The following is a 72,089-nucleotide window of genomic DNA, read 5'->3' as shown; positions in this document are numbered from 1 at the left end:
TTTTTTTTTCCCCCAGATAGTTGTTTACTTATGTAACATTCCTTAAGGAGCCATGTCCCATAAATTCACATAGTATAAGTTTGTTTATCGCAGACAATTCTAAAATAGGAAAATCAGTGCTCAAAGCATTCAACAGATGAGGAATTTTCTCCTAACCAACTTTGTTAGACTGCTTGTCTAGAGGTTCAGCTATCATTTTTGCAAGACTAGAAGACTAGAACTTGCCTTCTTTGCCCAGAGCATCCAATCCATAGTAACTGGGGGAGAAATGAATTATAGCCCAGTTGTTTTAATTCCTTCCTTTTCAGTTCACTCTCTCAGATTTGTCAGTAACTTGTTGCCCATATTTTCTTTCAACATTTGACTTAGGTCTTTTTCTGCAATAATTCACACTGAAGAATTAGCCACTGAATACCCCAACAACCACGGTCTTCGAAACATCCATTGGAGGAAGAGATATTCCCTCTACAAAGCATTTGGCCATGACTGTATCTTTTCCCTTATCTAAATTCTTTTAGTGGCTCAGCTGGGTGTGTTGGCTCATGCCTGTAATCCCAGCACTTTGGGCGGCTGAGGCTGGTGGTTAGCTTGAGGCCAGGAGTTCAAGACCAGCCTGGCCAACATGGCGAAACCGCAACTCTACTAAATATACAAAAATTATCAGAGTGTGGTGGCACACACCTGTAATCCCAGCTACTGAGGTAGCTGAGACATGAGAATCACTTGAAGCTGGGAGACAGAGGTTGCAGTGAGCTGGGATTGTGCCACTGTACTTCAGCCTGGGCCACAGAGTGAGACTCTGTCTCAAAAAAAATTATACACATATATATATTTTTGCTGGCTCAATTGCTCCTTTTTCTTTACCATCCGCAATTATTTGAACGATTTTATTAGTCTTGATAAAGACATTTCATTAGATACATAATTTTTTTCTAAGGCTAAATTCAATTTTTTCCCTGGCCAATTAGTTTTGGAGACTTCAACTCAGTATCTCCAAATTGTTCTCATACTGGAAAATTATTGCTTACAGTAAAGGAGCTGACATATGCTTTGTTGTACATACAGCTCTTTTAAAAATATTAAAATAATGTGTGTATAACATACATCAATTTAAATTACACTAAAATCCTGAAAGGAATTACATTTCCTCATGTTCTACATAGACCTCGATGATTAGGATGGTAATTATAGGCTGCTGTCCAGTAAACCGGGTTCCATCTGCTTTGTGAATGTAATAAAGAATTTGACCCTGTTTTTGATGTTTGACAGCTTTGTAGCCCCATCTTTCCCCTTCTCTATTTTTTTCCTGAACCTGAGAAAACTGACGGGAAAACATCAGCGCTCCTTCTGCAACACTCTGTCATCAAAACACACCAAACTCTAGGCTATAGTGTAAGCGTTAATTCAAAGACCTTAACACAACATGGTGCTCCAAGTGGAAGAATGCGTGGGTCCAAGAACAAAGAGAAGAAACAGGAGTTGCCCCTTGCACCATCATTCCTAGAGGCCCACTGGAGTATTTCTCTTACTGTTTCTCACTAATGTATTCTTCAGGATGAGACTTCCTAGTACTCAAAGGGGTGTATTCTCATCCATGAAAACAGGAAATTGTGATTGAACTACAAGTTACTGCCTGACACTTTGGGCTCCTTTTTCTAGGAATCAGTAAGCAAAAAAAATACAGTTCAATCTTCTCATGGGCAACTGACCCTGATTGGGGGAAGAAACTAGGGCTGCTATTATTATATAATAATATAATAATATTATTATATAATAATATAATAATATTATTATATAATAATATAATAATATTATTATATAATAATATACTAATATTATTATATAATAATATAATAATATTATTATATAATAATATACTAATATTATTATATAATAATATACTAATATTATTATATAATAATATACTAATATTATTATATAATAATATACTAATATTATTATATAATAATATAATAATATTATTATATAATAATATAATATTATTATATAATAATATAATAATATTATTATATAATAATATAATATTATTATATAATAATATTATTATATTATTATATAATAATATTAGTATATTATTATATACTAATATTAGTATATAATAATATACTAATATTATTATATAATAATATAATAATATTATTATATAATAATATAATGATATTATTATATAATAATATAATAATATTATTATATAATAATATAATAATATTATTATATAATAATATTAGTATATTATTATATAATAATATTATTATATAATAATATAATTATATAATAATATTATTATATAATAATATAATTATATAATAATATTATTATATTATTATATAATAATATTATTATATAATAATATAATAATATTATTATATAATAATATAATAATATTATTATATTATTATATAATAATATTATTATATAATAATATAATAATATTATTATATAATAATATAATAATATTATTATATAATATTATATATATGGGCAGTAGGACTACATATGGAAGTAAGGTGATCTTCTTGAGTGTTTCTTGGTGACTGTGAATTATAAGTGCAACAACACTAGCCTGAAAAGATCTTAGTTATTGGATGACCTGTCAGCTCAGGAGTGAGATTTTAAGTCACTCATTCCCCCACTCACCATGGAGTAAGCCACCCAGAGCAACGGAGGTTGTAGCTGAGGAGAAGTGGGTTTGTATTGAATAGTGCATAAGGAAAAAGATGAATCCCACCGCAGCCTTGAGACTAACCGCAGTAAGGTGGGCTATATTTCATCTCACCTTTCTCTTCAAAGTTCCTTTGCAGGAAGAGAAGCCCTCTAGAACCCTGGCAAAGTTGCTCCCACATGTGTAAGGAAAAGTGGCTACGTTCAGTAAAAGGAGTAAATTGTGGTAGATATGACAATAGGTCACTGAGATCTTCCTTTAAGTAACTATTTACTTTCTCTCTGAGAGTCTCCTGCTTTTGTTCCTTCATCACCCCTGTCAGATTTTGAGCCAAGGTCGTGTTTTTCTCAAGGCAATTCCTGTCACACACTGACACAGCATGACAATTGCCACTCAACATGGGACTATGACAAGGTGTGTCGCTTCAGAGAACCATTGGAATGGCAGGAACATTGTCAGATCTCCACTGTGATCTGATGGTTCCCCAGCCAGCCCTGCTTTCCTCCTCTTCTACTTTCATTATTTGGTATTATTCCCCAATAAACCTTTTGAACATCCAATTGTATCTCAGGATCTGACTCACAGAGACTCCAACCTGCTATACCCACTAAGCAGGGAACTGTGTTTTATTTTTTTTGGTGTGGATCCACATAGCCCACTTTAATTCTTCCTTTAATCCCCACAGAGATTTTCATAACTGATTACTTTATACAGGGATGATCTTTATTGTCTATACATCTAGAGCTTAATTTTTTATTTTTATTTTTTATCTTATTTTCTTTCAGATGGAGTCTCACCCTGTCACCCAGGCTGGAGTGCAGAAGTACATTCATAACTCAAGGCAGCCTTAAACTCCTGGACTCAAGAGATCTTCTCACCTAAGCCTCCAAAGTAGCTGAGACTACAGTTGTATGCCACCATACTTGGCTAATTTATTATTATTATTTTATAGAAACAGGGTCTTGCTATGTTGACGAGGCTGTCCTTGAACTCCTAGGCTCAAGAAATCATCCCACTTTGGCCTCCCAAAGAGGTGGGATAACGGACTTGAGCAACTGTGCCTGGAAAGTTTATTTTCTTGACCATAGAGCAAAGACCCTGGCGATAGCCCCAAAATCTGTAAATTTCCAAATGTCACCTCATGAAGTCTGGAACTCATGTCTTCTTCTGCCTAGTTTATAGTTTTTAACTGCCTATAGGTAAATTTGTCCTTACCTTCTTCCATTAAGGTTTTACTGTCTGCAAGGTGAATTGGAGTTGATTTCCAAGTAGCAACATGGCCTACATTCCTATCAGTAATCCAGTCAACCTGCTTAACCTTGCCTGAGAGGGAATTCTAGTGCTTACATAACACCAATGGAAGCCATGTTGTTATCTCATGGGATAACCTTTTCAAATTTATGAGTAATCTACTGTGTTTCTGTTGTCCCCCCCTTTTTTTTTTTTTTTTTTTTTGAGATGGAGTCTCGTTCTTGTCACCCAGGCTGGAGTGCAGTGGCATGATCTCGGCTCACTGCAACCTCTGCCCCCCAGGTTCAAGCAATTCTCTGTCTCAGCCTCCTGAGTAGCTGGAATTACAGGCACCTTCCACCACGCCCAGCTAATTTTTGTATTTTTAGTGGAGACGAGGTTTCACCATCTTGGCCAGACTGGTCTTGAACTCCTGACCTCGTGATCCACCTGCCTCAGCCTCCCAAAGTGATGGGATTACAGGTGTGAGCCACCACGTCTGGCCATCCTCTTCTTTTTGAATGTCTTTTTTTGGGCATACACAGAAGACGTGATCAAGATTAGTGGCTTCAGAATCTTCTGTTATCTTATGGTAGTTGGGAGTTGGGACAATTTTGAAAAAAAACTGCCAGTAACAAGGTAGCAAGTTGCCTTTTTTTTTTTTTTTTTTTTTGAGATGGAGTCTTGCTCTGTCACCCAGGCTGGAGTGCAGTGGCGAGATCTCGGCCCACTGCAACCTCTGCCTCCTGGGTTCAAGCAATTCTCCTGCCTCAGTCTCCCAAGTAGCTGGGACTACAGGTGTGTGCCACCACACCTGGTTAAATTTTTGTATTTTTTTAGTAGAGATGGGATTTCACTGTGTTAGCCAGAGCAAGTTGTCTTTCAAATAGATTTTAATGGACAGCTGCCTCAAGAGTTTTTAGGTTCAAAACCCAAGAGGCCCTCCTGAGTCATGAAATTTGCTTTCTGCCAAAAAATCAGGTTCGTATCTCTTTTGCAGATATTTCTATTATCATCTGATCAGCTGAGTCGTGATGTCCCAGGGCTGGCCTACACATCTATCAATCTTAATTCTGTTTAGGGCCCCACTCAAATTCAGATTTCATTCTAACTTCTACAATTCAACACTTAAGGTTAATAGAATAACATAGTGCCTTTTACATATTAAAACATTAAAAATTAAGGTAAATTCTTCTTTGACCAACGCCCACAATTTCATTCTCTTCCTCAAGTAATCATCATGGTGGCATACAACTGTAGTCTCAGCTACTTTGGAGGCTTAGGTGAGAAGATCTCCTGAGTTCAGGAGTTTAAGGCTGCCTTGAGTTATCATTGTACTTCTGCACTCCAGCCTGGGTGACAGAGTGAGACTCCATATGAAAGAAAATAAGATAAAAAATAAAAATAAAAAATATAAGCTCTAGATGTATAGACAATAAAGATCATATATATATATGATCAAGTATATATATATACTCTGATAAGAAGTGCCAAAGGCTTTGATACAAATTAGTAGGGAGAATTCTAACTAATGGAATTTGGAAAAATAGCATGTGGATTGAAAAACTAATTTTACCTTAAAGCATAAACCATTCTGTCAATAATTCACATTTAAAGATTCTGTATTTAGTAAAATTTTAAAATCTAAGCATTCCTGGCACACTTGGCAGCCTGGAAGACTATTCCCTTAGCCTCATAGTTTGGCTAATTCCATTTAATGGTCCACAAATTCAATTTTACCTGCCTACCTAGTACTATACTAAATAATTCACAGAAGTTGTGTATGAAGGAAAATATTAATTCCTAAGGTGCCTGGTGGAAGTTGACGCCAGTATGCAAATTCTCTTAAATAGCTGCATCAGGCATACCAAATAAAATGTATTTTATAAGGCTGCAGGGTCCTCTTAAATAAATAGATCTGTTAAGCTAATAAAACATTGGCACAATAAAATAATCTATTTAACAGGTTTCTGGTGTGTTTTGCTAAATTGCCTTGAGAAATTTGCAATCACAGGGCTTGGAGTTTTCTAAAACTTAATGATTTAAATCATCATCAGGGATATTTAAATTTTAATGTTCTTGTTAAATACAGACTCTCCAAATGTGACTTTTTGTGAGAATGTGTTTTGCTTCAAGGTAAAGTTCGATTACAGAGTTCGACTGTTCAAATCACATTTGGAGACTGAGTATTGGTCATTTATGTCATACTCATTAACTTGGCAGTTTGGATACTTGGGCAAGAATTTTACTTTTTCTTAAACAGAAAATTTTGATCAATTAGTTCAACTGATTAGTTTCCTTTGCTATGATCCAGTTGTAACATTAGAAATATTTATTTTCTACATTTATATTACAAGTTTTAAAAACATAATGTTAATTGTTAAGTAATGTGTTTTGGCTATCAAAGGCTTTTGTATGTCTTCTGCCCAGCATCCAAAATGAAAGAGAAAAGCAATTTTGTTCATTCTGCTTTAGTGATCTCTTTCCAAAACCACTGTTCCTTGAAATATGATTTTTAGCAAATGGAAACTTTAGGATTTTCTTAAAACTGTAACACGCAACTGGATATTTTAGGAAAATATTCAAGGATAATACTTAATTTGTGGCAATGTCCTTAATTAAGTCTTAATCAATTATGGGTATTATTTTTCATTTATTTGTGAACAGAAAACTTGCCATTGTCCTATATCTTTTTAAGATATCTGTAAAAGAAAAATAACATTAAGTACCAGAAATTCTGTGGTCCATTTGATTCACTTCATTGTGAGAGTTGGCACAGAGATATTGGATGGATTTACACACAATTTTTATTGGATTGTTGGCTTTCCACTTATGATTTGTTTAGTAGAGTTGAGCAGGTGTTAAATCATAAATATCCTTGGATTCCTTATTTTTCCTCTAAACTTGAGAGGTTATATCAGAATAGTCTTCCTTTTTTTTTTTTTTTTTTTTTGAGATGGAGTCTCACTCTGTTGTCCAAGCTAGAGTGCAATAGCGCGAACAAATGTCGTACCAAATAAAGCTTATGTGTCCCTTGAATTTGACTATCAATTTGAACATAAGACCTAGGCTTATGCCAATTGGCTGCGAGTTGAGTCACATGAGTTATGTAACTAGTAACCAGCACAGGAGGGATTATGCAACACACAGACTGGCAGAAAAGGTGGGGCTCCAACGGAAACAGGAGGAACAATTTAATTTGCTGCAAGAGAATGCACAGGCTCAAGACTGGGATAATACAATACACAGAAGTTGGATATGAGAGCATTGAATTGTGGAGCTTAAAGGAGAAAGATAGTAAAAGTCTATTCAAAGCAGTTAGACCTCCTCCATCCCATGCAGCAAAACCACTGTTCCTTCTTGTATGCTCTCCTCTACCTTCAGACCAAAGGCCACTGTTCAGAGGAAACTGAAGCAGTAATTCCAGTGATGAGCTCAGATACCATAAAAACAGAAGATGTGACTGAGAACTGAAAAACTAAAACATTCAACTAAAAGCCTTTCCACTGGAGAGAAAGCCCTTAGCCTCCTAGCCTACCTCCACTTGCTCCTATAGGTCATCTCACCAGGGCATGTGTCTCCTATACCCACTTACATCACTTTTTTTTTTTTTTTTTGGCGGAGTCTTGCTCTGTCACCAGGCTGGAGTGCAGTGGCATGATCTCGGCTCACTGCCACCTCCGCCTCCCAGGTTCAAGCAATTCTCCTGCCTCAGCATCCTGAGTAGCTGGGACTACAGGCACCCACCACCATGCCCGGCTAGTTTTTTGTATTTTTAGTAGAGACGGGATTTCACCATGTTGGCCAAGATGGCCTCGATCTCTTCACCTTGTAATCCGCCCGCCTTGGCCGACCAAAGTGCTGGGATTACAGGCATACGCCACCGTTCCCGGCCCCACTTACATCACTTCTAGAAGGAACTTAGAGGATTTTTTAATACAAAAACTGGTCTTAGTAACAATATATGCACGATACCAGCATTTGGGAGTTCACGAGTGAAACACATTTGATTCTGATTCCCATTCATCTAAATACACTATTGACATTTTCTATCAATGTCCAGAAAGTTTCCAATCAGTTCATTCTCCATGAATATACAGCCTGGGTTCTCCAGATATGAAATAACCAATTAACACATAAAATAGAAACAAAAACAGCACACAAATACAGTGACAAAACTGGAGACAGTAGAGATAATGCACTGAACAGAAAAAGATTCAAATCAATAAAAGAAATTAATATTCTCCACTAAAAGCAGATTGCTATTGCACACATGAAAAACAAAACAGCATAATCTAAAAAATATATAATAGAATATAATACTTTTAACACTAAAATATAATAAATTAATTGATATTATTGCTGAAATTGTTGCAGCTTTTTTTACTCCAGTAGTTTGGCGAGCAGGAGGGAGTAGCACCCAGCGGCCTTTTCACTCCTTTAGCCTGGCCAGCAGGAAGGAGTGTTATTACAGCTCTTTTACTCCAGCCGCCTGCAGCTTGGCGAGCAGGAGCATTACAGTTCTTTTGCTTCCTCAATTTAGCACGTTCCAGGTTCTTGTTCTGCAACCAAGAGGAATAAGGTACGTGTACACAGGAGAGTAAGACAGAGTAGAATTGTATTGAGTGGCAGAAAGGTCTCAGCAGCAAGAGAGGTCCTGAAAGCAGGTTGCCGTCTGGGAGGCTAAGTCCAGGATTTTTAAGGGCTTAGAATAAGGGAATACATGCAAATCGGTCCATGGGTGGGCTTGGGAAAGGCACCATTCGATTGGTTAAATGGCATCATTCAGAAGGAACCAATTGTAAGAGAGAGGGTAGGATGGCAATGGAAGTTCTCACTCTGGTCCTGGACTCTATCTGGAACTGGCAGCTCGGTTTTCAGACTTCAGACTCTCCTTGGCCTGAAGGTGAAGTTTCACCAGGACCTGTCCCTGTCTGCTAGGAACTCATCTGTCTCCTGTCACTATAAAAATCTACCAGAAATAAGAACAAATATACTATAACATACACATATAAATATTATAATATGTAAATATTTATATTTAACATAATATATAAAATATGTATAAATATATATCCGTATCATAATAGTTAATAATTTTATTTTAGTTAACAATAAAATATTTGTAATCCCAGCACTTTGGGAGGCCGAGGCGGGCGGATCACAAGGTCAGGAGATCGAGAACTTCCTGGCTAACATGGTGAAACCCCATCTCTACTAAAAATACAAAAATTAGCCAGGCGTGGTGGCGGGCGCCTGTAGTCCCAGCTACTCGGGAGGCTGAGGCAGGAGAATGGCGTGAACCCGGGAGGCGGAGCTTGCAGTCAGCCGAGATAGTGCCACTGCACTGCAGCCTGGGCAACAGAGCAAGACTCCATCTCAAAAAATAAATTAATTAATTAAATTAAATTAAATTAAAATGTTTGTAAAATATATTTATAAAATGTGAAAAGGCAGGTTTAAAAAAGAAAAGGCTGGCCAGGTGCGCTAGCTCACGCCTGTAATTTCAGCACTTTGGGAAGCCAAGGCCGGAGGATTACTTGAAGTCAGGAGTTTGAGACCAGCCTGGACAACATGGCAAAACCCTATATCTACTAAAAATACAAAAATTAGTCGAACGTGGTGGTGTGTGCCTAAAATCTCAGCTACTCGGGAGGCTGAGGCAGGAGAATAACTTGAACTCAGGAGGCGGAGTTTGCAGTGAGTCGAGATCGCGCCACTGCACACACCAGCCTAGGCGACAGAGGGATACTCTGTCAAAAAAAAAAAAAAAAGAAAAAAAAAAGAAAAAGAAAACAAAAGGAAGAAAAGGCTAAAACAATGTAACTAATTCACAAAATTACTATTAGAAAATTGAGAGTTCCAGAAGGAAATAAACCTGAAGTAGAGAAAATCATCAAGTCGAGCAAGAACATTGCCTTGAACAAAAAGGACACGGTCTCCAGATTGCAATGGTCGAGCAGGTAGCCAGGAAAAGCAGTTTACCTCCATCACCACTTTTTGCCAAACATTGATAAATACACAGACAACAACGTGTGCCTCTGTGAAATTATGAAACACCAGCGATAGGGAGGAAACCCCAAATTCTTACATAGAGGAAAAAAATTAAACACAATAACAATAATGACTAAAAGATCAAACAAAATAATCAAGAAAAAAATTTCTATGACTTCTAAAGATGAATGTTTACCGCTGAAATTCAATAATGTGTTCTGAATGCTGAGGGAAATTATGTCCAGCCTAGAAGTCTATATGAAGCCACATATTAATCAAAGATCACGGAGATTAAAAGTATTTTCAGGTAGGGAAGTAGTAGAAAGCTAACCTCTCCTGCACGCTTGCTTAGGAAGCTACTAGAGAATCTGCTTCGTCAAAATGAGAGAGCAAAGAAGAAAGATAAAAGTCAAGCCCTAAAAGGAAACAGGAATCCAGGATGGGAGAAGAGAACAGGAAAGCTTGACAGTGAGCGGGAGAGCCATTATTCCAGCTTGAAGGAAGAGGGCGCTGGTATATCTTTCCAGGAATAAGGGGTGGAAGTGATGTTATCTGATGCAATTGAATATGTACAAAACAGTATTGCAAAGTGTTTCAGAACTCCAGATGTGATCATTATAGAAACTTAAGCTTCTGGGGCAAAAAAGAAGCACTTATTAACTTTGGAAAAAAGTTATAAAAAATAAAAATGTATTCATAAGCAGTTTACTCATACGTACCTGTAAATGATTTCTAAGATCCATTTTTCAGAAAGGTCTAAAATTATAGTTTCTAGAATCTCCTTACCAGGCCTCATTACCAGGACACAATTGAAGATTACTAGCTTTCCAGTGAAATATGAGAGAATCCTCTGTCCTGGTACTGTAGACTGAGGCTGTCTGATGGGAGTTTTCCAGAGGTGTTTGAGAATTCCAGTGGTTTTAGGGAGAACCCTTCAAAAACCACTCACTTCTATGTTGCAGGGTAAGATATTTGGGGCCACTTCCTGAATTATTCCCTAAGCTAACAATTATGTAAGCCTCTAATTCCCTGTATTAATCTATTTATATGGAACATGTGGGCTGTAGACTGGATTTTGTTGTCCTGATCATGTGACAAATACAAGATATATGAAATACAAAATGCAAACATAAATATAGATGAAACTGATAGGAGGAGAAAGAGAAAATAAAGGATTGCTGTATTTTGTTTAATAACTATCGAATAATTACTTTGCTTCTTATGCTATGTGCACGTGTTATTTATTTATTTATTTTTTTACCGGTATTGACCTTAAAAACTGGCTGAGCTCTGACTTTGGTAAGATTTTGGGGTTTGGGGGATGAAGTGGTTACAGTTGAGAAGATGGTAATGTCAGGAAGGCAAGCCTATGTTTTTAGGATTATATAATACTCTCATAGAGAAGTGAAATGTATACAATGTTTATGGAAAGGCTTATATGTCCTTCGAGTCCAATAGATAATTATCATTACGCAAAAGTATGCCTGTGTGAGCAAAGTTCAAATATTTATCTGAAAAAATATTGTTTATGCAGCTTTCATTACTTTTCATTGCATAATGTTCATATTATATGGTTTGTTTATAAAGAAGTACTTATTTTTTAAAAGCACACTAATAATAGTGCTCCTCAAGAGAGCAAGCATTTGTACATTTTTGGCTTTCACTGAAATTGATGGGCAGTGTCTAGGAATTTTTTTTTTTAAAAGCCTTAATAACACATGACTGAAGCCTCAGCTCTACAAATACGGGATGACAAGCCCTTAGAGCTAGTGGGGTTATTTGTATGCAGCTTATGTTGTAATTTTTAGTAATACATTTGACTCTTTGCACTCTCTGATGGTAGTACATTTTATTCCTGTTGACAGCAAAAGTAATTGCTTTGAACATTGTAACAGGGATTATTGAAAAAGTTTAACAAGGTTTTCTTACTCTGCTTCTGCAGACTTTGCATTTCTTTTTTACATAAATAAATGGGAAAAGGCAGAAACAACCCTGGTAGTTGAAAAATGGGAAATTGGTTAAGTGCAATACTGCTCTTTTATGGGGGAGTAAATTCCTTCATTATGTTCAATTATTTTGCATTATGGAAATGTTTAGCAGTTTTATATAAAGTATGTAGATCACCCTTCTTTCACTAATCCCTACCATTTTGAAAATCTGCTCTGGAGTATTAAAATTATGTAAAAAATATTTTAAAAAGCAAAAAATCCACCAATGATGGTAGAAGTGACAACTTCAGTCTCTGCCTAGTCTCCAGTATCTGCATCCTTCCTGTTCTTACAACTCTGCCATTTGCATTTCACATGTACCATCAGTCGTATTTTATTGTCTACATTCAGTCATGATTTGATTTGAGGTGAATTGTGTTAATCCAGAGACATTACTCTGAGACTGAGTATTCAGCCACCTCATATCCATCTGTGACTGCAATTTCTGTTTTTGTGTTTGTTTGTTTGTTTAGTGACTTCCTTCACTAGTTCTTTGTACATACCATCTATGTTTCAATATTCAGATCTTGTCAGATCCTCTAGGAAATAGTCTTCAATTGTCTTTCAGACTGAGTTAGGTTTCCTTCTAAAATCTTTTATCTGCTATCCTCCTGAACATCCTTGTGGTATGGAATTTAAATAATAATTATTTAGTTACCTGAATACCAGTCTGTGAAATATTTAAAGGCAAAGGCCATTTAACTCTTCCTTGTTGAATCCATACCTTGGTAAGTATTAGCACATCAGAGAAACTTACAAATATTTGCTGAAATAATAAATACATAGTTGATGAAATTCCCTGCAGATTTAGTAAAGGAATATAGGGAATAGACAATGCCCTCCTGAATTTTAAGGTCCCTCCGTGCTTGTGTTTCTCTGGCCACATGACTCCAGAAGAAGGGCATGGAAAGATCTGAGGGAGGTTAATCAGGGATCACCATGCTATATTTCTTCTGCTTCAAAGTTTTTTTATTTGACTTATCTTTTTAAATGCCTTCCTTCCATCGATAGACTTCATGGTCCATCAGCTGCAGAAAGTCTCCATTTTCAATCCATTCCTGTAGAGGTTAAATGTGTCATACATGTGAAGTGCCTAGAACATGTTTAGTTGATAGTAGCAATCGATTCTAAAGCGCATAACTATACAAGAAAGGATCAATTACTCATTCTGCATAAAAGATTTGGGGAGGCGTCACAAAGAAGGGAGAGGTTCACAGATAAATATGAGAAGAGAAAGCCTCTGGAAAGACACCAAGAGCATGTCTACAGCAGGTTTTCAATCCAGGATCCACAGCACACACTTTGAATTCCAATCAAAGGGACTTTATATTCAGTCCAATTAAACAATCAATTATTTATTGCTTACCACATTTGAGATACAGTGTTAGGAATGTAAATAAATCGATAAAGTTTATTATGTTATATTGCAATCATTTGAGATCATAAGGGTTCTTTTGACACCAAGATGTGATCTCTTCAAGGGCAGATTGATTTTTTTTTGTATCCACAGTAACTCACAAAGTTACTAGCATTTAACAATGCTGAATGCGTATTTGTTAAAATAATGTTACAATAATATATCACAAATGTTCAAATGAAGCTCCTATATTAGAGAAAAACAATATAGCATCTTTTAAATTGTGAAGTTTTGCTTTGCTAAGTGGTACTGGGGAAATTTCACCCAGGATGTAAAAGTCTTTGAGTATATTTTCCTGACTTAATGGTGATTGATGGAAGTAGACTGAATCGGAGAAATTTGTCAGGTTTTTATACTTCATGTAATTCACAAATTGTCTTCATTAATAGATTTGCTTTGTTCCCCCACCGCACAGCATTAAAATCATACCCCACTAACTGTTGGGAAACTGAGAGCAAATCTTAAAAGTATGTTTACTGATATTATGAATCAATTTTCCAATGTCAAATAACATGGTTCTATTAAAATAACTTTGTACATAAAGGAAAGAAAAATATTACAGCTATAAACAGAATAATTTTTTAAAATAATATTATACTAGTTCAGTGTTTAAGCCCTTCAGCACTATAGTGATCTTTGGTTATTTAACTTCACCTGCAAACTTATTTCCAAATTGCCACTAACTCCCATCTTAACTCGGGTATTTCACAGGCATTTGAACTGTGCTGAACTCTTCTTCCTCTACCTGTCCAGTATAGTTAACTTTCCCTGGATACATACTGATAAAGACTATTTTTTTTTTTTTTTTTGAGACGGAGTCTCGCTCTGTCGCCCAGGCTGGAGTGCAGTGGCGCGATCTCGGCTCACTGCAAGCGCCGTTCTCCTGCCTCAGCCTCCCGAGTAGCTGGGACTACAGGCGCCCGCTACCACGCCCGGCTAATTTTTTGTATTTTTAGTAGAGACGGGGTTTCACCGTGTTAGCCAGGATGGTCTCGATCTCCTGACCTCGTGATCCGCCCGCCTCGGCCTCCCAAAGTGCTGGGATTACAGGCGTGAGCCGCCGCGCCTGGCCGATAAAGACTATTAACCCCGTCTCCTGAAGACCAAGAAACTGTTTATCCCAAATTAATGACACAATTACTTATACATAGAAAGCACCTATGAAACATTTATTAACAGAATAGATATTACAATTTCTGTAACTTTAGAGCCCAGAAGTGCCTAACATCCAAATGTAACATAAGAAACAGAATGGGTAAAAGGGCTTGGTTTCTTCCTTGCTGATATCATATTTATAGTCAAAGTTTACATGAAATGAATCTGACAAGAGTCACACTGTCGGCTTTCATTGCATGTACTATTGAATACATCCTTAACATATTTTTGTTATTATTATTATCCTTCATATGATCCTGCTAAGATTTATCTTGTGATATTTTGACTTGTATAGTTGTGTGTTTTAGAATCAAAGTTGAGGAATTATTTCTGGCTGTAAAATGGCTCCAGGCTGTTACAAGTCCTTGGATCTTGTCTCTGTCTTTTATTGTATTCACTATCCCTCCACCTTGTGCTTGTCATGATTCGAGTATCAAGCCCTTTGTATCTTCATTGTGATTATTGATGAACATGTTGAACTGGGCAGGTCCAAGGAGAGAATGCTGTGTCCTCACAGGCAAGACCTCCAGCTGGTTGACATCTTTCTCTGTGATAGAATAATAAATTAGACAGTTCAATCAATATGTCTGATTTGCTTTCATGTTGACACTGTTTAGATAAATGAGGAAAACTGGATAATCTTGAGAGCTGGCTCAAGAACTGATGCATTCTAGTGAGTTTCTAGATGGGGTTAATGAAGTGACTACACACGAGACACAGCAGTCTACATACTCACAGTTCTGAGACCAGTCTGATGGCACCAGGTCTCCATGTCTCCTCTCATGTCTCCTGCATGTCTCCTCTCAGAAATGACTTTCTAAAAGTATCTCCTGGCCACCTCCTACTCATAATATTTGATTAGGGCTGGGCGCAGTGGCTCATGCCTCTATTCCTAGCAGTTTGGGAGGCCAAGGAAGGCGGATCATGAGGTCAGGAGTTCGATACCAGCCTGGCAAACATGGTGAAACCCTGTCTCTACTAAAAGTGCAAAAATTAGCTGAGCGTGGTGATGGGCACCTATCACCCCAGCTACTCAGGAGGCTGAGGCAGGAGAATCACTTGAACCCAGGAGGAGTAGGCTGCAGTGAGCCGAGATTGTGCCACTGCACTCCAGCCTGGGCGACAGAGTGAGAGGCCGTCTCAAAAAATAAAATAATAGAATTTGATTAGATGCCTCATATATGCTCACATAAGATACCCTGAAGTCTCAGGCTTATTTCATTATTGTATTTGTTTTGTGTACATTTCCCACTTCAATCTGCGATCCACAAGAAACATCTTGCCCATTGATTGTATCTCCAGCTGCTCAAACTGTGTGTTCAATAAAAGCAAAGTGATATCACAGATTCATTTCTACCTTCAGATCAATAAAATAAAGTGCAGCTTCTTTATTCTTTATGACTAATTTGATCTTTCTTAAGAGTTGTCATTCCAGTGGTTAATAGCCAGATTTAAGCCTGCATTTTAAGAATTCCTCATTCATTTTTAAGTATAATTCCTCAGTGTGCTTAGTGCCCTACCAGGGCTGGCTTTAATACCATCTTCAAATAACTAATTGTCTTTATGCCATGCACATCACATTTTATCATCTCCTCCCCATAACGGTGGCTATGCGTGTAAAGAATTTGAGTCCTGATTGGCATTTAGGAAAAAGTGGTCTTCTAGTCCATAAAGGGACCTCTCATTCTCATTGGTCTCAGGGGGGTGGTTAATCTGATGCTTTTCCTATGTGGGCTGACCCAGGGTTTGTCCTAAATAGCCTTAGGAGCTGATATGCTTGCACCCATGGCAGGAGCCTGTGGTCTCAGCTATTTGTTCTTGGTTGCAAACACCTTGCTGATGATGTTCTCTTTGTCATGACCCCAGTCTTTGAGAATCTACCAGACTTCCTGGAAACCTGCATCCCTTCAGTTAGATATTCAGACTCCGTTAGGTTTTCTGAAAATCCTAAGGAATCCAGGGTACTTCTGAGGTTCATCTATCTATCTGCCTCCAACATCTTCTGCTCTACCATTATATTGTGCCTTATTGGCATGTTAGCGTCTGGCAGCATTTTCTTTTAATCTCCATGAGGAATGACTCCGGCTATTCCATCTCTAATATCTTGTACCCAACCCTTCACACATACCTAACTGAATGTTTCAAATGACCCCCCTCTTTTTTTTTTTTCTTTCTGAGACGGAGTCTTGCTCTTTCGCCCAGGCTGGGGTGCAGTGGTGCGATCTCAGCTCACTGCAAGCTCTGCCTCCTGGGTTCACACCATTCTCCTGCCTCAGCCTCCAGAGTAGCTGGCACTACAGGCGCCCGCCACCACGCCTGGCTAATTTTTTGTATTTTTAGTAGAGAAGGGATTTCACCGTGTTAGCCAGGATGGCCTTAATCTCCTGACTTCCTGCTCCGCCCGCCTCGGCCTCCCAAACTGCTGGGATTACAGGCGTGAGCCACGCGCCGGGCCATGACTCCCCTCTTGAAACTCGACTCCAGGTGTGCTGAGACTGGAGGGGTCTCATGCTGTTTCACCTTCTTTCCATCATTGTTCTTTCTCTTTCTAGTCTGGATATGTAGTGACGTCGTTACTTAGATTCTTGAGCTTGCATTATCACCTTAAGTAACACCCCTTCTTCCACTAGTCTTGATTTTTATTACTGCAATCTTGCTAACATGGTCAGTTGTATTCTTTGAAATTCAAAGCTGAAGAATGACAGATAATTTTTAAGTCTGACTTTTGGCCTCTCACCTGAGGATAAATAAACCTCAACCTTCAGCTTTGAATATGGGGCATCCCCATAAATATAATTAAAGAAGACTTATAAAATTATATATAAAACATAATTATAAAATTATATATATAATATAATTGTAAAATTATATATATAATATAATTGTAAAATTATATATATAATATAATTGTAAAATTATATATATAATATAATTGTGAAATTATATATAATATAATTGTAAAATTATATATATAATTGTAAAATTATATATAATATAATTGTAAAATTATATATAATATAATTGTAAAATTATATACATAATTGTAAAATTATATATATAATTGTAAAATTATATACATAATTGTAAAATTATATATATAATTGTAAAATTATATATATAATTGTAAAATTATATATATAATTGTAAAATTATATATATAATTGTAAAATTATATATATAATTGTAAAATTATATATAAAACATAATTGTAAAATTATATATAAAACATAATTGTAAAATTATATAAAACATAGTTGTAAAATTATATATAAAACATAATTGTAAAATTATATATAAAATATAATTGTAAAATTATATATGAAATATAATTAAAGAGGAAACTGAAGCTATTTATTCAATACAAATGAATGAATAAATAAATAATGAGATTAGGAGCTTGTGGCACCTCCCCTGGGAAAGACTTCATGTCTTCTAAGTAGAAGGAGTACTTTCCTTTAGTACTTCACAGTACTCTTAATTCATTCTTCTATTTTATAGCATATTCCTTAGGTGTATTGGTTTATATATCTATCTTGTCCAATAAAATGCAACTTGCTGGATGACTGGAAAGTCATTTGATTCATCTTTGAATACCTAGTAGATAAGAAGCACAGTGCCTGATATAGAACAATGATTGATAAATATTTTATACTGCATGTATGAATTCAAGTAAGTAAAGGAATCATTTTCCTAATTTGGATGTGATAATGAAACATTTATCTTTCAAAGATACTTGGCCAGTGAAATGAACTGATACAGTAGACATCTGTATATACAGAATTCAGACTGATATAATTAGACTGAAATGATAGCATTAAGTGAAATTTTCTTACTTGGAACACAATCAGGTTATGTATATGAATGAATGAATGAATATGGAAGAGGATAATTTCTTTACCTACCAAAGAATATAGCAATTTCAAAAATGAATAAATCTATCTCATGTTATTCTGCTTACACTTAGGCATAATAGTGAAATATTGCCAAAAGCCAACTCTAAAGATCAAGTGCATTATCCGTACCAAATGCATGTACTCAGGCTGGTCACTTAAAGCTTAAGGGCAGTACTCACTCATAGCAGAAAGGCATACCTTTAAGGGAGCTAAACCTAATCAGATAATTGAAAGTCATTTAAAGATAATTTATTGGCATCCAACTCAAGAAATGCAGTAATGTTACCAAGATCCAATTGCCCAGAATGCTGGTGAATCTACATGTTGCTCAGCTCCAAATGACAGATATACATTCTTGGAAGCTATGCTAAGAGACTTAGAATAACCTGGCTGCATGATGAAGAGAACATGCAGTGCTGTGGCAGGAGATTAATGGGAATATGGATTTAGCTGGTACTGTTTACAGATCAGAACCATATATTTTTGTGCTACATCTACTTTGTGACATTCCATATAGAATGTGTGGTATTGAGTGATTTCCCTATTCTCAAAATAGAGATATGAAAGAAAGAGGGATTACAGTCTCCTTTTTGTTTCATTCTTCCTAATGCTATCTTTGGGGGATTAAGGATGACTGATGTTGATACATTGAAACAACCAGGTTAAAAGAAGTGATTTTTGAAACAGAAAAATGAGTGATTTATCCAGCTGTGCACCTGAGAACTGGGAAAATACTGATGATGCTGTGCTCTGAGTTTAGAAATGTTCATTCTGATAGATCTGACATATACTGGAATCATACAGAAAAGAGAAAAGCTATGTGCAGTCTGTAGTAAATGTCAAATTTGGAATGTCAAATTGGCATTTTTATGAATATACTACTTAGTTGGAAATAAAATAAAAAAGGAAGACATATACACTACAGACTTTTTTTCTGCTAGACTGTGTCTACATATATTGAATATATTCACTACTTTTTGATAAATGAAATATATGTATAAATCTTCTACTTGGCTACTATCCTATACAGTGAGTCTTTCAGCAAAAACTGATTTTGGCAGAAGATGACAGATTCACTGCAGTGGGAGTGTCATCACATAGAGCAACCTAAGACCAACTTTATAACGTTGATAAAAATGAACAGTGCATAAACTCTGTGTCCTGAGGTCCTAGCAAATTGTCTGGTGAAACTACTTACTGCTTATAAATGTTTCCTGAATGAAATTATTAACAAAATGATGAAGTTTCAGTAAACTGAATGTTGCAATTTGTCTTAAAAATAATGAAAGAGCAAGTATTGTTGAGGGGAATTTAGATTTCACTCTTGAAAGTGGCTACTTCATGCGTTACACATCTATTTCTTTTCCAATACTGAATACACTCACTAATATTGTTTTATTAAATGATCACTTGCAATATGAGTTTACTTAAACCATAATGGCAGTTCTTGTGTCCTCAAGTGGGCTAAGCTTTTATTAACTAACCCGATGTGATGTGACCTCAGTTCCATAGATTAATTTCCATGATAGTTCCCCACAAAAAACTGTCATGATGTGTATTCTAGGCAGAGAAAATAGTAAAGTCAGTGGTTCTTAAAGTATGTTCCATGGACCCCAGTGGTCGACAAGATTCTTTCAGGGAGTTTGCAAAGTAAGAATTAATTCACAATAATACTAAATTGTTTTGTGCCCTTTTTAATGTGTTGGCATTTTACATGATCATGCAAAAACAATGGTGAATAAAGCAGCTCATGCTACAGTCAAATAAAGACAGTGGTATCAAGATGTACTCATTGATGATTTAGTCTTCACCACCAAAGTTAAAACAAGACAAGAGCTTAAGATCATCTGAATAAAACAGTAAAAAATAAAATTATCCATACCATTAAGTCTCTACACTTGAGTGTATGTCTTTTCAATATTTTGTGACAAAACAGAAAGTCCTGCTACCTATCAAAATACATTTTTTTTGTTGTTGTTCTTCAAATCAAAGCAATGGTATGTTGGTTTGAGTTTGAGCTGAACTAGACATTTTTTTTTTCAAGAAACAATTTTTGTTTAAAAGAATCATCGGTCCATAAATTTTGGCCCCAGAAAATATCATGCATTTCGTTGAAAATGAATAAGATGAGCTAAAAATATGCATTTAAAAGTTATAAGCAGGCCAGGCATGGTGTCTCTCGCCTGTAATCCCAGCACTTTGGGAGGCTGAGGTGGGCAGATCAGCTGAGGTCAGGAGTTTGAGACCAGCCTGGCCAACATGGTGAAATGCCATCTCTTCGGAAAATACAAAAATTAGCTGGGTGTGGTGGCAGGTGCCTGTAGTCCCAGCTACTCGGGAGGCTGAGGCAGGAGAATGGCGTGAAGCTGGGAGGAGGAGCTTGCAGTGAGCCGAGATCTTACTACTGTATTCCAGCCTGGGCAATAAGAGCAAAACTCCGTCTCAATAAATAAATAAATAAAGTTATAAGCATATAGATGATTTTTAAAACTGTAAGAGTAGTGTCTTTTCAAGAGTGCAAATGGATACAGAAGAAAAGGAGTCAAAAACTAAATTCGGATAATTTTTTTTTTTTTTTTTTTTGAGACAGAGTCTCGCTCTGTCGTCCAGGCTGGAGTGCAGTGGCACGATCAATTTGGAGACTTTTAAAAATTGAATACTTACTGTCACTTCAAAGAAAACTAGCCAAATATGTTGTCAATAATAAAACTCATATTTAAAAAAATAGAATTTTATGAAACTTGTATCTGCTACCAGGAGGTTTACAGCTTCCAAATACTTAAAGATAATTTTGACAAAATTGGTGAGGCCATTAATAAGATGATTTTAAAAGATGTTTATAATGAAATATTCCAACATTTGTCAGATCAGCATAGTTTAATAAACCAATATTTTCCAAATAATTAATTCCTTATGGCACAAAATCATGAATGGTTATAAACCTATTCAAAGTACAACACAAACCACAGGATTTTAATGTGCCAGAGGAAAAAAAATTCACATTGTATATTGTAGAATTTGGTGTAATGTTGAAGAAGAATATTCACAATAACCTGAAAAGACATTTAAAATACGTTTGCCTTTTCTAATACTTCTCTGTGTGATGCTCAATGTTCAGCATACACTTCTACCAAAACAATATATTACAACAGACTGAATGCAAAAGCAGATATTAGTATTTAACTGTCTTCTGCTAAACCAAACTATTAAACCAGATTGGAAAGAAACCTGCAAAAAAAAAAAAAAAAAAAAAAGTCTGGGTGTGGTGTCTCACACCTGTAATCCCAGCACTTTGGGAGCAACCTGGGAGGCGGAGGTTGCAGTGAGCCGAGATCATGCCATTTCATTCCAGCCTGGCAACTGTGTGAGACTCCGTCTGAAAAAAAAAAAAAAAAAAAAAAAAGTAGCTAAAATGTAAAATAATTCTCTTCTGCTCACTATTTTATTTTGTTTTAGAAACTACACATATATGTATTATGTAAAACTTTAATAGATCTATCATGATTATGTTTTAAAGTATTAATTAAAATACTATTTTGTAAAACATTTAACTTTTAGCCTGGTATTAACAGATTCAGCCTACATAAATTTTTGGGGGGGATCCTCCTCAATAATTTAAAGATAATTTTTGGTCATGAGGTCAAAATTATTGAAAATGACAGATGCAAATAAAAGAAGAATAGAAAGTGCAAAAGGCATGTTAGTGAATAACAATGGTTCCACTGGTTTGCAGGATCTACTATGTAAAGAGGAATAGCACAGGATAAGACTACAAATGTCTTTGAGGTAGATCATCATGGGGGCTGAATGCCAGGCTATAAGTGTTGGAAATATTTCAGAAATGTGTTCACACGGGGGACCATAACACACTCTAATGCTTAGACCGTCTTAGTAAAAGTCAGTGGCATGTCATATATTCCTCAGATGCAAATAATGTAGTAAATTTCAGCATATTTAGTGAACCATATTCTTGTGCCTAATGAAAAATTAATTTGTAAAAATAATTTACGTAATGAAATGTATGAGCAAAGTGAAGACTTATCTACATAAAATATGTTTCTGGGAAAACTGCCAACAAATTAGTAAGGGGATGTGAGTTTCTGTGCTTATTATTGGCACTTTTAATTTGGATGACAAAACAGGGGTATTTTCTGAGCTCCCTCCACTCCTATAAAGTTGTGATATATACCAATGTACTTGGCTGCAACATACAAGTACATAGAATAATTTTTTCCATATACCAATGCCAATAATATTTCTCTACCTATGAATTTAGCTTTATTAAAATATTAAAATTTTAAATGGAAAATAATTGAGTCTATTAAATACATCCCAGATTTTAAAAACTTTATACTGCTTCTGCAAGTGTGGTGGCTTCTAATTTTAAAATCCGTACCCAATTTATTGGCTTTGAGTTTTCTCTGTTTTTCTGCATTTTACTTAAAAAAAGTTAGTTTTCCGAGAGCCTCTTGGCATTCAAGATATCTTCAGTACTCTTATGCAATTTTTTCCCCTGAATGAAAATTGAGCTTTTTAAAGTCTATTAAAATAACTTATTACACAATATATCAGCTGAAACTTTTTTTTATTATACTTTAAGTTTTAGGGTACATATGCACAAAGTGCAGGTTTGTTGCATATGTATACATGTGCCATGTTGGTAAGCTGAAACTTAAAGTTTGAAACTAATTCCTAAAATGTAAAAGAAAAAAGCGCTGAATGGGTAAGATTCCAAGCAGAAACAATCAGGAAAACTATATTTAGTTACTCTGGACATAGTTTGTCTAATGGGGCAATGATACATGATATTTAATTTCACACACAGCAGATTAAAATTGTTCTCATTTTTGCTGTTTATCCCAGCGCTGTATTTCTCTCTCTTTAATTCCTTTTCATATCACAACACCTGAGTGGAAAGAGATTTACTTTTCACAAACCATGATGGTGAGTTGGGAGGGGTTCTGAAAACGTTGGTCTTCTCCACAATGACGAGTGGTTAGGTGGTAATAAAATAGAGATGCTACACTCAGTTTGTTGTCGGTGGGTGCTCAAATAATCTTATATCCTAAGTAAAAGTTAATAAAAGGTTTTATTGCATCATGAGAGTAAAATATAATGAGAAAATGTTTTATATGCATGTTGGTAAAGATACGACGGGAGGTGTTACTCTGAAACCTGGTTTGCCAGAGATCAAGTCTCAGAGGTTTTGGCAAAAGGGGTTGTGTGTGTATAGCAGAGCTTGGTAGAGACCCTAACCTTGTTTCTTATGATGGTAAAATATAAGTTAATTAAGTTTCCAGGAGTAGGGACTGTTCTGTGGCCACTTGTCTTTTACACTCCAACTATATACAGCTTACTTGCTGAAGGAGAGATCTTTCAGCTGATTCGATTTATTATATGATGGTTCTTTCCCTCAGCTCAGAAAAAAAAACGGCTCACATTAGGTGAGAGGATTTAAAGGTCTGATTTCCTTTTGTTTCCAATTCCCTGCTTTTACGGGAATAAATAGTAAACAAATCTAACGTGTTTAAGACAGTATTATATGGACAATAAATACAATATGCTCTTGCAAAAGTAAAAAATATTTTTTGCCTGAGTCTCAGTGAAAATTAATACTTTTTTGATAACATTATGAGATTAAAAAGGAAGACAATCTATTTCGTGTGTTTTTAGTATTATAATGTTTTGTAGCTTTTAAAATTATTGTTCTTCGGCTATAGTCCTGGATAAGTAATTTTATATGGTGGGTAGGCATTTTTCAATAACAAAATGCCAAAGAGGTAAACCACGGCAGGGGTGAGAGGGTGGCGATGAAAATAGAATTTAATTTAATTTTTCTCTGATATTAAAGGAAATTAGGTAGCCATTAAAATAAGAAACAAAATTGTTTAAAATGACCGTATATTTGAGGATTAAAAATAAATATGAATTTTTTCGTAGGATTTGCTGAATGTTCCATCTGTGAAATATTTACTCTTTCTGTTTCCATGTTACCAAGTGACCAGTGGAACATACGGTACTGATATCCTTCATATATATTAGTCTCTGATGTCTTTTGAGGTTTATGCAATTTACTGTTTAGTCATGACTACTGGTAGTTGAGAAGTGACTAGACTCTACAAATGGCAGCATTACTTCTACACCTTGCACCCTTGACACAAGAAAATGTTATATAGACAGAACTCAAATTTAACCTCTACTTGGACTCTATTCTGTCTTTATGCCCAGCATTTTCCATAGAAGAAAGGGATGGATAAGCATCCCTCTGCGTTCTTCCCTACATGCACAGAAAGTTTCTTGAGATAATATTTTTGCTATAGCATTAAATATTTAAACATATGAGGAAGAAAAAGTATATCCTTTGGTGGAGTTGCCAAATAAAATAATGAACATATTCAATCATACATTTTATGCATGTGTTGGCTTGCGTTATTGCTTTCTATCTCATATAGACTTACTTTCCTCAAAGTGAGTCCAAGCAGTTTCTGTAATACCTCGATTAGAAAGCATGATTCAATGAATAAATGAATGAATAGATGAAAGAAATAAAAATGGCATAATATAGGAGAGCATATTACATAGCCATTAGATATCATGTATCTGAGAATTATCATGTGACATGAAAAATATTTATGTTTAAGTAATTCATAAAAATATAAGCACAAAATACACCTGCAATAATAAGAACTGAAACAATGAAAATATTAGCTAACATTTATATAGTGTTGTTTCAGTGCCAGGAACTATTATAAGTATATTGCTATACACCAACTCACATAATTCTCTCAATACTGTACTGAGACACAAATAATTCCATTAGCCTGTCTGTTTCACACAAATAGTAAGAGGTGGATTTAAATATAAGACGTTTGATTGCAGGTATGCCTTGCAAACATTTATGAAAATATTTAGATTTTTTTCTGAGAAAGATGGAAAAGTCATTGGCAGGGTGTGAGCGGAAGAGTGATATAGACAGGCATGTTTTAAAAAGAGTCATTCTTAATAAAACCTATTCGCAGGAGTGTAGTTTTGTGGTGGGGCAAAGACAGAATAAACAAGATCCAGTTTAATGGCCTAGAAGTAGGAGATTACTACGGTTTAAAATATAGTGTTAACAATGGAGTCACTGAGAAAATCAGACTCTACATATATTTTGAATGCATAACCAATAGAATGTGGTAGAGTATGTGAAAGAAATTCAGGAGTCAAAGATTATGGTTTGTATTTGGCCTGAGCTACTGGAAGCATAGACTTACCTTTCCTGTATTTACCTAAAAGCTGCTAACCTTCCATAAAAGTGAAATGACATCTTAAAGGAACATACATGCTGCTCACTTGAAGCTAACACCTTCGAAGCAATCATTGTGTCATGATCTTTCCCGAAGAGGAAGAATACACAGCTCTGGAAACCAAGGGGTAGGAGTGGAAGTGTTTGATTCAGCGTCACTCTCAGTGATCTCAATGATCCATTTCACCTGTCTGAGCATCCAGTCCCAGTAATTTTAAGCTCTGTACAGCTCAAGGTCTTGGTTGTCATAAAGCAACCCTTCCATCAGGGGGCATAGTAAGATTTCTGTTAAACTTAAAGCTATAGTAGCCACTTTGAAGCCCTCATTCCAGAAGACCAGAAGACCAGAAACGTTAGCCGAGAGAAGGGGAACCTAGAATGAGACATGGAGGAGGGAGATGATATTTTTAACCTCAAGATCAAACGTGGCAGCAGGGAACTTTCTTTGACCCATGAACTCTACTTTTGCGAGTTTTCCTAGAAACTGTAATTAACTAAAATCCAGAAAAAATAGTGTCTTTATGAAGTAAACTTAATGAAATAAATAAGTTGAAATTAATAAAAGGAAGTTGATCTGAATGTGCAAAAGATACTTTGTTATAGATATTATTGGTGTCCTGGCCAGATCACCTTGACAGGTTTATGCATACACCCTTTAGCTATGCTAATAACACATAGCTGCCATCTTCTTTGGAGCCTACCTACAGCCCAAAGGGAACTGCCTCATTCTGGAAGAGGTTATACCCCTGCCTCCAAGAGTAGGAGGGGACCCCTGGTCAGGAACTTGATAGTGTGATTTGTACTCCAGAGCTCTTCGTGGGATCAAATAGAATCTAATCTTTAGTTAAAACAACATGTGTGCTTAGTATTGTATCCCCTTGATCACACATCCTTTACCTGAAAGTACTCCCTCAGTACATCACTTTTCTCAGGCTGTCTGGTGAACCCAACCTAAACAGGGCAATTAATGTTAATGACAAGATGTAGGGAAAATCCATCTGAGAGAGGCTTCCCTTAAGTATGTTGCAGAGTAGAAGCTCTTGCATTACAAATGCTGAGTTCTTCCGAAGTTCATATGTTGAAACCCTGCCACCTAATGTGATGGTATTAAGGCGTGGGGTCTTTGGGAGATAATCAGTGTTCACTGAGGTCATGAGACAGAAGCGTCATGTATGGGTTAATGTCTTTATAAAAATCCCCACAGAACTTGGTTACTCTCTCTACCATGTGAGGACACAGAGCAGACTGCCATTTTTGAAGCAGGAAGCAGGTCTTCCCCAGACACCAAATCTGCCAGTTCCTTGATCTTGAGCCTCCTATCTTTCAGAACTGTGAAAAATAAATTTCTATTCTTTATAAGTCACTTGGTTTATGATATTTTGTTATGACAACCCAAACAAACTGAGAGAGAATCCAACATCCATTCGCTAAGAAAGCATTTAATGATTACATAAGACAGGTATAAACAAAGTTCTGTGTGAGAGCAGAGGAGCAAATTGGTTTTGGCTGGGCGAGACAGGGAGGAGATGGGGTTTCAGTTGGACATGTACAAATGGAAAACATTGATTTATAATGAAAGAGGCACAGTATTCTGGGTGAAGAAATACTGTGAATAAGACTAGAAGGCCTTTAATGCCAGGATAGGAGATTTGGAATTAACATTAAGCAAGAAGGAATCCCAGAAAGTTTTGAAAAGAAATATTGTACTTATGTGTGATATATTTTGACAGACCAACTGAATCATGTTGAGTAGAAGAAATTAGCTAAAGAATGACTAGAAAAAAGAGATTTATTTCAATCAACTCAAGCTATGATAACGGCTTGACCTTGATGATGCTTGCAGAAATGAAAATAAATGGGAAAATCTAAATAATATTTTAAATGCATTTTTAAGATCAACTGTCTAAAGATATAATTAGGCTTCATTGGAGTGTTTGTGAGCAAAACCTGGACAAATAAAATTTGAGTTATTTGCAAGAAACATGTTAGACAGTAACTCAGAGTAATAATTTTGAAAGAATTTGAATTCATGATTTAAGAGACAACTAGCTACATGGATATGAACGCTTTGAAGGAGAGTGAATAAAAGCAAATAGAAGAGGGTTACAGTCAAAACTTCTAGGGAGGGTTTTTAAGGGAAGGTCAGAGAAAGTTGCCACACATAAGAAGACAAAATTGAGCTAATGTAGGGGTGAGATACTATCAATAGATCTTTTAACAAACTGCAAATTTGAAAATTTAAAATTAGGCCAGGCGCAGTGGCTCACGCCAGTAATCCAGCACTTTGGGAGGCCGAGGCGAGCGGATCACAAGGTCAGGAGTTCTAAACCATCCTGGCCAACATGGTGAAACCCGGTCTCTACTAAAAATAGAAAAATTAGCTGGGCGTGGTGGTGGGTGCCTGTAGTCCCAGCTACTTGGGAGGCTGAGGCAGGAGAATAGCTTGAACCTGGGAGGCAGAGGTTGTAGTGAGCCGAGATCGTGCCACTGCACTTCAGCCTGAGCGACAGAGCGAGATTCTGTCTCAGAAAGAAAAAAAAAAAAAAGAAAAAGAAAAGAAATAAAGAAAATGTAAAGTTAAAGTTCAGGCAGTTAGGTAGCATATAACTCTAGTAGGCTTTAGAACCAACATGGCGACAAAAAATATTTTTGGGAATCCGCTAATTTGTATTTGTGGTATCTTGGCTCTGTGTTGCTTAACATCTTTGATATTTAGCTTTTAAAGCAAAAATAATAACATCTACTTAATAAACACGTTTGATAATTGAATGAAATAACTCATATATAGTGACAAGCACAATATCACCCGCCCCACCACCCCATCAGAACTCACTAAATACGTTCCTACCACCCCAGCTTCCTTTCCATTCCTCTTCTCTCTTGGATCACACAACCTCCAGCACACACTTTGATATTCTTCTTTTCCTTTCTAAAGCAATTAGTTTATAATCGTACTCTCACCATCTGTAAGCACAATATTTGTGATGACTGTGTGTGCGAGCATGAGTATATATGAGTGTCTATGTGTATATTTGTGTGTAGAATGATATTTGCATATAATGTATCATTTTCACAGTTTTAATTAAGAGAGAGTAGACTATCTTCCTTTGCCATAATTGGATGGATGAATAATGAAATCTCCAGAAAAAAAGCTAGTGACAGGTCATTGAGATAGTTACACAAATTCTGATATATAGTTTTCTAGTGCTTTGTGAATGTTAAAATCCCATCACAGATTTTACTTGCCTATTTTTGCATTGGTGACATCTGAGGACACTCTGCTCTCTTACTTTTGATTATTTGTGTCATGGATTTTCATACCTGGGGCAATTTAATTCTGAGGCAACTAAACAAAATAAAGATTGCCTGTACATTTCAGAGATACTCAATCACAATGGGATTAAGGAATTAGCAAACAAATGATTGCTGTCTTGAAATAAGTAAAAGTGAGTGGAGACCTATCAGACTTTTGGCAGCTCTACTGAGAAAGATGAAGACATTGCAGCAACTTACAGTAGTACTTATTGAAGAAAGAAGTAAAACAAATGTCATACTTGACATTTATTTGTACATTAATTTAGCAACTTGTTTTTGGCATTTCTTATCATTTCTCAATATTATCTTTTTTTTTCTTTTGCAATACTTGTTTTATTTTTCCAAGCTTACTGACAGTTGAATAAATGACACCAAATAAGTTGTCAAGATATTCTTGGCTTTTCCTGAACCTCCTCCAGGAAAACCCTTTTAATAGTGGCTCAATTTCTGTATGTAGACTAAAATATACTGGATAGTCTTTTCTTTTCTTTTCTTTTCTTTTCTTTTCTTTTCTTTCTTTCTTTCTTTTTTTTTTTTTTTGAGATGGAGTCTTGCTCTGTTGCCAGGTTGGAGTGCAGTGGTGCGATCTAGGCTCACTGCAACCTCTGCCTCCTGGGTTAAAGTTATTCTCCTGCCTCAGCCTCCGGAGTATCTGGGACTATAGGTGCGTGCCACCACACCCAGCTAATTTTTGTATTTTTAGTAGAGACGGGGATTCACCATGTTGGCCAGAATGGTCTCAATCTCTTGACCTTGTGATCCGCCCACCTCGGCCTCCTAAAGTGCTGGGATTACAGGCATGACTATTAATGTGATTATATTACTTCAGTGTAGTATTATAGAAAAAAATAGACTGAAATCTTGCATCCTGTTTTTGAGACATACCTTTAGTCATAATACATTATGTGACTGGGAACAAGTAATAGCTCCAGTTTTCTGGAAACAACGGAACTTGGGGAATTCTAAATTCCCATAGGACTCTCTAACTCTCTGATCCTGTATGAAGTAATTAGCACTTTACAAATTTTACCTCATAGGTAACATCAGGACCACAAAGAAGTAGAAACAGGATAATTTGATTTGCTCATAGCAAAGGCTGTTAAAAGTAAAGCATAGCATAGTATTGAAAGAAAGCCCAACAGAGTCAGAAGGCAAAAATTTCAGGACTTGGGAAACATATCAGATGATAGCTTTAGACTGGTCGGCAGATCATGTCTAGCTGGGAGACTTTCCAGTAAGAGATACTGGCCAGTGACAGAAGCGAGATGCCAGAAATGGTTAAGCCAAGATTAAATGAGTACAGTTGCTGGTCTATTGGATCCAGAGCCAGCATGAATAACTGTGCACATCAAGGTGAATCTAAAACAATGAACACAATTTACTCAGTTTAAGGCTTGATAAAGTCGTGGAATGAAGTGAGAAATTAGCAGTTTAGCACAGCGTAGAAGGAAGAATTCAAGACAGAGGGCCCTGTAAATAAAAATATCCTGAGTTTCTGTTATTCCTGCTAGGATAATGTTTGTAATGCCTTCATCAGTAAATGTAAAAAAGATCCGTGTAAGTTTTCTGACAAACTTGACCTTACTGGGCATGTCAAGAGATAATTAAAGGGAGAAGAGTGTTGTGATAAGGCATAGGAAGTTTACTTGGAGCAAATAAATGTTTCCCTTATTTTAAGGTCATTTTGGCTTAGAAAAATTCAATTTAATAATAATTAGGGAAATGTTACCTTAATACCTGCCAAGACACTTAAATTTTATGAATACAAGAAATCTTTCATTTCCTGAAAAGTGACTACCTTGCTTTTTATCTAATAATTATAATGAAACTTTAAGTGAGCCAGATTTCAGAGAAATTGAAAAAGAGGGAGAAACCCTGCAAAGTCATTATCACGGCTAAGAATGGAAGCACCAAACATGGCTTTGTTAGTACACCAGTAGGTTGTGGAGAAACACTCTCCTTAGCTAGAGTAACAATAATCACATCTCAGAAAATATACATCGAATATCCAAATGCTCCTTACCTGTGTAAACTCTCAACTGAAACTTAGAGTAAAATTAATAAGTATTTAATTGTACATTAGATATTAAAACTGCAAATCCTGGTGGAAAATATTTTAAATAGCTACCTCCATGGTTAAGAGTTGGCACAGGGATAAGAATTTGTGTTGAATATGCTAACCGAAGGACTATACAGTACTCTTGTTTGCAGGTTTTGGTATCAACTCAATTGGCTCTATGGTCTTCCAGGTGCTCAGATTAATACTTTGGTTCAAGCTCTCTGAATCTCAAGCTGTGCTCTTGCAATTACTGGGAAGTCAGTTTCTGCCTTTAGTAGAATGTAGCTTGTTTCCTGAAATGTCACCACTGTTTTTTTCTCTTTCCTCTTTACTCTCAAGACCCAGAAACCAACCCATCATTCTGTTCACAAAACTAGGTCCATATATTCTCCTTATTGAAGACACATCTTAGCTTCACCATGGTTCACATTCCAAAACACATATTCTAATTCTTGTACTCTTAGGGGGAATAAAACACTCTGCAGTCAAGCAACCCTTTTGTCTATAACCTAAAAGTAAAAGAAATTCACTATCCTTCAGGAGCTTTGCATTGGATTGACTGTATAGTTGACATTCAACTATTTTTACTGAGTAAATAAATGAAAAATCTCAAATATAAAATCCAAACATAAAAGTTAAAAAGTTTTATTTACCCACATCGATTTTCCACTTAAAATTATATCACAGTATGCCTTGTTGAAATGAAGAGTAACAAAACAAGACAAGCCGTATTTTCCCACTCAGCACAATCTCTTGCAGCTTTTAGTTTCTTTCTTTTTCCTCACACTTTGCCTTATTGAGCATGACATCAAGATTCTGACTACTGGCCTGCTTTTTTATTTTGTCCAGATAAAGGTTTATGAAATGCTTATGGACTTCCACAGCATGGGGGAACAATAGCATAAAGAAAGCTCTTAAACACATTTACAGATTTAACAAAGCTGGCTAACATCCTCATTTCCTCTGTATGGATTTGCACTGAACCTCTATTACTGTATTTTTCACATACCAAAACTTGAAATTGTTGCATTTTAAATAATTTAATCATGATAAAGTTAAAATTTTAAATTCAAACTACTAACTCAGTCCATTTTGGGAGCTGGAACCAGTAGATAAATTAGAATAATGAATGTAGGTATTGACAAAACCTAAAGAAAGACTTTTCAAAACAAATTCAGGAACATGTTTATAAAGATGAGATAAGGGGGTGCTACTCAAAAGCTCAATCTCTAAATAAAAAATATTCAATAGGGTGATGTTTTTCATAAATCATAAGCTAGTTTAGTTAAACTTTAGGAACTGCTAACATGTTCCATGGTTACATATTATTTACAGAGATATAAGTTCCAAATATACGCAGTTTAACATTTATAATTACTACTTTCTGATGCTGTCAGTAATGCACATTCATTATTTCTGAATAATCAGAATGTTCTAAAAAGTCAGAACACCTCAATTTGTAAAGAAAGTGATTGCCAAGTCATGCTGGGGCCGTGTTTGGGTTGTCCAAGTCCAGAATTTGAATTTGAACTGCCATATGAAGCTTCCTTCTGTGATCCAAATGTTCGTGTCTCTTCAAAATTCATATGTTAAAATCTAATCAATAACGTGACAACATGTTGAAAGTGGGCTTTTGGTTGTTGGTTAGATCATGAGGGTGGAGCCCTCATGAATGGAATTAGTGACCTTATAAAAAGAGGTCTCAGAGAGCTGCCAGGGAAACAAATGTGGGCTGAATAATTGTTCTTCCGTGTTTCACATTGGACTACTGGAATTACCATGTACAGAGATTGCTTTTGCAGTTTATCCTCTACCAAGCTTTATGGGAAAATGCCCTCCTGGATCTGGGTCCAAAAAAGTAAGCCAGATGGAAGGACCAATACGCAAAGAATGTGAAGGAAAATAGAAAGGAACAGCAGAGTTTGTTTTACCAGCCAACTTGTTGAGAAATTATCACTGCCTTGTTTAGAAACATGTATTTGTAGTTACTTGTTTGTGACACATTATCTCAACTGGTCTAAATGTCAGGAATCTTTTTGTTTCCTTCTCTGTCATGGTTTTGTATGGAAGTTACTCTTGCCAACACTCTCCTGGCTTATATGTGTGGCTGAAACAACTGTTTTCTCAAATCCCCATCTAACGTTGGATCCACTGCCAGTAGCCCTAAATTTAGACCAGAAAGCTGCTTTTAGAATTTAGCAAGAATATTGCACTCCTGACATTAGCCTATAGGCACAACTTTTTCCCCTTTACGTTTTGAAGCTCTGTTAATGTTTAAATGTCAACGCTTTATTTCAGCAGTTGTTTTATATTCAAAACCTTTTGAAACTGAAAGGTTTAGGGGAAAATATCTTCTTCAAAATAATTTTAAAAGTCTTAAAAGATGACTGTTGTTCACATAATAGTGTCAACAGTTGCCTACCAATTTTTCTTCTGTATAATAAGTATGCCTTTTTTCTCTTTCATAAAACAGTTAATTTTGTTTTCAGATTTTGAGGAACACAAAAAGCTTAAGATATAAACATTGGTTTATACATACATAAAGATATATGAATATATAAACACATATATAAACACACACACACATATATATAGCTTTCTTAAGCATTTTGTGAAGATAATTTAAAATCAAAATTTTACAGTAAATTAGATGGTTTTAGCTAAAAAGGCCATTATTTGTTATTTATCATAAGTAATAAATTATTACCCTAACACATAGTGGCTTAAAACACCAATTATTCTTTATCTCAGCATCTATAGGTCAAAAACTCAGGTGTAGCTTAACAGGGTGGCTCGAATTTAAGATCTGTCCTGAGGATGCTATCAGTACATAGGTGGAGATGGTAGCCATTTCCAGTATTGATGGCAACCATTTCCAGTGAGATCCCCTTTGAACTCACTCATGTGGCTGTTGCCTGGTTTCTCCATAGAATCACTCATAAATAATTGCTGGCTTCTTCAAGAGGCAGGGTTCCAAGGGGAGGGAAGAAATCGCTAGGAAGATAGAAGTCACAATTATTTTTGTAACTTAGTCTCAGAAGTGACATCTTATTACTTTTGAATTCATAACTTTATTTGCTAGCAGTGAGTCACCATGAAGTTCAGTCCATACTCAAGGGTGTGAATACCAGAAAAGGGTTTGGGGAGCTATTTTGGATGTTAAGACAGGTCCATTGTTTTGCATGTTTGTTTTTATTGGTTTTCTTTCACTCTCTGCTAGGTATACAATCCACAAATCCACAATTCAACTTTGAGATATATAAAATATGCCTCAAAATTGAACTGTAAACTTCTGATATTTTGAAATGTATTTTGGATTCTGAACTGCCATTGTATTGTCACAATTACCACATTCATTTACTTACTCTGTGTATCCTCTGTCTTTATCAGACAGGAAGCAACACTAGTACTTGCATTGATTCATTCATTTACTTACTCTGTGTATCCTCTGTCTTTATCAGACAGGAAGCAACATTAGTACTTGCATTGATCACACCAAGCATGCACTGGATGATCTATTCACAATGCTTTGTTATGTCTGTAGTATTAGGCCATTTTTGAAAATTAAATCAAAGGTATTTTTTCCCAGTAGTTATAAAATAGATTGTATGCATTTCTACCTATCTTTTAAAATATCAGTTATGTACATTCTTCATGTTAATTCATGAATTGTTCTTTGGCAAAATTGAGACTTAGGTATAGAATTAATTACACCTTGAAGCTTTTCCCACCCTTCCAAAAGATATTAACTCTGAAAATCACTACGTCCATGGAAATTCTTCTGGGAAATGCTATAGTTAATTTGTTTGCTTGTTTGTTTTTCTGAAATTACATTGATGCTTTCCACCCATTATTCATGTATACTGTTTGCTACACAATTATTCGTGGTAAAAATGTCATTTTAGCAACAAAAAAACACAACATATTAATTTAAAAAACTGGAAGTTACTTTGAATTCTTGTATTTATTTTAAAAGTAATAGAAACTTTTACTTATATTTTGTAGTGTTTTATAATTTGTGAGGTGTTTTCTCATGACTTTCTATTTTTAATGATTATAAGAAGCTTATTCAGAGAAATAAGTCTGCTCTATTTATTGATAAAGAGGCTTAATCAGACATGGCAAGTGACTTAATCAAGGTGAGAAAACTGGTGAAGATCATAGGCAAAGTTTGCAACGAGTCTTGACTTTAAGTCCTGATTAGTGCCTACTTCAGTCATTTCCTTAATAATTACACTTGCTAATTTTCTATTGCCTTTATTAAGGACATTTTTTGCAAGTATTTTAGGTTCAATTATATAGATTGAAGTAAGAAAAGTAATAGGTCTTATTTCACTTAACGTTGAGAAGTTTCTTTATCAATGATTTTCTCCTTAACACCTTCCCCCAAATCCCAGCATTAACAGAAATGTCTGCGGATGGGTCACAACACAAAGATACACTAATATTGGCCCTGGATGTCACAAAAAAACCATCAAAAAACACACTTTTACTGTATTCTTCTGTCTTCCCATTGAAAAATTAATACAAACATTCATCTCATTGCTCAAAACGTGAAACTTAGAGAAAAACATCATCCTTTATCACTCTCTGTAAGTTACCTCCACATCCTATCTATCTTTCAGGTCTTTTATACTTACCTTCAAAAAAACACAGAACATGTGTATTTCCTTCTATCTCTGTAGCAACTACCCTAGTCCATGCTATTGTCAGCTTTTGATTATCTTATTCCTAATTAATCTCTTGCCCTTGTTCCTCTACAAACCGTTGCCACTCAGCAGAGTGGTAGCATAACAACAAAGACCAAATCATATTACTTACCCTGCTTGAGGTCTGTTAACATATTCTCATGACACTTAATAAAAACCCAAATTCTTGACTGTATTAATATAGGCAATTCTGGCTAATGTAAAAGATACATCTCAGAATTGCAGTGATACAATACAGTAAATGATTATTTCTTGCTCACATACAGTAAGTATTACTTTCTTATTATTTTGTAACCCTCCTCAAAAGGCAAATCAGTAGTCTAGATATTTTAAGTAAAGCCTCCATCAGCTTCCACAAATAACTTTCAAGGTTGCCATTGCTTGAATGTAGACAGAGCGTGGAGGATCATGAATGGGAATTCTTGCTGATCAGGCCTGATGAGGAAGAGATCTGTTTCTTCAACATTCTAAATTCACCTCTAATTTACTTGTTTGTTTGGCTTTGTCTTCAATTCAGGACTTCACTGGTTTCTTTATACAATTCATGTTTCATCTAAATTGTGAACTTCTTAGAAAGAACTTTCCTAACAATGAAATAGAACAACTCCCATTTTCTTTCATAACCCTTATTTATTTCCAGATTTTATCACAATTTGAAATTATCATATACATTTGTCTTTTCACTCATTTATTGTTTTTCTCCTTGACTCCCTCTAAGCTTCCTGAGAATGGAAGTCTTGACTCTCATTCTCACTGCCCTGTGTTAGTGCTCAGAAGAAAGACTGAAGTTTCTTGGGCCCTTAGTTAAAATTGTTTTGAATGAATGAATTAATCAATGTGCATATGAAACTAATACAGACAGGAGACAGGGAAATACTGGATAGAAGAGGGTGGTTCCCCAGCAAAGACCACACCCTCAAGCCTGGAGACCTGTGGCCCTAAATTGGGAGAGGCATTCCTGTTTTTGTGCCCAAAATGTTGCCTTTAGCCCTCCACGTCCCGCAATCTTGTACCCATAAAATGGCTCCAGAAGCAGATAAACAGAAGAGAAGATGAGGAGGTGAGAAGACAAGCAGTTGAACAGGGGAATGGCATGGCAGAGAAAGAGAGAAGAGAAGGAATGTCTGAACGCTGAGAGGCGTTTGGCCGGGGGCAGTCAGAGAGGAGTTTGGCTATCCAGCAGAAGATCACTTGCCCACTCAATCCCCCTTCCAGCTCCCCATCCATCCTGTTGAAAGCCACCTCCACCACTAAAGAAAACCTCTGTATTTATCCTTCAAGTCTGTGTGTGACCTGATTCTTCCAGGGTGCTGGACAAAAGCTCAGGATATAGAAAGCTGTCACACTGGCCCTCTGCCCTTGCAGAAAGGCAGAGGGGCTGTTAGTCTGTTTTCACACTGCTAACAAAGACACACCTGAGACCGCTTAGGTGGTCTGCGGATGGCAGAGCCAAAAGAGTATTGTAACATGGGAGTCACAAGCTCCCACCCCTGCACACTGCTGTGGGGCCAGAGCCCAGTGCGCTGGCTCCTGCACCTGCCTGTCTGCATGTCCCCACTTCTGTCAGAGGTTTGATCAATGGTAGTGACCAAATAGATGAACCACAGCCCATCACCTGTCCTGTGAGGCTGATCAGGGAACTCTCCCATTTCAAAACTAATCATCATGACTACTGAAAAAATATATCAAAATAGCTTATTCTTCCATGTCAACAAAATTAGAGATAGGAAGCACAAGAAAACTTTAAGGAGAATCTCAAAATTTGCAGACTGAGTTAGAAGCTGATGAAGGATAGAAACTGGAGTTCCAGACTACTTATCCAGTCTTTATTTAAGAACTATGGAGCAGTTCTAATTAGCAGTCAAGTATTTCTATATATAATATGCACTAATTTTTCAGGAGACATGTCTGAACATGTTCTTAAAAGACTTAACTATCCTTCCTCATTAATATCTCCACCCCCTTTATTTTTGCTAAACCAAAGATCTATTAATATAGATGCAAGAGAAACTGAAGTACAAAATTAAAATCACTATCTGCAATCACCAAAGCTATTTTTTCTATTTTAATTTCTCTCTGACAGTCAGGATTCTTTAAATAAACATATATCTCTGTATTTATGTATTTCAGATATCAGATTTATCATAATAAATTGGCTCATGTGATTATATGTATATAGGATTATATGTATATATTCTTATATATAATCTACCTATATTCTTATATATGTTCTTATATATAATCTACATATATTCTTATATATAATCTACATATATTTATATATAAATTCTTATACATAATCACACACACTCACTCACATCAGATTTGTCATAAGAAATTAGCTCCTGTGATTGTGGAAGTTGACAATTCCTGAAGATTTGTAAGATAAGTCAGCAATTTAGGGCTTGGGATAGCCAAAGGTTTAGTTCCAGTCCATGTCCAAAGATCTGAGAACCAGGAGAGCTGATGATGTACTTCCAGGCTCAAGATCCAGGCTCAAGACACTGGAAGAGCCAATATTTTAGGTAGAGTCTCTGGATGCAGGGAAAAACTGATGTTCCAGTTCAGAGGTAATGAGGCAGAAGAAATTATCTCTTAACTTGGGCTTTTTGATCTATTCAGCCTTTCACCTGATTGCATGAAGCTGACCCACATTAGGAAGGACAACTGCTTTCTTCAGTTTACCCATTTAAATGTTAATCTCATCCAAGAACGTCTTGAGAGACACACCCACAATAAGACTTGGCCAGATATCTGGGCACCTCATGACCCAGTCAAGTTGACACATAAAATTAATTATCACACGAAGTTAGACAGGTTTTATAAGAACACCAATAAAAAAAAAAAAGCTTAGTTTGTTGATGATGTGCAAAAAAAGTGCTATAATTTGAAAGCATTATTATTTAGTACTTAACTTTGTAAAATGTCTAGCTGTAAAATAATCTGTAGGGTTACATTTTTTCAGATAATGTTTATCATTAAAAAAATTAAAAATGAATGTTATTCTCACTTAGCAAAAATATTAATATTAATGCTAGTGATATTTATTAAAATATCTAGTATTTGAATTTAAATTCTTATAACAAAATTTAAACATAAGAATTTAAATTCTTGTAACAAAAGAAAAATTCTTATAATAAGACAGGGCAGCTATAACTAAGAAATGCTTTATAAACAAATCAAATTGTATTGGAACAAAGATCTCTAATTGTCCTTTCAAGGTCTAGCTAATTACTCCATTATCGAACATAGTTAATTTCTGCTCTAGTAAAATAATATGAATAGCCTCAATAATTTGCCCAGTCTCTTAGACCTTATGTAATTGGGTTGTAAATCCTTCTAACGAGGTTTGCCCTTTGCACATCTTGAACCAGCTTTTTCCTGATTTGGCTTCTCTTTCAGTTCATATATTTTAGTAACAAGATCTAAGTGGTGTGGTCCCTAGGGAATGGGCTCTTTGTGGGGCAAATTTAACTCATTATAATATCTCAAATTCTCAAGCAGTATTTTATTTCTACATTTTCCAATACATGGGCTTGGGTGATGAAAATTTGCATTATGTAAGGAAGCAAAAACATTTGTGATGTGGCAAGAACAACACTCTGAAGAAAACTGATAAAGTAAAACATATGTGCCAAGAATCTGCCATAAGTTTTAGCTAAGTAGACAGAGTGAGGAATTCCAAAGCTGCATTTCATATATAACTGAAAAAAAAATGCAGACTGTAGAGTAGGGAAATTGGAGAATTTCCGTGGAGGATATCAATGCAATAAAACTACAGGGACCTGTGAGATATATCAGGAAAATCATTGTCAAGTGAGTGCCTAAGAGACACTGTGGGAGGCAGGGTAGTGGTTGACGACAGGAAATTTAGAACAGGAAAGATGTGTGATTCACATCTGGCTCTTGCTATTTTCTGTGTGGCCTGAGAAAAGTTACCCAGTCTCTATGATTCCTGTTTTCTTATTTTTATTTTTATTTATTTTTTATTAATTTTTTGTTTTTTGAGATGGAGTCTCGCTCTGTCGCCTGGGCTGGAGTGCAGTGGTGCGATCTCGGCTCACTGCAAGCTCGGCCTCCTGGGTTCACTCCATTCTCCTGCCTCAGCCTCCCGAGTAGCTGGGACGACAGGTGCCCACCACCACGCCTGGTTAATTTTTTGTATTTTTAGTAGAGGTGGGGTTTCACCATGTTAGCCAGGATGGTTTCAATCTCCTGACCTCATGACCCATCTGCCTCGGCCTCCCAAAGTGCTGGGATTACAGGTATAAGCCACTATGCCCAGCCCTGTTTTCTTATTTTTTAAATGGGATTTATTAAACCTAAGTCAAAAGGTTATGGAAAATATAGAATTAAATATACTGAGTAAAGGCATAATAACTGTGATGTGTTACTGCTGCTCATGACAATTGTGATGATGATAATGATGATTCCTGAGGAACAGTTACATGCTGTCAAGCTATTTAGGTTTGATGTTTTATACATTATCCGTAACAACTGTTGATGTAACTTTCTTCTGGCAGCAGACATATTTGTAGACTACTTTTTTTTTATTTATAGAACATAAACTACGGTGTTTTTTGGTTTTGGTTTTGTTCTTTTAAAATTAGATATCTCTCATTTTGTTGCCTAGGCTGCAGTGCAGTGGTGCAATCATGGCTCAATGAAGCCACAACCTCCCTGGTTCCTGTGATCCTCCCACCTCAGCCTCTCAGGTAGCTGGGACTACAGGCACAGACCAACACACCCAACCATTTTATTTTGTTTTATTTTATTTTATAGACAGAATCTTACTATGTTGCTTAGGCTGGTCTTGAACTCCTAGGCTCAAGTGATCCTCCATCCTTGGCCTCCCAAGGTGCTCGGATTATAGGTGTGAGCCACCCCACTCAGCCTAAACTGGCTTTAATAGTAAGTCTATGCTTAAGTACATATCCCTTAACAATTTTATGCTATAACATTTTTATTGAAAATTGTTAAAACTGCCCTTTATACACTTTAATTTAGATACAAGGTGTACTGAGCATTAAGTAATAGCTAAAGACTATTTTGCTTTCATTAGCTGATACTACTTTGGGTCAAAATACATCCATCTCCTTAAAATCAGATTAAAATGAATCTTTTTATGTGGAAAATTAGCCCAGGAAGGCTATAATACAGTTATATCTCCTGGAGAATGACCAGATTGTAAAATAGTTAGAATTTTAGTTTTACTGACTGTTTGGATTATACCACTGTTTCATACACATAGGACAAACAACTGAGATTTATATGCCTACCATGGTAGTTAAACCAGATATCATCAGGATTCATTAGCTTGCTTTGATCATCAGTGGCTCAATACAATTTGAAAAATGAATCCAACTGATCTTGCACATTTTTTAGGTAAATGTTACTAGGGCTTAAGGACTGTCAAACTCCCATCTGAAAACCTCCACCATCTATTTTTATTCTCCTAAGACAGGGGTGGGGATTGATGTCCAGAGATCACACGTTGGGGAGGATTGGAGTTGGGCCTGAGGTAGAAAGACAAAGGGTCTGAAGTGAGAGAGAGGGTCTCCATAGTCTCCCTTTTGATTAGCAGGGTAAAGGCAGCATCCTGTGGAATACCCCAAAGGATTCTGGGCAGCAAGAGAGACCACTGATCTCATTAATCTATTGATTCACACATCCATTTATTCTTCAACATACATCTCACTGAAATCACTTAATGTATTTTCCCCTTTGTTAGGGATTTAGATTGTTTTTGACAATAAATTCAAATAATGACTCTCCTGCCACTCCACCTTAAGATTAAACACTACTTACAATTCAAGGAAAAACCTAGGCTCTCAGAAAAAAGTTGAAAGCTGAAAAAAATTTTCTTTTGTTTAGAAAATGCAACTTTCCTTTGTAGGCTGACAGAACTCAAAGTCTACAGTAATTAATCGGCAAACAAAGTGGTATATAGGTGAGGTATTTCTATTTTGAACTTTGATAGTTACTTACATTTAAAAGGTATAACTCTCCTTATACGGGTGTCTATAAGTATTTCATTTCCAGCTAAGGTAATGAGTACATTAGAAAGGAAATGTATAAAAAATTATTATAATTTTGTTGCTTTAAAAGGGCAAATTTGGAAAATACAACAAATGAGCAGTTAGTTCTCTTAATAGGTGAGTGAATGAGCTGTAAGAAACAACATGCACTTAAGGTTTACTGCAGTTTCTTACTAAGATCACTCCCATTCCTTTGATTAGAGTTAAACTACCTTGAAGTCCATAATACATTCATCACTATAGAAATGAACACTGACTGAAGTAGGTGAACAAGGGGACAAAATATAATGGGCTGTCGTAAGAAAGCAGTTCCAGCCACCACCACGCTTTAGAAAGCACGAAAGAGTGATCTCTTTTTTAAGCAGCTGCTTCTTACTTTTATTATTTTTATCAGTTTACATGTTTCAACAAACTGGGCATTGAAGAATTTTACACTTTTAAAAACATATAATGAAAAGAGAGGTTAAAAAATTGTGGAAAATGTAGACGAAATGGTCAACGATAAAGAATATGAGACTTGACATGGGTATTCGTATTTCTTGATTTTATTTTATTTTGCTTTATATCCTTTTACATAGGAGTAGAATTTGGTTAGAAATTTACACCTGATCTGGAGAGATGGGTTTGCTTAGGCTGAATTTTGTAACATCTCTAATTAATAATAATATATCTGTCAAACATCAGGTATCAATTGGTATTAAAATTGAAGGTGAAATTTCAATGTAAATTACATTTGTGCGTTCTTAGGCCTGAGGTCTTTCCCAACTTCCTTTCCTTTTCCTTTTCCTTTTCTCCCAGATACCCAGTGCTTTATACTGGTTTCAAACTGTTAGCTTTTGCCCTAATAAAATCAAATTTTCAATTACCTCCTATTCTTATCCTATAAATGGCATCCTTTGATATTTCTTTCCTTGTTTTCAACAATTCAAATTATGCTATAGATTTCTCAACCTTCATCGGAATATATTTCACCTGTGGTCTTGCTGGAATCATCATTCTTTGTGTTTTGTTCTCCATGACAACAAGCTCGAGCATTTAAGCTGTGCTAGGCCAGTGATCACACCACAACCCTTGGGGAGGAGCAATTGACTGAAACATGGGCACAAGGACCCAGACATGGTGAGAATCATCCAATGGACTCTCCTGCTGGAAATGGTGGGGAAAACTGTCTTCATTTTGGATCATTAGCTGTTAGCATACAGGGTTATGATTTACAGAAGTCATCTTTCTCAATGTGGCAAAAAAGTTGTCCGCAACAGGAATTTTAAAAAAACCTGGAAGAAAAGTGAAGCGCAGATAAGCAAAACTGATAAAGGCAGAGCCAAGATGATATTTTCATTTTGATTCTATTGCTCCCTGAGACAAACATCTTTGTTACATGAACTAATAATTACTTTGTGATTTTGAGTTAGTTTGAATTGGGCTTCTGTAGCGCATATGTGTGAATGAGTTAACCCAAACCAAAGCATCTATATTGTTAATCAAATAATTAAGCTGTAGCATTTGTAGGAATGTAAATTTATAGATAATTAAGATATGTTTACAGTATATGTAAATACTTCTTATTATGATACTTTATAATACACTTGTTTAGTTTGCATAATGTGCAATTTCAGAATTAATATTTTCAGAAATTTAATACTCTTAGAAATTTTATGGTAATTTTTTATTTTCTTTAATAATTATTATTTGGGTTTTTAAACACAAATATTAACTAATTTAGTTATCTTTTAACAATCACACAGCTAATAAATATTGAAGTTGGACTTGAACTCAGATGTCCTAATGCCTGTTTTAGGACTCTTCCTTGATACTAAATATCCCTTTCCTTTCAGTCACCCCTTTTCTATTCTGAATTTTTTCAAACTCTAGGCCACTCCTCTTTCACTGATATGCTGGTTGTTCAGCAATGGAAAGACTCATGATTCTGTTATGTTCCCCAACCTCCCTTCACAACTTGCCCCACACATACACACACATTGTTCTATGTAGAATCACCTCTGCTGTAGAAAGCGAGAATGAACAAAGAGGATGGTGAAAATGCAGACCTACCAATGGCAAGCTCATGCCAACATAAGGCATCCTGTGTGTGCAACTTACACTTGGTTTACAGGTATTGAACAAGTTTAAAAACAGTGGAATTGTATAGAGAGTCATATCCTCATATGAAGCCTTGCTCTTTCAACATAGAGCCTAGGGCACTTTGTTAATAAATTTAAAATTTTAATTATAAATAACCAAAAAATAGCTTCTTTTCAGAAGACATAGGTTCTTCCAAGATGAATGGAGTCTGAACGTACCTACCTCATCTGTTTTTATTTTCTGCTGCTTCAAAAATCAAAATTTAGAGAATGTTTTACTTTCACGGATAACACAAAGAGGAAGATGTATTTCTTGGCATCAAAGATTGAAACATAGAAAGGATGATGGAAGGTGAGCAGAGAAATAGAATGAGAATTGGATGCAAACAAAATGGCCCAAAGCTTTCTTATTAACTTAGTTTCCAGTGGAAAATATCAAAGTAGGTGTTTTAGTCATGTTTCCCCCCAAAAAACAAACTAACAAGAAACAAACATAGAAAGACATGCAGGAAGTGACTTTTTGAGGGATTTGCTCAGGCAATTATGGAACCTGAGAAGTTTCAACATGTGTTCTCTAGAGATAGAGGCCCAGAAAAGCCAGCAGTATAGTTTCAGTTCAAACCCAAGGGCCTGAGAAGCAGGGGACCAAATGCTGTAAAAGTCCCTAGCTGAGTCTGAGGGCCTGAGAAGCAGGGGATCAAATGGTGTAAAAGTCCCTACCTAGCTCAGTCTGAGGGCCTGAGAAGCAGGAGCACTGATGTCTAAACACAGGAGAGCATGGATGTCCCAGCTCAAATGAGCAAATTTGCACTTTCTTGGCCTTTTTGTTCTATGCTTGCCCTCAAAGGATTGGATGATACCCACTAGAGTTGGTGAGGGCGATCTTCTTTTTCAGCCTACAGATTCAAATGTGACTCTCTTATGGAAGCACCTTAACAGATACACTCAGAGATACTTTTTATTTTACCTGCTATCTGAGCATCCCTTAGCCGAGGCAAGTTAACACATAAAATTAACCATCTCAGCAGGTTTTAAAATTGATTATAGGTTCTTGTAGTAAGGGAACATATTCTGCCATTGACTCTCATGTGCTTTTCCATCTCACATCAAGAATATTCTTCTGGAAGCCCTGAGATTAAGCTCCTCAGACTTTCTGCTACAGAAAGTATTCTTGACATAGAGCCCTGGCTGTTTTGCTTTTAAATTCATTTCAGCATCTGTGCCAAAGCATTTTCCCCGACAGGGTGATCCCTGTGGATGCCTGAGTGTGACAGAGAGACTAAGATCCTAGGAAACATGGGATCCCTTTGTCAGCTGACTTGCGCTCAAAAAATCTTTGGCATTTCAAATGAATAGTTCTTAGGCTGCATGGCAGTCCAGGATGGGTCCAGCCAATTTTCTCTTTTTCACTTTGGGTCAAATTTGCTTTGGGCTCTTATGGCTCTTCCAGGTTCCCCCTATTTATTTTTCCCATAGTTATTTCCCTAATAAAACCCAAACACATTTATTTATTTACTTATTTTTTTGAGACAGAGTCTCCCTCTGTCACCCAGGGTGGAGTACAGAGTCATGATCTCGGCTCACTGCAAACTCTGCCTCCACGGTTCAAGTGATTCTCTTGCCTCAGACTCCTGAGTAGCTGAGATTACAGGTATGTGCCACCTCCCCTGGCTAATTTTGTATTTTTGGTAGAGAGGGTTTATTGCCATGGTGGCCAGGCTGGTCTCGAACTCCTGACCTCAGGTGATCCGCCAGCCTTGGCCTCCCAAAGTGCTGGAGTTACCAGCGTGAATCACCACACCGCCACCCACACACATTTAATTCCATATTAGCATTTGCTTCTAAGGGAACCTGGATTAACATAGATGCATACAGTGGGTGCCCAGCAAATATTTGCTCCTGATTTACCACAAATGGTAAATCAAAAATGACAGGGTAGACCTCATCATGTATTTAGTTTTGGAGTATTGAAGTAAGAATCATTTATTTTTTGATTATGGCTTCTAATCTTTAATATTCTTGGTGAATTGTGTTTTGTTCCTTATTTTGAAGCAAAATACATTATTTTATATGTTCTAATACCTAAAGACTAATTTATCACTTTACTTTTCATAATATAAATGTCAGGATGTATATTTCTTTCCTTAAAAAACTATAAGTGCATGTGTTCTAATTTTGTTTTACAGACACGTTAGCACTTCTCATGCTGGCAAAAATTTTGTCTACACTTAATGCCAGCATTTCAAAACACTTCCGTTATTAAAGATTTGACAGCTGTGAATTTTTGTAACTTATAGAAAATTTTACAATTAAGACTAAAGCAAGCATTATAAATATATAAGTTAAAAAGCCATATACTTAAATGTAATTCATATGAGAATGCAGTAGTTCATAAAGAACTTGCATTATCTTTTTAAACTGGTAACACTTGACATTCCTCCATACACTGTAATTTTAGCCTCATAGACATGTTCAGTCAGAATGGTGTGATGAAATTTACACACTAGACAAAAAACTTCACATATTCTGCTGATTTTCCTCAGAATGTAAGAAACACATTTCTTTTCTTCTTCTTGGCCTTTTCTCCTTTTTTTCTCCTGTCCTCGTGGATTTTCATCACAATGAAAAGTCAATTTCCTTAAGCAAAAATTGTTCATAGCTTTGTGGACACATAACATATGCACTACAGTAAAATAGCTGAAGGCCTGTGTGCTACCAAAGCTTGCCACGAAAGTTCAATGTTTTGGTTGTTGGGATAGTGTCTGAGAAAGAAAAAAAAACAGTATTAATGACTTCAGCCAATATTAGCTGAAGTCACAAGTTTCTTATACTAACAATAAAACCATATCTATTCATTGTACATGTCTTCTTTATCCCATCTATCAAAAGCTACACATTTTCCTTTTTGAGGTAGGCAGTTACAGTACTTTTCTTTACTACAGTTGAAAGCAACTTAATCAGGTTTAGAGGCTATGAAATAATATATAATGGGGCAAGATGACTGGTCTTCATCTGTTTTGTCTACTCGAAATACTGCTGCAAATGTAAATACCTGTGAAGCTTGGTCAAGCCACACTTCACAAAGCATTGAATATATGTTTTGAACACACTTGATAGCAAATAAACAGGACAAAATAAGTTCCTGTAATTTTAACTAGTGTCATTTCTTGGTGAGTAGGGAAACACCACATGGGGATCTTTAAAATGACCCTTAACCGTGGAAAAGAATTATAATAGGAGAGCAAAGCAATCTCCCCAGGAGGCTGCCATGTACAGCCAAGTACCTCTGCGGCTCAAATGGCCCCTTTTGACTCCACTCAAAACGGTCTCATGGTTCCTTGCAGTTAATTAAAAGCTATTTAAACAAGATAATTTTCTTCTTCCAGGATTCTGGATATTTCCTTTCAGAAATATTATAAGGGGTTAATTGTCTCCGCGGTTTCTCATGGGCACTTTACTCTGAGCTTTGCAGGCCTTCTGTGATGAAGGTGCCTTCCTAACTGTTCGAGGCTAATCTCATGGCAGCCTTTATGAGGCTTCTGCCTGAGCGATAAAATCCTCCTTGTTTCTAAAGAGCCACTTTTCATTTCAGGCAGTCTCTGTGGAAAGAGAGATACATTTCCACAAATGTGGAAGGTTGGTAATGACCACTTTTATGACCCACATAATCAAATCTCTCTTTCTCATCATGACCTCATATTTGCGTATCCCAGGCTGAAGCCACCCAGGCCCTACCCCCACTCCCACAATTCTGTTAAATAATGAAGCTGCCCAGCCAAGCTATAGACACAGCTGTTCAGCTGTGACATAAAAATGTACTATTAAAATAAGCTTCCCTTTTGCCTCAACAGGATACTAAGTATCTAAATTGTTTTCTTTTTTCTTTCTTTCTTTATTTTTTTTTGTGCGACAGAGTTTCTCTTTGTTGACCAGGCTGGAGTGCAATGGCACAATCTCAGCTCAGTGGAAACTCCGCCTCTTAGTTCAAGCGATTCTCATGCCTCAGCCTCCAGAGTAGCTGGAACTACAGGTGTGCACCACCACAGAAGGCTAATTTTTGTATTTTTAGTAGAGATGGGGTTTCAATATGTTGCCCAGGCTTGTCTCGAACTCCTGGCCTCAAGCAATCCATCTGCCTTGACCTCCCAAAGTGCTGAGATTACAGGCGTGAGCCACGGTGCCCGGCCAGTACCTAAGTTCTTTACATTTCCTTGTTACTTGTTTCCACTTCAAGAAGCATAAGATAAAATTAACCCTACTAGCTAATTAAAACTCTTATTCAGCCCGACTCTGACAAACCTCGTTAAGCAAGAAAATGTGTTGTCTGGATTCCTATAAAAACAAACAAAAAATGCTCATATCTTAGCTAGTCACTGGCATGAGGAATAGAAAGCTGACTTTTAATTCTCATTCATTTGTTTCTAACCCTCGATCATTTATTTATTATCTCTTTCCTCTGCATTTTGCCTGTATGTGACTTGGTTTTTCATTCAGCTCTAAACATTTGCACAGCAATGTTTCCCGTCATACTCAGAATAAATATCTATTCCCTTCCCCACGCCTCCTTGTCACCATTTAGGAAGAGGCTCCCAGGGAAACCTCTCCAACCAATCTAAGTCTGAAAATTTGAGAATATGCTTTCTAACAAATGACTACATCTATATATGTTCCAATTTTTAATTAAAATTTTTTTTAGTTTCAAAGAAGCAAACTTGTAAACAATGTTTAAGTTCTTTCAACCTAAAAGTATTTTGAGGTTGTTATATCTGCACATTGTCTGCACAACGTCTTTAGCTACTGACCAGTGAGTGATGGGTTCTTCCAAGTTCCTTTCTCAGCTATTGCCTTTCCCTTCTTTACATGTGCTCCTCCTCCTCTTCTTTCTCTTCACATTTTTCTCTTTTTACCTCTACACTTGCTCCAGAGAAAATCTCAGATCTTTTGCATCCCTTGTTTTTAATTACATCTTCTGTCAACACTACACTGACAATTCCAAACTTAAGGCTTTAACTCAAGATTCCATCAATAATGTGCAGTTTTCTTATGTTCAGGAAAAAAAAAAAAAAAAGAAGACTGGCCAAGCTCTCTAGGCTATGGAGTGGGAGGGGGATGATAGAAGGCAGGAGAATGACTGGCTCACAGATGTGGTTGATAAAGTTGGATTAAAGATATTGATATTATCAGGCAAGAGAGCCATGGTCAAGGTAGACACAAAAGTCAAGATTTCAGGTGCAAAGATTAGAGGTAGTTGTATCATGGGAAATGGGGAAGCAGTAATGCTGAGTATGATAAGCAGAATTCTAAGATTGCCTCACGACTTCCACTCCTCAGGTGTAGACATCTTGTTTAATTCTCTGAACTCTGAACGTAATACATTTTACTTGCATGAGTAATCTGATTTAGCCTGTACTATAGGGCAAGGTTGACCATGAGATAGGGAGATGATCCAGGCCTAATCACATGCCCTTTTAAAGCATAGAGTTTCCTCCTGCTGATTGCAGAAGGGAAATCGGAGACTGAAAGCAGACATATTTATGTGTTCTTGCTGGCTTGGAGATTATGGAGACCGCAAGACCACGGACAAGAAAGGTAGGTAACCTCTAGAGACTGAGAGCAGCACTTGGTTGACAGCAAACATGGGGATGAGGAATGGTCTCATAATTGCAAGGAGCTAGATTCTACCTACAAGAACGAGCTTGGAAACACACATTTCCATGTAGCCTAACAGTGAGAATTCAGCTGGACTGACACTTTGATTTCAGTTTTACGATACTGTGAACACACAAGCCAAACTGTGCTGGAATTCTGACCTGGAAGTATGAGGTATAATGGCTATTTTTTTAAGGTGCTAAGTTTGCGGTAATTTTTTGCAGCAATAGAAAACCAATATACATAAACCAGAGAGTGAAAATGGCCAACTCTCAAAAGTAGGCTTTTATGTAGTTGCAGCAGTGTCTGTGCAAAGGTAGGATGGCACGATTTAAAAAGTTGAAAGCAAATTCTATTATGGAGTGTATCTAACTCTTTAAGTCCTTCCTGGAAATTTTTATGTGGCTATAGAGCCAGAATCTTAAAATCAGTGTGTTTGAAAGCTACTTTCATTCTTTTGCTGTCCCTTATTGGCTACACTATAATGTGCCTATGTTTGGCAGAAAAACAGGCCCCAAAGATATTCATATCCTTAGCCCTGGAACCCCTGTATGTGTCATGTTCTATGGCAAAGGGGAATTAATATTGCAAAGGGATTAAGATTACTAACCCATTTATCTTAAAGGGAAATGCCATTGCAGTGTTACTCCAGTGATACTCGTAAACGGGGAAGAGGGGCACATAAGAGTCCAACCAGAGAGATGGCATTGTGAGAAAGACGCCACCTGCCATTTCTGACTTTGAAGATGGAAGGGTGTTATGGGCCAATGCATTAGTTTTTTTTCATGCTGCTTTGAAGAAATATCCAAGATTGGGTAATTTATAAAGAAAAGAGTTTCATTGACTCATAGTTTTGCATGGCTGGGGAGGTCTTAGGCCGGAGAGAGAGAAGTGCAGATCGAAGGGGAAAAAGTCCCTTATAAAACCATTAGATCTTGTGAGAATTCACTCACTATCATGAGAACAGCATGGGGGAACTGCCCCCATTATGTAATCACCTCCCACTCGGTCTCTCCCCCGACACATGGGAATTACAATTAGGATTAAAATTCAAGATGAGATTTGGGTGGAGACTCAGAGCCAGACCATATCATTCTGCCCCTTGCCCCTCCCAAATCTCATCTTCCTCACATTTCAAAACACACTTATGCCTTCCTAACAGATCCCCAAAGTCTTAACTCATTTCAGCATTACTCAAAGTCTAAGTCCATAGTCTTATCTGAGACAAGGCAAGTCCCTTCTACCTATGAGCCTGTAAAATTGAAAGCAAGTAAGTTACTTCCTAGATACAATGGAGGTACAGGCATTGGGTAAATATGCCCATTCCAAATGGGAGAAATTGGCCAAAACAAAGGGGCTAGAGGCCCCATGCAAGTCTAACATCCAATAGGGAAGTCATTAACCTTAAAATTCCAAAATGATCTCCTTTGACTTCATATCTCACATAAAAGTCATGCTGATGCAAGAAGTGGGCTCCCACAGCCATGGATAGCTCTGCCGATGTTACTTTGCAGGGTACAGCCCCTGTTCTGGCTGCTTTCATAGGCTGGTGTTGAGTGCCTGGGGCATTTTTAGGCACACAATGCAAGCTGTCAGTGGATCTATCATTCTGTGGTCTGGAGGATGGTAGGCTTCTTCTCACAGTCCCATTAGGCAGTGCCCTGGTGGGAACTCTGTGTAGGGGCTCCAACTCCACATTTCCCTTTCACACTTCCCTAGCAGAGGTTCTCCCTGAGGGCTCTGCCTCTGTAGCAAAATTCTGTCTGGACATCCAGCATTCCCATACATCTTCTGAAATCTAGATGGAGGTAACAGATCTCAATTCTTATCTTCTTTGCAACCGCAGGCCCAACATTATGTGGAAGCTACCAAGGCTTGGGGCTTTCACCCCCTGAAGCAATGGCCTTAGCTGTACCTTGGCCATTTTTAGCCATGGATGGAGTGGCTGGGATGCAGGGCACTAAGTCCTGAGGCTGCACACAGCAGAGGGGCCCTGCACCAAGCCCAGAAAACCATTTTTCCCTCTTAGACCCCTGGCCTGTGATGGGAGGGGCTGCCCTGAAGATATCTGACATGCCTGGAGACATTTTCCCATTGTCATGGTGATTAGCATTTGGCTCCTAGTTGCTTATGCAAATTTCTGTAGCCAGCTTGAATTTCTCCCAAGGAATATATTTTTCTTTTCTACTGCATTATCAGGCTGCAAATTTTCCAAACTTTTATGCCCTGTCACCCTTTGAATGCTTTACTGCTTAGAAATTTCTTCTGCCAGATACCCTAAATCATATCTCTCAAGTTCAAATTTCCATGGATCTCTAGGGCAGGAGCAAAATGTCTCCAGTCTCTTTGCTAAAGCAAAACAAGAGGCACATTTATTCCAGCTTCCAACAAGTTCTTCATCTCCATCTCAGACCAGTTCAGTCTGGACTTCATTGCCCATATCACTATCAGCATTTTGGTCAAAGACATTCAACAAAGTCTCTAGGAAGTTCCAAACTTTCCCACATTTTCCTGTCTCCTTCTGAGCCTTCCAAACTGCTCTAATCTCTGCCTATTACTCAGTTCCACAGTTGCTTCCACATTTTTGGATCTCTTTATAGCAGCATCCCACTCCTGGTACCAATTTACTGTATTACTTCATTGTCATGTTGCAATGAAGAAATACCCAAGACTGAGTAATTTATAAAGGAAAGAGGTTTAATTGACTCACAGTTATGCATGTATGGGGAGGCCTCAGGAGACTTACAGTCATGGCAGAAAGGGAAGCAAATACATTCTTCTTCACATGGCCGCCGGAGAGTGAAGTACAGAGGGGAAAAGGCCCCTTATAAAACCGTCAGATCTCCTGAGAATGCACTCACTGTCATGAGAACAGCATGGGAAGACAGCCCCAAAATGTGGGAATTACAATTTGGATTAAAATTCAAGATGCGATTTGGGTGGGGACACAGAGCTAGGCCACTTCAGCTAAGGAATATGAACAGAATCTAGAATTTGGAAAATGCAAGGAAACAGATAATTTTTAGAACGTCCAGAAGGAATGCAGTCCTGCTGACACCTTGATTTTAGACCAGTGAGACTCATTTTGGACATCTTACTTCCACAACTATAAAATAATAAATCGTGTTGTTTTTAGGACACTTATTATGTGGTAATTTCACAGTAACAGAAAACACAGTTTTTTATTTATTTGTCTTCTTCTACGTTAACAGTATCACCACCTGTTTATCCATGCCAGTTACAAACCTCAGCATCATCTCCAAGTCTTTTCTTTCCCACATACCTTGTATAACATATGGACAAATCCAAAGGATATTCTTTCCTATCACTTGTATCCATTACCTGCACTCCATTAACTACAACATTATTAGTGTAATCATTTATCATTCCTTGACTGGGCTGTTGCAGTCATTTCTGGGATCATAGCTCACTCCATCTGTCAAGCTAATATCAATGCTATTTTCTAAAGTTTTAAAATGTGATCAAAGCATGTCCCTGGGTCAAAAACTAACAACAAATATAGCTTTTAAATAAATTTTTTTACCATAAGTATAATCAAATTTCTTATACTGCCTAAAAATTGTTCAAATCTCTGAGAACCTTTTGTATATCTAAATGCTCATTCCTGTAAATCTTATTTTTGCAACTTGAAATGTAGTGTTTCTCTTTACTTATCAAGTAATCTGAATGTTTTTCACCATTCTTTTTTTTATATATATAATTTTTATTTCTCATTTTTTTCATCCTAGTTAAGATGACTATCATTTCATACCCAGTGTAGAAAAAAAATTTCTATGTTTTATTCATGTGTTTCTTAAAATTCAAAGAATAACTCCTAAACATTAGCCTCACTAAATCTACAGCCTTTCCTTACTGATTCTTTTCCCCAAATAGAAAAATTATCTGCATACTGTTAGTCAGTAACATGACACCAAATGCTTCTAGTCAAATATCACTGTGAAACTGGTTAACTGTGTTTAAAAATATTATTAGGGAGGCCGAGGCAGGTGGATCACGAAGTCAGGAGATTGAGACCATCCTGGCTACCACGGTGAAACCCCGTCTGTACTAAAAACACAAAAACTTAGCCGGGCGTGGTGGTGGGTGCCTGTAGTCCCAGCTACTTGGGAGGCTGAGCAGGAGAATGGTGTGAACCCAGGAGGCAGAGCTGGCAGTGAGCTGAGGTCTCTCCACTGCACTCCAGCCTGGGCAACAGAGCAAGATTCCACCTCAAAAAAAAAAACAGTAGTTAAATTTCAACCTCCATAATCTATGTTAATGAGACAGTATATTATTCATTCTAAGCTTACGAGTTTTTTCTGTAGACAAGGATTTTTTTTTCACCAGTATAGATCCAATAAAACCATCATAGGACTAAAAAAGTCTTGACCACACTTTACTGGAAATGAAATACATGAACAACCTGCAGAAGATGATTATAATGTCCTTTCAGTGCTCTAGAAGTGTCCCCCAACACTGACCTCAACAAATATCTTAATTCAGTTCAATGTTTTCTTTTTAAATGATTACTCTTGGCTCCTATAAATTATCATGTTTTATTTTATTAATTTAGGCTGTATTTCACAAATATACCTATAATACATTGAACTGTTTCAGGTAAAAAGAAGAGTCATTTCTCCTTCCATTAATTTTCTTAAATCATTTGAAATTGCCAACATTTAAATATTTTTGATTGATAAAGTTTTCCATTTTATGGAGTTGAATATACAATTAAGTTTAATAACTTCATGCACCTACAATTGCAGATGCCTATTTGCCAATCTCCCCAATTTCTTAGTTTTCACACCCTTTTTGTACACTATTGTAAAACCAAAGTTTCACTTATATTACCTATGTACTCAAAAACACATCACCAACATGAGAAAATCACAAGTCAACCTCTCTTTGTCTACTCAAGTCATAACAACCTTTGAAAGTGGAAATTATGTTTTATTTCTGTTTTCTAAGGTTTACATTTACTGAGATTTACATGGTATCTTCTCCATTTTATACCAATAGAAATAGTACAGTGCTGTAATTACATCCTCGTACATAGGACAAATGTATTTGCTAATATATATCATGAACACATAAGAACATAATTAAAAGTACATACAGTCAACTGACTAGATTAAAATATAGGGAAAAGGTAGAAATAAAACAGGGAAGAGGTCGAATCTGGACATTACTGAGATGTATGAACCAATGAACTCTTTCCACTAAATCAAATATCAGAATTCTATGAATGGTATAAATGAATTATGAAAAGATCAATTAAAAGAGTGTAAAATAATGAGATATTTACCCCACTGTGCATAGAGTTCATGGGCTGTTTAGTATATTGGAAATAATGGCAAGGACAAACTACTGATTTCTGTAGAAGGTTGGTAAATGTCCATAGATGAAATATTCTGATTCAGAGAAATGTACTTCAAAGAAATGTAGGTCATAGAATAAAGATATGAGGCAGGCAAACTAATATCTTATTGATCATATGGAGAAAAAGAGCTTAATGGTTACAGTCTAAAAAAACTGGCCTTAACGCCTATGTCTGGTTATGATTTTGTGACATTGAGAAAGTAGCTTGACATCTGTGTCTATCCCTTAAGAAATAATGGTAGTGATGGGTTTCATGAGAAATCAAAAAAGTTAAACTATTCACAATGATTTATATCTACATTGACATATTCTTGGAAAATGTCTTCAGTTAAAAGGCAATTATGCAAATTTTAGTCACATAAAATGGAAATGTAAGCTATATTTATATATGTTCAAAGGAGTATATATACACACACATACCCTTTCAGATCAGTGTAAGTGGTCCACTTACTAGCCCACCATTCATTTAATGCTATATAATGAAAATGTGGAGAATAAAATGAAGAAATGCTGACATTAATGCATTTGGAGAGTAATGTGAATCCAGAAAATCTGAAATTAGTTCACACAAAAGCTTTTCGAGCTGAATAGACTGAATAAATATGCAATGCATAGTTTTCTATAGTGTGTTTCATATTTGTAATCAACATGTAATACCCCAATATAATGTAAATAGGACATAGATATTAGCACATATTAGAAGCAGGCAGCAGCCCCTCACGTTGAGCATTTAGAAATGGATGAGAGATTTTTTTCCTCAAATCCAGTGACCTTTCAGATCTCAGATAACCAGCATTCTTGAAGTTATGATACTCAGTTGCCTCATTAATTTCATGTGGCTCTAAACTCTGTCTAGCATTGACTTCTTTGACATCAGACAAAAATCCTCAATTTCCGTGAATTTAAATGTGTTTAGCTATTTGGAGATTCATTGGGGAGATTCCACACCAGAATGGGAAAAGAATGGGTAACAAATCCACTTTAAACCATTAGAATAAATCTTACCGAAAGAGAATTACACAAAAAAGTGAACTGTAAGTGATATAGCCAAAATGCAAGGACTTGTTTTTTCTTTGAAGAACGTCAAGTTGCTGATGACGTGCTGGCACTCTGAGCTTCACCCACACATATTTTCCTGTCCCCGCCAGGGATTCACCTCTGAATATGCAAAATGATCATACAAGGCAAGCAAACTTGTGTGCCAAAGACCAGCTTTCTGAAGCGTGAAATGAAGCTGTCTTTAACTTATGTTCTTGTTTTTATATCTTTAGAGTCTTGTAGATAAGAGGGCTTCAAACTATTAGTTATTATTAATTTGTCTTTGATTTCTTCTAATTTCTTAGAAAAATAATTCCTGATCTGGTTTTTAAACATAATTTCTGATGTGTTTATAAAAGTTTGACTAGTGGTAAAACTGCAATCTTCTCAAGATACATTATAAAAATAAAATTTAAAGCAACTCAAATATCCTTTTTCAATACTAGTAAAAGTTATACAATTCTTTGATAGATTTTATTTGTTTTTGTGTTTTACCTTAGAGAGGGCAGCAATGGATGAAAGTAAGTTCGGCCTAATAATGTATTTTTCCAAATATGATTTTTAAGAAATTGGTTTTCTGAGCTACTTCATAAATCTAAAAATATTTTCATTTATGTTAGTTATTTATTCCGACTTTAGTTTGAAATCTATGAACCACATGCAGATAAAAGTATATTTATTAATGTAGAAATTAAAAAGCTCATTTAAAAAATGTATTCCTATTTTTCCGACTTTTCACTTGTCAAATAAGTGATTGGAGAATTTTTCAGTATCAAGCATATTTTTGTGAAGATATCAATGAATGGGGAATTCATAGATGTTATAAAAACAGAAAAAATGCTTTTTAATCCTTCAACACTGTAAACACCAAATAGTTAAAAACACTTGCCACCTGTTTCTGTTACTCTCAGCTGTCTCCCCTGCCTCCTTCCTTTTTTCTCCATTGTTTGAATGCATATTCAAAGGTTTTGAATAATTAATCACACAGAACTGTTTTAAACATGCCTTTGTCCTGAGAGGTCTTTCAAATAATTAGCCCCTTTGCAAGTGTTCAAAGATGTAGCATATTATACTAAAATCATAATGTCTCCAAATTCTTTGCTTCTTTTTGGTTATGTATAATAACCCAATGTTTCTTTATTCCCAGTTGTTGAATAAAACATAGACAGAAGATGGCACTATTTCTTCATTGTTTAAAAAAGTACATATCAGCAAGTAATTTCTCCACTTTAAGTGAAAAATAAAATTTTAAAAGCTACCTGCAAGGAAAACACACAGGTTTATTAGAAAATGGAGGTAAGACTACATGGCATAAGGCATAATTTACTTGAATACTAGGATAGAAAGTAATTTAAAATTAAGCATGGAAAACTAAACAGTAATAATATACTTACTTTCCAATGAAATTATAGAAAAAGAATGCAATATTTGTTATATAAGAAACACTTCTTTTGCTATATCCCACAAATTTTGATATGCTGTGTTTCCATTAACATTCAAATCTAAATTATAGTAATCTCTATTATTATTTCTTCTTTAACTTATGGACCATTTAGATATGTGCTGCTTGATTTCACATTTTGGGAGATTTTGCGCACTGTATTTCTAATTTAAGTCTATTTTTTTCAGAAAATATAGAACAAAATTTCAAATACTTTTAATTTATTCAGACTTGTTTTATGGTTCAGCATATTGTTTATATTGATGAATGTAATGAATACTTGATAAGAATTTGTATTTTGCAGTGTGGTATAAATTGTTTAATGTCAATTAGGTAAAATTGTTTGACGTTTAAATCTTTTTTATTTTTACTGACTTTTACCTACTTGTTCTCTTATTCACTAAGATTAAAATCTCTATGACTGTTTTATCTCTTTCTCCCTTTACTTTTGCCAATTTTTGTGTATTAAAATATATTATTACATTTATTTGTAAAAAAAGAAAAAGAAAAAAATCACTGTCATAGGTGATATAAAGAGACTGGCGTGGTGCCAGCAATCTCTCTTTGGAGTTTGTGTCCCATCTTTGCTTTTATGATTAATGAGACCTTAGACAAGTTATTTTTCTTGGAATCAAAATGGAGGTAATAAATACCTATTTTCTTTTCAGGATTAAGGAAAAATATAATAAGTGTTCAACTGATAGCTATTGTTTTACCATACTATAATATAAACTTTGTGTGGGGCAAAGACAAATTTTTGTGTTTTATCAAATTATTATCAACATTTAGCACAATGTTTGACAATTGGTAGACATATGGAAACTGCACTTAAGGAGTTGATATCTAAAATATATAAGGAACTCAAACAACTCAATAGCAAGAAAACAAAAAAAAAACCAAAAAATCCCAATTAAAAAATAGGCAAAGGACCTGCAGCACATTTTTAAAAATAAGACATATAAATGGCCAGCAGGTATATGACAAAAATGTGCACGATCACTAATCATCAAGGAAATGCTAATTAAAGCCACAATGAGATATCACTTCATACGTTGTTATGATGGCTACTATCAAAAAGACAAGAGAGAACAAGTGTTGAAGAGGGTGTGGAAATAAAAGGAATCCTTGTATACTGTTGGTGGGAAGGTAAATTAGTACAGCCATTACGGAAAACAGTATGGAGTTTTGGAAAAAAAATTAAAAGTAGAACCACCACATGATCCAGCCATTCCACTTCTGGGTATAAAGTATAAGGGAATGAAATCTGTATGTCAAAAATATATGTGCACTGTCGTGTTCATTGTAACACTATTCACAATAGCAAAACTATGGATTCAACCTAAGTGTCCATCATCAGATGAATAGTTAAAGAAAATATAGAGTATATAGACAACAGAATACTATTCAACCTTTAAAAAGGAGGAAATCCTGTCCTTTGGGACGACAGAGATGAACCTGGAGGACAGTATGCTAAGTAAATTAAGCTAGGCACAGAAAGACAAATACCATATGATCTCACTTACATGTGATGTCTGAAAAAGTAGAACTTAAAGGAGACAGTAGAATGGGGCCAGGGATGGAGTTGAAGGAATTAAGAAAATCTTGATCGAAGGATACAAAATTTCAGTTAGACGGAAGGAATAAGTTCGATATCTACTGTACAACATGGTGATTATTGTTCATAACAATGCATTTAACTTCACACTTAAACACTGCTAAGAGAGTAAATTATATACATTGTCATCACAAAAATATGATAAGTATGTGAGCTAATAGATATATTATTTAGGTTGATTTAGTCATTCTGCAATGTTCAACATCATATAAAAACATCCTATTGTACATCATTAATATTTGTCATTTGTATTTGTAAAAAAATTAAAAATTAACAAATGCACATGGTAAGTTAATAAGCCAGCAGTTTCTTTCAAGAGCCAGTACAATTAAAAACTACGTTATTACATCATCTGAAAAACTTTATATAAACTGGAATTTCTAATTTTCCTAATAAAATTTGTCAATCTAGCAAATATTTAACCAGAAAAAAAAGTTGCATAAGTATTAAAACAAACAGAACTTAAATCGATTGTGTATTTGCTTTAAATGGCTTTCAAAGAAGCCATTACTGTTAAAATGAAGCTCTTAGAAGCAGTTTATGAATAATAACAATAACAAGGAATCCTAAGAGGTAGATGTTATCTTACTTATTTTTGTAATTACAGCTCAACACTATTACACAAAATAGATGATTATGTCTGAAAATAAAACAAGGAAAAAAGTTTTGTCCCTGTGAGATTGTCCGTATTTACAAACTTAAGACAAGTTACTTGAATCCAATTTACACTGATTAAACATGTGTATTTGAAATCATCACATGTAAAAAATGAGGACTCACCCTTTTAGTCTTAACTCCAGAGGAAACGTCAATCTTTCTCTTTGTTTTCCTTTCTTTTCTTTTCTTTTTTTTTTTTTTTTTTTGTGAGACGGAGTCTCGCTCTGTCTCCCAGGCTGGAGTGCGGTGGTGCGATCTCAGCTCACTGCAAGCTCCGCCTCCCGGGTTCACTCCATTCTCCTGCCTCAGACTCCCGAGTAGCTGGGACTACAGGCACCCGCCACTACACCTGGCTAATTCTTTTGTATTTTTAGTAGAGGCCGGGTTTCACCATGTTAGCCAGGATGGTCTGGATCTCCTGACCTCATGATCCGCCCGCCTTGGCCTCCCAAAGTGCTGGGATTACAGGCGTGAGCCACCACGCCCGGCTGCAAACTTCAATCTGAAAAACAAAAATTGCAAATACATGTTTACAAAGGATATTGAGTAAACATCAATTTTCTCTTGTTGGGCATATATCTAGCCTTTATTTCCCCAGTCTCTCTTGATGTTAGGTTTGGCTATATGACTAGTTCTAGACAATGGAATGTGGATAGAAGTCATATGTGTTATTATTATGTGATGATTTTTAAGAAATAGATGTGTTCCATAGTGGAGTACCAAGGGCACAGTGGTGGTTGAGCTCCACCTAGTAGGGCGAAATATTTTATCACTGTTATGTTTACAATTGCCATTGAAAAGCCTTTCTCATTATTTCCACTAACAAAACGCTAATAGAAGAAAAAAGGCAGTGGAGCCTTTTTTCTAATAGACAATTAGAAGATAGAAAAAAATCTAGTTACCTGGATTGTAGAGGTAACTCACTGTAAACCAGGAAAACAAGATTTAGACAGGTGAGTGAAAAATACACTTTTTTCATGTTTGAACATTATAGGTGGTTGAATCTATTTTGTCTAGCAGTTCACATTACCCAAACCAACGCCATAAGGAAATAGTGATATGAAGTCCAGAAAATGTACACAACGTATTACTTACTGTAGCCCTTTTAAAACCAGTTTCTCTGCAGCTTCATATTTCTATGTTCCTGCTTTTCACTGTCTTTACTAAGTAAAGTGTTTATTGGCTGGAAAATAATCTAGTATTATTATTTGTTTCTCTGACCTTCACTAAGCTAAAAGAAGGAACGTTTGCTTATTTGACTTCAACTAGTAAGAGTTTTATCAAGAGGGGGAGATGAAACGTTTTTGTCCAGCTGATTATCAATATATATATATATATAGCAGGCATGTAATTTCACATAAATACTTTTATTCCTAAATAAACAATACAGATATTAAAGACTGCATACTGCTAAAGTTTTGCTGTATTTTACATAAATATATCTATTTTTATATCTCTCTGATGGATAGGTCCATCTCTTAAGCCCTTCTTAGGTTTATTCCATTTTTAATGTAAACCTTAATGAAGAAGTTAGGGACAGGGAACTGCTGCATGACATTAAATTGATAGTAGCTACTTCTACCTTCCGTGTATGTGATGGTGGTGGTGGTTGGGGAGGGGGTGGTTGTAGGGAATGGCATTATTCATCTCAGTGGGAAGAAATACTATATTGCTTTTCCCTTTCAGTACAGAGCATTAGTGTACGTGAGAAGGAAGAATTAGAAATTCCCAAGTCACTGCTAATTGTTTACAGCTGAAGGGTAGAAGCTGGAGTGGATGATTCATAGCAAAACATATTAATTAGTCTTGGATAGTGAAGAAAGGAAGGAAAACCACAAGGAAGCAGGGAGTACAAAGTGATATGCTTTGCATAATAAAGTTAGTGAAAATGAGGTGTAGCAGTGGAGCAAAAGGAGCATGCAATTTCTAAAAGGAGAGGAGCTGTATAAACTGAAATAAACTTTAATATTATATTATAAACAATGATTTTTGAATGCAATTTTTTTGTGGGAAAATAAGCTGTTTATTCCACCTCTGCCTCACCCCATCCCAATGCCATTTTCTTCCTCTATTATTTTTTAAATTTCAGTTTAAATCATATATTGCTAAAAAATGTATATATTCAAGGTGTACAATGTAATTTTTTGATATATGTATACGTTGTGTAGTGATTACCACTGTCAAATTAATTAACATATCCATCACTACCTGTAATTACCACTGGTGCATATATGTGTGTGGGGGGGGATGGTAAGAGCACTTAAGATTTACTCTGTTAGCAAATTTTAAGTAAACAATGCAGGATTATTAACTGTAGTCATCGTGTTGTACATGTCAGAACTTGAGCCCAAAGGTGGGAGATAGAAGCTCTGATGTCTAAGGGCAGGAAAAGATGGATGTTCTATCTCAAGAAGTGAGAAATAACCTGTCCTTTTTTGCCTTTTTATTCTATTTCTCCTTCAACAGATTGGATGATGCCTGCCCACACTGATGAGGGTGGATATTTTTTAACTCAGTCTATTATTTTAAATGCTAATCTTTTTTGGAAACACACCCACAGACATACACAGAAATAATATTTTGTCATCTATCTGGGCATCCCATAACCTAGTCAACTTAACACATGCAATTAACGATCACACTTTCTACACTACAAAATCAGGCAAAACTACTATTCCCTCTATACACTATATGAGGTAGTATAATATAAAAATGTTTAAATAATAGAACCCTCTGGACAACAACAAAACTAAATGCATTCTCTAAGAGGCTAGAAAGCTTCTACGCCACCAAATCCCTTATCTGCTGAGGGTTCGTTATCTACATCAAATGACTGAGATTTTGCAGAATCTTTCTTAAGTGTTTTGATTTTTTTTTTTTTGGTAGAGCTACCAATTTTTAGAAATTTGACATGGCAACCCCTTAGAGTTATGCTTTAGTACTCTAGGTCCCCACCTTCTTGGAAGAACAGTTGCACTTTTTTTTTTTTTTTTTTGATACAGGGTCTCACTCAGTCACCCAGCCTGGAGTGCAGTGACACCATCATGGCGCATTGCAGTCCCGACCTGCCAGGCTGAAGTGATCCTCCCGCCTCAGCCTCCTGAGTAGCTGGAATTACAGGTGTGCACCATCACATCAGCTAATTTTTTAAATTTTTTTTGCAAAGGTGGGGTTTTGCCATGTTGCCTAGGCTGGTCTGGAACTCTTGGGCTCAAGCAGTCCTCCCCGCTTCTGCCTTCCAAAGTTTTGGGACTACAGGCATGAGCTACAGCTCTTGGCCAACAGTTACATCTTATGTTTTAGTTTATATTATCTGAATGCTGAGATCTTTTGCCTTGTCTTAAACTTAGTTTGCACAGAAAGAATGTCCTTAGGAGCTGCAGAGAAAAGGAAAGAGGCAGCAGAATGTACGTGGGAAAGACTTGGTTCTTTTTAAGACATCTGTCTTATCTTTGCTCGGTCTAGCCTGTCTATTTCAATATCTACATAACTGGGAATAACACCAAATTCAAACTTTCAGTGAGGACTCTTACAAATCAATTTTTAAAGTATCTCTTTTCCTCCACATATTTTTTCTATCCATATTGGGACTGTTTACCAGGGCATGTAATATTTGTATATTCTGAAAATATATGTAGATTGGATTCTTTTCCAGGAAAACAACATGTTTGAATGTCTTAACAGGGAAACCATGGATATAATTTCATTTCCTTCCTAGAAATACACATATTATGCGATTAATATGTATAGTATAATTTTGATTCTAAATATTCATCCATACTCATTTTACATTATTCTTTAAAAACCCTTCCTTGTGTGGTTCACTTATTGAATATATTATTTCAGTAAAGGTAATAGTACATGTTATGAAATCCAATCATTTATATTTTATTAATCTTTGGCATAGTAAAAATTAAATGTTTAAACTTCCATTGTTGGTGAAAGTTAATGTGTCCATAATAGTCAATAAACTGACTACTAAATAAAGCAATGTAAAGACATTTTACTCTTTGGCTATTTTAAATAAATTCTCAGTTGGTGCAATCAAATCTTATAAGTTTATTACCTAGTCAACCTTCTCTTTATCAATTTATCAGAAACTACTCGTGACCACTGGCTTATTTGTGGTGTCTTGTTCATTAAAAACAGATTTACTAATTAATTCAGTATAGAGGTATTAACCCCCTACTGCCTACTACATGGTAGATATAGTGCCAGGTTTTAGAGATAACTTAATCATATGTGTTCTTTCAGTTGAGAGACATATAAATTCATCAAACGATTAAATTAGAACAATTCAATATCAGATATGGCAATTGCTACAATGATTAGTGTTCTACAAACCGTGGTTAAAATAAAGGTATTTAACTTAAAGATACTTTGCAATTATTAATCATTAAACACTTATATAAGGAAAGCATAGGCATTAATTAGGTGAAATGGGAAAGACATAAGAACAACAGGCATGTGGGAAGGCTCTATAAATAAGATAATTGAAATTTAATGCAGTGGAGAGAATTGGAGACAGTGCAGTGAGAGATATCCAGGATCAGTGAGTGCAGGGTCTTACAGACTGTGTTTACTAATGTGATCCCTATTTTAGATCTGGCATGCCAGTTGAGGGTTTTTACCAGAAAAGTTACATTTTTAGATAGGAAGGAGGTCAGTATGCACAAATGATAGTGGTTGCTAGGAAACTATTGTAATATTCCAAATGAGAAAGTTTGAATGAGTGTGGCGTTCAGGCAGATGAACTAAAGTTAGGAAGATTAGAGAGATATTTAGGGACTAAAATAAACCAGACTTTCTGGTTTGCCGGAGATGCAGTTTTGAGGCAACCATTTATTAAAAGACTCAATTCCATTGCCCTTGTACTGTCATGACGATTGAGCCTCTCCACTTAACCATCTAAAAAGATATCACAAGCATTTCCTCTTGGCAGTGGAATGCACGGTGAAAGCTCCACTAAATTTTGTTACTCAGTATGGTAAATTCATTCATATATATATGGTTATAAATAAAGACACTGCTTAAAAACAGTGACAGAGGCACCCACCACCTTATGAAGAAGAGGTGACTTGGAGGACTGATTAGTGTTGAAAGGAAAGCTAAATCAGGCACTCCTGTCAAACTCCCTTTTGTTTTAAATGACTATGCAGTAATTTACAATTACAAATCTCTGTTAGGAAAAATCACTTGTTGCATGGATATCTCTTTCTCGTTGTAAAAATATGCAGAGGAGGTGATTTGTGTTTGCTTCCTTTTTTTTTTCTAAATTACTTTTCTGATATACAGGATTGTTTTTCCATTATTTACCTACCCTAAAGACTGTCAAAAATTCTGAAGTTTTCTCCCTTCCTGCAGATGGGAACCTGTTATCTCTTTAGTTATTCATAGTGCAGAAAGCGGAGTAGTGGTTGCATCAAATGGATGGGAATCAAATGAAAGTGGTATGAAGAAACTTCCTGAAGCAAAGCAAATACTCTACTTCTTGTTTTAGTTGACAGTTACTTGATGCATCCCAGTCAAAATTCGTCAAACTGAATACTTAACATTTGAGCAGTTTTTGTATGTTATATTTGATTCAGTTAAAATACATAAGATTATTTCAAAATGGATAAAGTATTTCTTCAGTTCTTTGCATGTTTGAAGGTAAGACATAATAAAAGATTTAACTACATGAGTGAAAATATGAGACAGTGGAGGTTATAACTTTGAACAGAGAGAACTACAAAGAGACCTGCCGATGTGTAAGTTATTTAAATTCTATTACTTTCTGAAAAGGGATTAAGTAATCTTTCGAGCTTCAAAAGTAAAACAAGAACAAGAGATAAAATTAATAGAAGTGGAAGGATGTTAGGTTTTAGGGAAACCTCTAAAACACTTTTCTTTCTTGACAGCAGTAGGCTAAGGTAGGACTCCTCGACAGTGCCTGTTCTAAGAAGTAAGATGAAGAGTGGCCAGGTATATTAGGAGACATTTCTACAGGTAATGGGATTTGGTGAAAAGGACTTTGAGACATTTGCCAACTTTAATATTTTAGGATTCTAAAATTTATATTTCAACATATCAAAAATTATTATGCCTTATTTGCCCATAGCATAGCTATTCTTGTAAGCATCTGAAAGCTGTGTTTAACATACTGTTTATCATACCTCACTGTCTATCACATTTAACACATGTGCTATCACTTTTAAAGTAGTGCTTTTATAAACATGCATAGAATGAGTAGTGTTTTATAACCAGGTTTAATTTTATGAGATTATTTTTATCTTGTTCTATGGCTTATTTCTTATTTCAAATTTTATGCATTATAAACTTTACAAAGAAATTGAGGTAAAACATTTGTTTCTCATTTACTGTTTGAAGCGATATGAAATTCACACACACACACACACACACACATATTATACTAACATTTTGCACTCTGGTAAAATCATCCTCTAAAAATATCCCCGATTGGTGTAATAAAATAAACTGTTTTATCGGTGAATGAATACCCTGATTTAGTCTCCAGTTAAGGAGAATCAATCCATGAAACATCAAAATGATCCAATGTACTTGTTAGCAGATTTTGGGATTTCCTGGACTATAAAATTTTAATAAATGTATAAGTAAATATGTGCATAACTACATAATGCATAAATAAATATTTTGAGAGAGGACTGACCTAAGATTGTCAAATGTTTGACAATATGTCTGTATTTTAAAACTATAGAAAACCAATAAAAAGTAATATTACTATCAGGCTGTAGGAAAAAGGGGGGACATTTAACGATACCCAAAAGTTAAAGTCAGGAAATGTTATTCATAATATTTACTGGTATGTTCAAATGAACTGACCAGTCAGAACAGATATTGGCTGATATGACTTACTGGTTTATACTCACACCATACTTGGATGATCAGAATGCTGAAATTAAAACAAAATGAACTGTTAACTAAGCATATTTTGTTACATAAGAAATAATTACAGTGTCCTTATGTTCCCTTGTTGTCTTGGATTATTAAAAAAAATTGTTACACACAAATAAGTGTCCTCAGAGAAAAAAACATTGAAAATGTTAACCTCAAATATCATTTCAAAAATGAGCTCCCAGGGCAGCATCATGAAAAGGGTATAGGTGAATTTCACATGACAATGGACCACAAGAATTAAATTCAATATATGTGATGGCTCTCTCAGACCTGTAGGGGAAGGAAGTGAATTCTGAGGACTGTCTTAAAAAATGAATAGAGGCTATTCCAGCCTGCAAAATAAATGTACAGCGGAATACTTGGTTCTAGCCCTTAGGGAGTTTTCAATCTAGCTACAGAGACATGATGAATGTATATAAAATCACCGTAAATATAAAGTGATGCATCTACGTGTATGAGAAGGTTGCATTGCTTAGGTGCATACCGAAGAAGATAATTCAGGGGAAAAGACTGATTACATAGAAGCCAATTTAATCTGGAAATAGTTTTCAAGTGCAATGGGTTCTATTTAGATTTTCATATCTATAACAATTTTAAGCATGCTCATGGCATAACCAGCAAGGCATATAGCACTATATATTTAGACATCAGATTCTTCGTTTAAAGTGTGAGAATGGACTAATCTGGGCGAGAAATAGCCATATGTGCATCCCTGCTTTGTGCTCCACAGGAAGTCTACAGCTTCCTATGTATAGTTAGATGAGCCCTTAATTTGACATGCTAACTCTGTTCCCAAAATGCTCTGTTAGAGATACTGTAGGCTGATGAATTTCCAGTATTCTCTGAAGTCACATTTAAGAAATTGGAGGGCATATAGATTGTGGTAGGCCCCCACAGATATTCTGCTCTTAATTCCTGGAATTGTGATTGTTGCTTTATATGGCAAAAAAGAAAAAAAAAACACCTTTGTGGATATGATTAAGGAAAGGATCTTGAGAACAGGAGATGATTCTGGGTTGTCTGGGCAAGCCCTAAATCTAATCACAAGTCCATATAAGAGGGAATCAGAACACTTTTGGAACACAGCAGATGAAAGAGGCAATGTGAAGGAGGCAACAGGGACTGGAGCAATTGGACAACGAGCTAAATAATGCCAGATGCCCCTATAAGCTGACAAAGCATGAATTATCCCCTGGAGTCTCTAGAAAAAAAAATATTAGTTCTGCTGACACTTTTGTGTTGGTACCTAAGTTCTCACTCTGGAAACAGAAACTCTAGAACTATAAGATAAATTTACATTGTTTTAGGCCACAGAGTTTTTGTAATTTGTTATAGCCATAACAAGAAACTGATACATAAATACAAATATTTTTTCTTACATCTTCCCTGATATTATATTTAAGTAAGATTGCTCTCAGTGTCTTACAAATTGGCAGCTTAGCCAGGCGCAGTGGCTCATTACTGTAATCCCAGCACTTTGGGAGGCTAAGGCAGGCAGATCACCTGAGGTCAGGAGTTCGAGACCAGCCTGTCCAACATTGTGAAACCCCGTCTCCACTAAAAATACAAAAATTAGTTGGTCATGATGGCAGAGGCCTGTAATCTCAGCTACTTGGGAGGCTGAGAATTGCTTGAACCCAGGAGGCGGAGGTTGCAGTGAGCCGAGAGTGCGCTGTTGTATTCTAGCCTGGGCAACAAAAGCGAAACTCGAACTCAAAAAAAAAAAAAAAAAAAAAAAAAATGGCAGCTTGCATGAGTCTCTGCCTTTATCTAACAGATTTTGTTGTCATATTCCTTTTCTATTTCAGTGGTATCATCTCCACTGCCAAGTCCCTTACATCAAAGGTGAAGCTATATTTAGCATTCTTTCAGCAACAGTTTATTTGAAGTGAATTAAAGAGATTGATTTATTTTATCCCTTCTTGGACTCTTCATAGCTCATGAATTTCCTCATAAGATAGAACATATTTTTTCTTTCAATCAAATAATTTAATCAGTCATAAAAGGTCATTTAATGAGACCATTTACATTCTCTTCAGGGTTTAAATGTAAGCAGTACATTTCAAATATACATATATATACACACATACACAGATGTACTAATATGTATATATTAACTTTTTATTAATTATAACATCATAGACATGACATTGTATCACTTAAAAAATTCCAAAGATTTGGATTTATTTCTGGAGGAAAAAAAATGAAATAATAAAAAATAAAAAGTTCCAAGCCATTATTTATAAGTTAAATCTCATATATCCCTTTACTGGACTACCTGTTGTTTTCATAAGTTCTGTACTGGGGTGGTAATTAGGGCATACAGCAGTATCAGAAATGGGAGAATTGGAATCTCAGTGACATGAAAGATGTGTCATGAATACATTAGTAGTTGCAGTTTTTTGTTTTATTTTGTTTTGGGAGGTGGGGGAGGGAAGTCAAACCAGAATGGTGTTGGACTCTTTTTATGGCCTTACCTGTATCTACTTAAAATTCATATGATGAAGTCCTAACCCCCAGAACTGCAGAATGTGATTATATTTGACCATATTTAGAGAGTAGATCTTTGCAGAGGTAATTAAATTAAAATGAGGTCATTGTGGTAGACTCTAATCCAATATGCCTGGTGTTCTTATAGAAGAGAAAATTTGGAGACAAAGATGTACAGAGAGTTGACCAAGTAAAGACAGAGAGACAGAATGGCCATCTTAAACTGAGGAGAGAAGCCTCAGAGTATACCAATCCTTCCTTGATCTCAAAATTCTAGCCTCCAGAATTGTGAGAAAACAAATTTGTGTTAAGCCTGTTTGTGGTAATTTATTGCAACAGCCCGAGAAAACTAATACAGACTTAGACTATATTATTTATTGGAATAGTTAAATTAAAAATAAAATTAAAAGTGAGTTCCTCTGTCATTGCTTTAATTTAAAAAATCACAAACATGAGCATTATGGCTCATGTCAAACAAAATATTAAAATAATTTATATGAAATTTATTGAGCTTCAGAAATACTTTATACACTATATTATATATATATATTTGTGATATATGCAGGTGACCCCTGTCTCAAATTTATATTTAGTTCCCTTTTGGTTAATTCATATTGTTTTATTGTTTTTGAGTCACTATATTTACATTCATGTAAGGTTGTCCTGGAGTATTTTTTCATCCATGTAAAAATACATCTAATAAAAATATGTTTTTTCTTTGTCTGTTTCCATGTATTGGCAAAATATTTGAGAGCATTTTAAAATTAAATTGTTCAATATGTGTTACTGATGAAGAAAAATAAAAAGTCAAGAGAAGGAAATATAAATGTCATACTTTTTTATTACAAAGAGTGGAAGCATTTTTAAAAAGTTAATCAGACAATGTTGGAAAACATTTAATCCAAAAATTTTCAGGTTGTTACCAATGAAGAATGCATGATTTCTTGTTATTATTATGATCATTATGAAAAATTTAATGCATCATTGATTACTTCGAAGGAAGAATAAAACCATATGATATGCTAAGTTTAAAGTAATGTTTTTTTAAAATTATTGGTAGCCAGGAAAGCTGTAATAATATAAATATAGTTAATTTTAAGCATCCAAAATTTGTATCAAGTACCTACAATATTTCCAAAGCAAATCTAGAAACAAGTACATGGAAATATTGAAATTATGTTCTTATTCAAGGAACAACATTATAGAATAGAAAGAAACAATTGGGGGACATTTAAGTGCCTTATTTATAGCACTTTGCAAGGTCTATGTGAGTTTTCAAAATTTTATGATTTTTTTTCCACATTCCCATATTTCTGAATGAACAGTAGGATTTTTAGTAGATGTTGAATTATTTTTGTTGTTACTAATCTTGTTGTTATGATTTCAATATTAGCAGCTGTAGCATATTTTTTGTTGTGTGCATTAAGTGTAACATTTACATTATTATTTTCCTTTACATTCCAGAAGTTCTGAAGTTTAGAAATCAGAAGATTCTTGCATTTCAGCTCCATCTAAATAAGATATGATATTATTTAAGTTTACAGGAGATAACAGGAAAAACATTGAAATCCAGTTTTTAAAATAAGACTTTTGCCAATTACAGTACGTCTATAGCATCTAATCTAAATTTGTGGGTGAATGTGCTATATTTCATTAGTGAAACAGTGTACCATGCACTTTTTGTCAAGTTTATTGAATTTTTAATTAAAGTTTTTATTTTGTGTAGGCTTGCGTGCAGTTATCATAAATATTGCAGAGAGATCTTATCAAGCCTTTACTTAATTTCTCCCGGTATGATATTGTGTACAATATCACAACTAGGCAAGTGCGTTTAATATAATCCACCTAACTTATTCAAATTTCCCCAATTTTACATTTATGTATGTGCTTCTGTGAGTATTTAGTTCTGCATAATTTTATCATGTGTGTATGTTTAAAGTAGCTATCACTGTATTCAAGACACAGAAGAGTCTCATTATCTCAAGGGTCCTGGTTTTGTCATTTTAGAATCACACTTAATTTTCTCCCATCCTCCACATTCCTGCCAATTACTATTCTGCTCTCTATTTCTATAATTTTGTAATTTCAAGAATAATTCGGGTCAGCATGCTTGTTAGAGGGCAGGGACTCTCACAGGGACTGTGTCAGGAGCCATGGGGGCTAGGTGGTCTGTGATCCGGCTTGAGTGGCAACCAAATCAGGTTAGTAGCATATCCAAGGGAAAATTGGATGGTGACAGAGGTCACAAAAGTTTCCTCAAGAAACAAACCATAACCAATGGAAAGATGAAAGAAAACTATCATTTTAATGTTAGCAGGACATTTGGATGTCCTTGGCCTCTAGTTAAGAAGACTTTAACTCCAGACAACAATAGACAGGTTTAAGAGTAGCTTAGAATAAAGAAAACATAATATTTTAATGTTGGAGGTATATTTTCTGTATGAAGTAAAATGTAACCCTTAATATTTATTTTGTAAAGAAGATATTTTAAGAAGTAACATGTATAGGTGCTTTGCCAATTCAGTTCTTTCCCCAAAAGTGGGTAGATACATTCTTTAAGTATATATGTCTTTTATGTCTCAATTTCTTTGTGGAACATAATCATGACAGTTCTACTTTGTAATTCAATATCTTGTTCACGAAGCACTTTAAAACCTTGTAGACGGCAAGCTATAATAATCCGAACTTGTGTAAATAATACTTAGGACTTTAGGCTCTCTTGAAAAAAAGAAATTTTCTCCTTACTGACCAGCAAGTTTCAAATCTAGTTTCTTCCCTCAGACATAATGCAGAGTGAGTGCCTTGAGGAAGGAAGGAGAGAGTAACACTGTTCAATGTGTGGTATGTAAGGAAGCAGCTCATGGGCTACTCTTCATGAAATTTCAGAAGAACTGTACTTACCATAGGCTCTATTGCAGAAAAACATCATTGCGGGATTTAATAACATCAGAAGTTAGTAACAGAAGAAACATTATGAGAAAATAAAAAATAAATAAATTCTTCCACTTCATAAAGTGTAACCTGCCAACTGAAATCACTAGCATATTCTACA

Source organism: Pan troglodytes, chromosome 22, assembly GCF_028858775.2.
Source record: "Pan troglodytes isolate AG18354 chromosome 22, NHGRI_mPanTro3-v2.0_pri, whole genome shotgun sequence".
NCBI classification, from domain to species: Eukaryota; Metazoa; Chordata; class Mammalia; order Primates; family Hominidae; genus Pan; species Pan troglodytes.
The sequence above is the reverse complement of the archived record's forward strand: the minus strand, read 5'-3'. Positions refer to the sequence as shown.